General features: G+C 36.0%; 2 protein-coding genes across 10 annotated transcripts in view; both read left to right on the forward strand.

The window, feature by feature from the left end:
* The window catches only part of Galk (N-acetylgalactosamine kinase), a 67,713-nt gene extending 64,640 nt beyond the window's left edge, over positions 1-3,073 (forward strand). For all 5 annotated transcript variants that reach the window (XM_067790132.1, XM_067790129.1, XM_067790128.1 and 2 more), the window contains one exon: positions 2,455-3,073. In XM_067790132.1, coding sequence (XP_067646233.1) covers positions 2,455-2,656 — 202 coding nt within the window. In that variant the 3' untranslated portion in view covers positions 2,657-3,073. The remainder of the gene's footprint in view (positions 1-2,454) is intronic.
* Positions 3,074-14,901: 11,828 nt separating this feature from the next.
* On the forward strand, positions 14,902-54,494 carry LOC137253364 (uncharacterized). Of its 5 annotated transcripts, none has more exons than XM_067790138.1 (8): positions 14,902-15,003; positions 27,002-27,171; positions 41,125-41,248; positions 41,320-41,405; positions 41,519-41,677; positions 41,822-41,899; positions 44,947-45,115; positions 54,085-54,494. In XM_067790138.1, the coding sequence occupies exons 2-8, from the start codon at positions 27,025-27,027 to the stop codon at positions 54,138-54,140; spliced, it is 819 nt and encodes a 272-aa protein (XP_067646239.1). In that variant the 5' UTR covers positions 14,902-15,003; positions 27,002-27,024; the 3' UTR covers positions 54,141-54,494. The 5 variants fall into 5 exon arrangements, with proteins under 5 accessions (XP_067646239.1, XP_067646236.1, XP_067646234.1 ...); XM_067790135.1 differs by lacking the exon at positions 14,902-15,003 and adding an exon at positions 20,645-20,946; XM_067790133.1 differs by lacking the exon at positions 14,902-15,003 and adding an exon at positions 20,662-20,774 and having other exon boundaries at positions 26,799-27,171.
* The last annotated feature ends 17,595 nt before the right edge of the window (positions 54,495-72,089 follow it).

The raw sequence follows: 72,089 nt of genomic DNA on the forward strand, positions 1-72,089 counted from the left end.
CAAGCTTACCCTCGGTTCATCTTCCAACATGGTTATTTTCCCTTATGTTGTCACCATAGCTCTAAACTGAGTATGTAATTTTCGGTTACACCCGAACTTAACCTTCCTTACTTGTTTTTTTTTTTTACTTGCGTTGTAATGTCTCCCAGATCTTAACCATGTTCTAAGTATGAAGTGCCTAGCCAACGGGAAATTACCGAAAAATACTTTTCCGAGGATCAAAAATTCGTATGGAAATGAGGCGACAAACATGAAAGGGTCTTAATATAAAGGTAATAATAATAATAATAATAACAAATAAAGGTGTCTAAGTTCGGGTATAACCGAACATTATATACTCAGCGTGAGCTTCAGTTGTACATTTCATTTCAGATAAATTATTTTTCTATATAACACGTGGCACCGCCCGTTTAAAAAAATGTCTCCACATTTCCTCTTACAATAAAACTTGATATGTGAAATATTATTGATTCAAAACTATTTTTTGCTAAGTTATAGCTTATTATTCTAACGTACGACCGTTTTAAACTTGTTTTATATCTAAGTTGCCGTGTTCTTTAACCGATCCCATCCATTTTTACTAGAAATATTTTCTACTATAGGGAAAATTTGTGTACCCAATTTTATTACGATCCGTTAATTTTCTTCGAGTTATGGCTCCCGAAACATAGAAAATTGCTTAGTCATAAAAGGGGCGGTGCCACACCCTTTTTCAAGAATATTAGTGTTTTCCAATTTAATGTTATAATTCAATTTAGAAAGTAAAATTGTATTGATACAAAGCGTGGCATAAAGCTCTAACTCTAACTATAACTTATTTTATTCGCCCACGACCCTTTTAAAAATTTTTTATATAAAAGTGGGCGTGGTCCTTAACCGATTTCGTTAATTTTTCTTCAAAGCATTCCTTATAGTAAAGGCAACCTCTCTGCCGAATTTTGTTACGATAGGTTTAAAGATTTTTGATTTATGATTAATAATATTTGTGAAATTTATTTTATCACAAGTGGGCGGTGCCACTCCCATTTTAAAAACCTTTTTCAAATTTTTATCAAGAGTCTGAATATCAGTCCACGTGTCAAATTTCTGCATTCTAGGTGTATTATTTAAAAAATAATCAGGTTTTTTGTGTTTTCCAAAATGTTATATATATAAAAAGTGGGCGTGGTTATCATCCGATTTCGCTCATTTTCAATACAAATCTATTCTGGGTCCAGATATGCTCGTGTTTCAAATTTGGTGAAGATATCTCAATATTTACTCAAGTTATCGTGTTAACGGACAGACGGACGGACATGACTCAATCAATTTTTTTTTTCGAAACTGATAATTTTGATATATGGAAGTCTATCAGCCCAATTCTAAACGAAAATTCCGTGCGAGTTTTCTCCCTTCTCCCATTCCTCGTATTCGAAATAAAAATTCCTTGTGAGTTTTTTCACTTCTCCCTTTCCTTCTATTCTGAACAATGTTCGAAAAGGCGGAAACCGGTTATGGGAGAAAAGTAGGTATTATGAATGTGAGGGAGAGGGAGATTTATCTGCCATTTCATAGGAGTTTTTTCACTTGTTAAATTAAAGGGAATGCATCAAAATAGTTAAAGGAAATTGGTTATTTTAAGAAAGAACACTTATTTGTACAAATTTGTGCTAAAAGATGTATTTATATTCTACCACAATATTCTCACTTCTAATACAACAACAACTACAACCACAATATTCTTTATTTTAAGTTGAAAAGTATATCATAAGCAATGGTAGAGCTCTTGGTATACAAATTTGATGCAGCCATCCAGAAATTGCGCAAGGATTTTTTAATAAGGCTTAAATAGATTTTGGCATATGATGAAGGACGAATTCAACTCAACTTGGCCGCCAGAAAATTGCTTTGCTGAATGAAAGCAGGCATCTCCGGCAGATTTGTGTGCGGCCGTCTTCTTCTTATGTTCCGCTGTTGATGTTGCTGTGGCACCAATTCATTACTCATTTCAGTGAATACCACATGAAATGCAATAAATACTGTGCAATGTTTATATTTTATTTCTTAATTTCCAACAAATTTGCAACAATAATTAAACTTTTCAATTTTTTAAACAAAATAAGAAATGTGCAACGAAATTTCAATTGACAAAACAGCTGACTTCGAAAATTCGAAATTCCTATTCCCCAATTATTGTTCTCCCTAGGAGAAGAGAATTGGAGGAATTTTTCCGCGGGAATAAAAAAATCCGCGAGAATATTTAGAATTGGTCTGTATATCTATCTCGATTCCTTTATACCTGTACAACCAACCGTTATCCAATCAAAGTTAATATGCTCTGTGTGCAAAACACTCTGAGTATAAAAAGGTGTACAAACAACCAACTTCCACTCAGATAACAAAGAATAAAAATAATTTAATAACCTACTAATCTTTCTAACTCCTAACCTTCGTTTTTTTTTAATTTTTTTCCAGTTGGGGTGGTTGCATTGTTGCTTGTTGTGATTCAATGGAAGCGTCAAGAAAATATATAGAAATGCTTAAGGAGAAATATTTTAAATGCTTACCGCAGTATTTACTGGACCAATATGGTGCTAATGATTTCAACGATGTCGTGTTTGCAACATTTCCTGGAAATGGTGCCGAAATATTTAAAGTTAATTTTGTTCATGGTTGAAGCTTAACCACACTGATGGTTCAGTTATATTTACTTATTTTAGCTTGTTAGTTGTTACTTAACAAATTTTATAATCTGGAAATTTACAAGTCTGATCAAGTAACAAAAAAAATTATGTGCAATTTGAATGTCTTTGCATTCAAAAGAAGCCTCGTAGAACACGGTACCTCCGTTAAGCCACGGCTGACAAGTTATGATCGAGATAAGTTAAATTAACGTAATAGAATTGTTTTCCTTTGTGCCAAAATCTTGCTAAAATTATGTATTATAGTATATTATATAATCACACTTATTACACGCCTGTACAATATATACCAAAAAATGTTTTTATATTATATCAAGTTCTTAAAGAATAAATAAAACATAAAAAGAAGATATAAAAAATAAATTATAACTAATACTACTAATTACAAACAATTTGAGTTTTATATGCTTGATATACATTTTACGTTATAGAAATTACCAATTTTCAGCATAAAAAATACTGAAATGTTTCGGAGATTGCCTTTAATTAACTCCAGCTAGCTTTGATATGACACCGAAGTAGTCCAAAAACAATCCTTAAAATTATTCAGGGGCCTTGAAATATTAAATAAATAGTTCATAAGTTAGCCCAAAATAGGTAGTCTCGAAATGTACTCCTTTCGGCCTCGATATGATTTTTAAAATAATGCGAAAAATATATCGAGAAAAAGTTATTAGTTTTCCCGAAATAGTCCGATATTCATCCTTAAAACAGTTCCAAATTAGTCCCAGAGTAGAAGTAATACAAAATTTAAAACAGTTCCAAATTAGCTTCAAAAGGATCCCGCACAGTCCCGAAATGGTCAAAAATAGTCGAAATAAAATCCCGAAACAGCCTGAAAAGGTCTATTAAAAATCCTGATACTGAACCAAAAAGACAGAAAATTATCTCGAACTTTGCCCGTAACGGTCCGAAAATACTACAAAAAGATATCCCGAAATGATAGCGTAGTTGTAGTAGTTGTCCGAAACTAACTTGGAAATAGAGCCAAAGTGGTCCCGAAAGCGCCACGTGAACATACCGACAACATTTCAGAAATTATGCGGAGATAGGTTCAAAAGGACACCGAAATTGTTAAGAAATATATTCCAAAAGATGCGGAAAAAATTTCGAGTTGATCCGTAAAACAATTCCGAAAATTCTCGAAACTATCCCGAAACAGCAGTTAAGCAAGAACTGGTGTACTTTTATTAACCAATATCAAATCACCAACCACAAGTTATAAGTGCGCTTAAGTGAAAGTTAAAAGTTAAGACATGTCAACTGCATAACTGTTGAGTTCTCAATCGTAATTTTAGGAAAAAATGCCAAAAACAGTGGGAATTTGAGAAACCTCGAACTTATTCTTTGTTAAACAAAATTTGCGATTGCTTATCCCAAAAATTCATAATACTCCAACAAAAATTTCTAATTTTTCGAAAACGTTTTTAATATTGGTTTACATAAAGAATTACAAAACTCATAGCGGGTTTTTATACAAAATATCGAAAATATAAAAAGTGCATATAAGCTTTAAAAATTTTGAAATATTTTTGAAGTGGTCTTATATTACAATTCATTTTGTAAAGACTATGCGTGATATTCTGTATGCCCATCACGAAATTAGAATATAAGCCTGCTAAATAACATACAACATATTTAAATTATTTTAAATTTTACTTGAAATCATAAAAAATTAATTCTTGGGTTAATTTGTTTTTGTCCAAGATATTGTAACGAATTTACTACAAATCCTCTTATTTGCAACCTTCTGCTAAGTTCGAATCACTAAACTGTTGAATAAATAACTCCAATATTGAATAGTGGAAAAATGGCCTTTATTAAAGTACTTCACAATAACACTTATACTTTGCAACTAGCTAGCTTAATAACCAAACTGACTGATAGCTTAAATGAAACTGATCTCTCGTCTCCACTGTTATCGCCCTTTTATACTGTCCGACCTCATCGTTGCATATTTCTAAGCGTTTCTAATTCCAGAACTTACTAGTTAGTTATAAATTTCTCAGCCACAACTACAGATGTATAATTTTTATAGCTTCTCTCATACCCCATGCGCTTGCATGTGTGAAGGACACTTCCACAATCACAATTGCATACCTTTAGGAGCATTTCAGATAAGATATCTGCATGTGCTTGTGCGTTGCTCTCAGCTGCGTGTACCTAAATATGTGTAGACATAATGATTGATTCGTTTAGGTAGATACCCAGCAGAATTTATTCATGCGCTTCTCTAAACTTCATTTTTGATGCGCTACCTTTTCACTTCCAAAAACGCTGAAAGATAGGCATTTAGCAAAGTGTTCCGTATTCGCTACCTAACATTCAGAAAATCAGCAAGCGCTAATTTGCTTATATGTTTCCGCCATTTTGTTTTATTTTCATTTCGAGTTCAGCAGTCGAAGATTGAGTTTTTTGCACGTGCGTGTTTGTCGCGATTTCATTTATTAATAAAAATAGATAAATAAATCTAAGTATTGTAATAAAATATGTGCGGTGTTTATGAAAATATAAACTAAATTGGGAATTTGCCAAAAACTTAAAAATCAGATTGGTATATATAAAAATATAGAAGTGGGAGCTTTACAGAATAATACAAACTCTTGCTGACTTGGTTTTCATCATATTTTTATCTTTTTGGAGGTGAGTAGAGTGAATTTCAGTTGAATCCGTTTTGCTATAGATCCAATTTGCATTTTAATTCTTGTATTGAATATTCATTTTGCAGAGCACACCATGCATCAAAAACCACACATTGCGTCGTAGTTTGGCCTTTTCTAGGTGAGCAAAATGCATTCTATAAGTGCCGCATGGAATAAATCTCATTGCACCACGTATAATGAAATTCTCATTTTGCAGAGAACTAGTTGTATCAGACAGGTAAAATGAGTTATGCGTTTTTGGGCTATAGCAAAAGCATTTCAAGCGACTTGTAGCCAAAGAATTGAATAGTATCAAAACCGTAGATGAGGAAGCCTCAAAAGATTCAACAAATAGCCCTGAATTATGCACAGATGCAATATTGTCACGGGATTTAAGGAATGGATGGTGAACCATAAAATAAGACGAGTCGCTGCAGAAGATATGCTTCATTTGTTAAACAAATCTGGTCTTAATGTCCCTAATTTAACAAGTGGTCTTTTTGTAAAACAATCTATTCAGACGCGTGTAGTGAAACCTGAGGAATATTCTCATTATGGGTTAGAGGAAGCCATTAAAAAATGTTTGCAGTTGAAAGTCCCTCTAGATCAAAACAGTTTAGAGTTAGACATTGGTATCGATGGTCTTCCCCTATATAAAAGTTCCTCAAGTTCATTATGGCCAATTCTTGGATCAGTAGCAAACTATACCAATATGTCTCCATTTCTAATTGGATGCTACATGGGGCAAAAAAAACCCGAAGATATTAACGATTTCCTATTTGATTTTTTGCAAGAGTTTTTGATTTTAAAGGAAAGACGTATTGATCTGGGATCTTCTACAGTTTTTATTAGGCTACGAGCAATTATATGCGATGCTCCCGCTCGTGCTTTCGTTAGCGGAACTGTAGGTCATACTTCTGCCACTGGATGCTCCAAGTGCACACAGCAGGCTATGCAACAAAGTGAATGTTCTAATTGTTCTGGAAAAAAAAAGAAACGCTTGACATATAGCGTAACAGTTGGGTCCTTGAGAACCGCTGTCTCAGCAGCTTGAACTTCTAAAGGAACTAAAAACAGAGATATTAGCAATCAAACAAAAGATGGCAAGCCAAGATGTGGTTATCGAGAAATTGATGATGAGAGTCTTACCAAACACATCAAATTTAACAATTCTTCCGTTCAAAACGATTGAAGAGATTAAGTTTGCAGACAAAATTTTATCACAGTACTCTCGATATGAATTGGTATTACGCAACGTTAACCTCTTCATATCACAACTTTATTTATATTTAATATAATTTCAGGTCGCATACGTACGCACTACTGTGGGAGTTACTCCAATAAGAAAAAATTTTCCCTTCTTATTTGCTGAATCTACTCTGCCTTTTATTAATTGGGATGGTCGTCACCAAAAATTTCTAATCAAATCGGTAAAGTTTTTCAATGAGATTGTTTTTCGTAAGCATAAATTTCCTCAAATATGTATTTAACGTTAAAACTCTACTTCCATTTAACAGGTGCAGTTCATGGTCCCGATATGGATTTTTCTAAATTTGACAGTGAAATGCGAAAGGGGGTCCGATCCGCGAAAAACAAAATGTATAAAAGCAAATCCAACCAGTAATATTTTCTTTTGTAATACATACATATGTAAACTAAACTAAAACTAGAAGTATTTATTTGGCATCTGCAAGTCAACTTAATTCATATTTATTCCATTTTTAAGTTAAAAATAAATGTACATTAACATAAACTAATTTAATAAATTCCAGTTTACTTATGTAAAATGAAAAGACAAAACGGACAATTTGAAGCACAAACTTAATTATTTATATGCATTTATTTTCACCATTTCTTATACTTATAAATCTCAATAATCTATTTTTTTTTATTGATTAAACAAAAGAACCGTAAATTCTTCGCTAACCGTAAGAAATTATAGGTTTATGTACTAAAAATGAATTTAAATATACACTAAACTTATGTTCATTTAAACAATTCATATCCTTGTTCTTATTCAACTTCGTATCGTAAATAGAAAAGCAGTTTTAAGAAGTGAGTTCGCAAAAAAACACTCCAGAAATTCTAGGTCAAAAATAAAAAAGTTCCTTGAGCGCTTTCTTGGGAATTCTATTTAGCCCAATACGGGGACCCCAATACGCATCTGCCTCTCATTATTATATGCCAAAAAAGATGCGCCTCTAGGCCGCAGTACTAGTTGCGTAGTCGGTGCGAATCACTCCTGCATAATTAGTCGCTTAATCGATGCGCATCACTCCTGCATTTTTGGTTGATTACTCGAACTCGCGACTCGTGAAGCGTTCTACCTGCGCAACATTCATAAGATAGTGATGCGCCGATTTCCAATGACATGCCAATGTTAAAAGAGGCGTAATGAGCATCTACGAAGGGCTGCTAAAGCGCTTCCGATGCGCTATTCCGCCTATAGGTTACATAATGATTGATTTATGGATGTGCATCCAAGGCGCTGCTTAGCATTGGCTTAGAGATGGCAGCACCCCTTAGTTTTGCTAATATTCGTAACAATATGATCAACAATTCCTCAGGAGTCAAACTAAAGATTTTTCTATGGAGACTCAAAGAATTGTAATAAAATTTTTTGATTTTTAATACCCGAAAACGATAAAGCTATAGTTGACAACATCACGTAAACATTTTTTGTTCCGATAGGAAATAGATAAGGGGTAGGTAAAGTAAAAATTGTAATGTATTGAGACATTCTGTGCGTGAATTCCTGTGCAAAACGCCTTAGCCGATTCTCAATCTTAAAGTTTACGTCTGTGCGATACCCCTTAACCATCTTCAATCGTTATAAAATTGTATTTCTTTTTGTGAAAGGGTTTATTTCCTTTTCCTGAGAAGAAATTGAAAAGTTTTAGCCAACAGAGCTGTATGGCTGGCTCTTCAGAATATCAGTATTGTCCACAACTTAGGAATATGGAAACATATTGCTGACCTCAATGAGATAATAAACGATCTGAAAAAATGTCATGAAGTTGCGGATTAGTACCTGGGAGGCTTGTAATACGAAAACTCGGGATTTATGGTATACGGTCCCAACACCCATAATTTAATTACTTAAACCATGGGTTCAGATTGGCTCGTTGAGCAGAAAGAGGTGGCTGGTGTAAAAATATATAACTGCAGAGATTTTACAGAAACAATGCTTCAACAAATCAGAACTTATCCATTTACTTGATGACCATGCTCGTGGTACTCCCCATCAGGGAGAGAAATGAGATGCTAACCAAACAGTTCCTGTTGAATACCCAGAAACCGCCTAGGGACTTAAGGAGTCATCTCCGTAAGCATTTTGAGGAAATATGGCACCTGGGAACTCAGCCGTATGAAGCAAAAAAACACAAGCAGGTCCTTGGTGAACTCACAAACAGGCGTCGGACCTTTATGCAAGGAATTGTTCGGTGAATCCAGTACTCAAAAAACAGTACCCAAAACTTGCGGAAGAGGAACGCTTACTCCCCAAGGAAACGCGAGTCACTCTGGCTCAACTTCGCTCTGGATACTGTAACAGGTTAAACTCTTACATATCCAGAATCAAGCCCGACATACAAAATGTATGCCCGCTTGCAATGTGTCCCCACATGACACCAACCATCTCTTTAATTGTAATGTGGAACCAACGCCTCTAACACCCCCTTCCATTATGGTCCACCCCTGTTGAAACAGCAAGTTTCCTTGGGCTCCCGTTGGAGGATATTAATGACAATTTTTGATCGGTCGCAGCTATTAGGTGCGGCGAAGCATTGCTACAACAACAACAACAACGCTCTTGGCACAGGGCGCCTCCAGTTTTTTCGGCTTTTTTTAAGAGCTACAATTCCCGATGTGACCATTCGGCCAAGGATGCCGCCCTCGTCTAAGTGGATATCATTGCGGAATGGGTGAAAGTCGTATAATCCTCGGAGCATCTACATAATTAAAATTTTACAAGTACCCTGGATAAAATTTTTTAATGTAGACCAAAGTTTGCAGACGTTTGTGTTGACAACATTGATTTAAATAGTCTTCGTTAAATCAAAACGATATTTTAGAATGAAAGTCGACTTATTTTAAGTTGAAAGATGTTAACTGTTGTTTTCCGGCCTTATGATATAAGAACTCATTATGGATGACCGCGTAGCTTCAGATTAGTTCAACTGTCCATTACATTAGGGTAGTAGCACACACGGTCATTAGTTCGACTGTCTTGGGAAAGCTTTTGCTTCACCACTTTGAATGTTCTTGCGAAGGACAAAGCCTCACCTGGTAAATATATGTGCCCACGTATTCACATTTGTAAAAGGAACCGTAACGTGTAGGTGATATTTAAACTTGGTTGATAAGCTATATCCAATGTGATACACTCCAAGGGACTAGTTTGGGATAGTGCCGCCAACTTTAGGAAATGTCAAACCGGGAGACTTGGGTGTTGAAGGATGAAGTGTGAAAATCAAAATTAACATTTCAGAGGCTATTGTATAGTTTCGCAAATAAACAACAGATGTTTGAATGTAAGCCCAAGTGATTTTTCAAACCCTTCTCATACGTACATACATATATCCTCAACTTAGGTATGAAGTAAGAATCATTTCAAAGGGGTGTTTATGCCCCTAGAACCTACTAAAGGATTTTGCATCACTGATTTCGCTTATTCCTTCAGCCAATTCCAATAATACTTTTTTAAAAATCGGCACCTTTTTGGGTATTTTGCTTTTTTTAACAACGTGAGGACAATTTGAAAACATGTTCGCTGTGGGTCATTTTATTTGAATTCATTATTCATTATTAATTTTTTGAAAAAAAAATAAAATATGCAAAGCGAGCATATAAATTATTCTATAACTTTTCTTTTAGTGTTTTGTTTTAATAACTTCGTAAATTGGGCGATGGAAAGTCCTTAACACGGACATAGAAAACATCTGTTTTTTTAAATAACTTTTGAACAGTTAGAAAGAGTTAAATTTCGCAATTAGTTTCTTATAACTGGCAGTGATGCGCATCCGTTGATACCACTTTCGACCATATCCGACCAATTTTCGACATGAACAATAAGTGGCCTAAACAGTCTTAAGGGCCCAATACTGATACTTAGCATAGACTTGACTTGGCTTGAGAAATGTCAGTTACAGTTCTGTTAAATGAACATTGGATGTTACTGATTACTCAAAACTTAGCAACACTTAACTTGACTTAGAAGTCTGTTGAATTTTGATTTTCTATGTAAGTTCTAAGTGACGTATACATTTTGAGATGCCATTTGTTTGTTTCCATTTCATTTTGACATTTTGTCATACAAATTGACATTTATTTAAAAATAAATTTCAACGCTGATTATGATGCCAGGTTGTATGCGCCAGGTGGAGTATAATCGCGGCTAAGTTGCCAAGTTTACGCCAAGTCAAGTCAAGTCTATGCTAAGTATCAGTAATGGGTGCTTTAAACGAGAAAATATAGTAACGCGCCGGACGCCGCCGCCGCCGCGCTGATATTTTGGACATTCGGCGGCGGCGAGCGAAAAACGATCAAAATCGGCGGCGGCGGCGGCGTTTATCGGCGGCGTATATCTCTACTCCCTTACTTACTTACTTTACTTAATTGGCGCTTAACCGTCTAAACGGTTATGGCCGTCCAACAAGGCGCGCCAGTCGCTCCTTCGCTCCACCAACCGGCGCCAATTGGTCACACCAAGGGAGTTTAAATCGTTTTCCACCTGGTCCTTCCAACGGAGTGGGGGCCGCCCTCTACCTCTGCGTCCATAGGCGGGTTCCGATAGAAACACTTTCTTGGCCGGAGCATCATCATTCATTCGAATAACATGGCCTAGCCATGTTCGAAGAACTTTTCTCTCGAACACTCCCAAAGCCGCTTCATCTGCTGTTGTCATGATCCATGCTTCTGCCCTATATAGCAGGACGGGTACGATAACTGACTTGTAGAGTATGATTTTCGTTTGCCGAGAGAGGACTTTACTTTTCAACTGCCTACCTAGTCCAAAGTAGCATTTATTGGCAAGATTGATTCTTCGCTGGATTTCAGTGCTGATGTTGTTGCTAGTGTTGATGCTGGTTCCCAAATAAACGAAGTATTTTACTATTTCTCTACTCCCTACTACTCTAAAATTCATGTCCGGATTATGGGGACCGTGCAATTTTTGTTGTTGGACTACTGACTTCATCTGTCTGGTGTTATTGCGTCATTGCTTGGGGTTGCTATCTTAAGGGCGGAGATTGCAAAATATCGTTTATTTCATTTATAAGTTCGTCCTTATACCTATGTATATGTATGTATATTATAAAACAAGTGTATATCTTCGCAAAAGTTTTCTTTCAACTTTGCCTTGCGAAATACCTAATTCCTACAAGGATATGACATAAAAGAAAAGAAACAAGAATTATAGTTCACTCACCTGAAAGTATTATAAACTGCTATGTTTTACACATTTCTTGGCAAATGTTGTATATGTTAAAACTTTCTATAAAAATTTCCTCTTTCCGGATACACGCACGCACCTTTTTGATGTCTTCAGGCGATGGAAGAAAGAAGTGTAGGTAACATAAACAATTTCATTGACCATCAAATAGAACAATTTTCTTCTGTTCAATGGAGGTCAACATAGTTTTTTTTTGCCTTGAGCAACAAATTGTCTCTCTTTCAAAACTACACATGGTCGTATTTGTTTGCCACTTATGCATGCATTTGTGTATATGGGGTATTGCATCCCATTTCGACCAATTTTGAACCCGACCCCTTTAGAATTGGCTGAAAGTTTTTCTTCTTTTTCTAGCTTACGAAAGACGTTTTTCAGAATTTTTTCAAATTTTTTCATCCAACTCAAAAAAAGTTATGAATTTTAAAAAAAACCCCGTTTTTGTTTTCAAAATGCTATAACTTTTTCAAAAATTGACCGTTTGGGATCTTTTTTTTTTAAATTTGTTTTTAAATGTACTTTTCGGAAAAAATACAAAAAAATTTTTAAAGTTTTTTTTTTTAATTTTTCAGTTTTTCGAGATTTTTCGAATTTCGCCATTTTTTTTTTTTTCTCATAAAAAACTTCAATCAAATCTGCAATCATCCCCACTAATCTCGGAGTGAAAACATTATTACTGTACATACAAACACATGAATGCATAATATGCCGCTCCTATAAAATAAAAACATAAATACTTTGCACGACTTACCTCCGAGAAAATTTTGGTCGAACTTCTCTTCTAATTTGAGCCGCGCTTCCTGGCAGAAATAAATTTGGAGTAGTTGTCTAACCACTTCGGAGGGCGACTTCGTTTCGAAAATTTGTTTGTTCTAATAGAATTTTTTTTTTTAATTTTTGATGTTGCTTTGCCGGGGGCTTGCAAATGCAGGTTTACGTCTATAAAACTAGTTTTTTTAATTCACTACAGCTTTCCCAGGCGTTAGAGTTAACTACAGCAGAGGTAACTGTATCCGAAACAAATAATTTCGGGCTTTTGGAAAGAGGTTTACCCGCTTCTTATCGGTAACAAACGATACCGACAAGTAATTATTTTATTATCAGCTTCTTATTGCAAGCAAATCACCGTCAAGGCATCGATGACAACTCGATAGGAGTTGATAAAAAAAACCGATAAATCTCCAATCACAAATCGATAGCACGAGGACAACAAACCCGTTCGTTTTCATTAGAAAATTGACAATACGCCAATAACGAAACAATAACTTTGCGATAAAAACCGATAATACTTTGATATTACGCGGATTGGTTTTCTATTATTAAATTTTCGATAGCTTGTCGATAACGAATCAATAATATGTCGATAACTATTTCATAACAAATCAATAGCTCGCCGATGAGAAATTGGTAACGCGCCACAGTGTTTCGTGTAGAACAAGCTAGCTGGACAAATTTATTTTATGAGATTTTCCGTTTCATATGCATATTTGTAAGTTTAAACTTTTTATCGAATACTCGGCTGCTTCGCTTAAATCGTACTGGTTTCCTTCGAATGTTGAACCCAAATGTCAAAAAACTCCGTTCTTGGTACGGTTACAACTAAACTGCTTTGTGTTGTTGATTTTCCGACAGGGTGAATAGTTGATGATTGTTGTGCTGCCATCTTAAATGTCGTTGATCGTTCTGATTTGTTATCAGTTGTGCAGTATTTATATTGCATTCAGGTATTGGCGTAGATGCTACCAAATGGGGTTGTTTTGTGTAGCGTTCCTGTGTGGTTATACCTGCATTAGGATTGCTTTGTATGTACCTGTTTTCATGCCTTGGTGACTGGTGCGGTTGGTTGTGGCAGGTTGAAGTCAATGATCTTCGCCTTTTTGCTTTTGGTGTCTCTTGTTGACCTTGTGCGTTTATTTTTGAGTGTTTTATGGCTGTGTTTGTTCCCTGTACCTGGGAATTGGTTTTGCCGTTTGTAGATCAGCTTTAAAGGTTCAAATATCTCGTCGGAGCTGGTACGTACATACATCCTATTTTATATGTAGAGATAACTAAATCTACAAAAAACAAAATTAAAAATAGATGTGCAAAGAATTCGCAATGGTTTTTTCTTTCGGCTATTAGAAAATACTTGCGACTATAACATACGTAAAATTTAGCCCAGATGTCCGCGGATGTATGTAACTTTTTTGTCCCTAAAGTTAAAAATATTGAGAAAAATACCTTTTCTTCTTAATAAAGGAATGTTAAATATATTGAAAATACTCTAATTGCGAAAGAATTACTATTACTATTACTTAGAATCCATCAAAAATAAATATAAAAGTGTTCACTTAAAAGAAATATGAAGCTTAATTTTAGCATTTTACGGCCACTCCTGCCTTCTTACTTCAATTATCAATATATTGAAAATACTCTAATTGCGAAAGAATTACTATTAAAAAATTTTACTTACTTTCGATCTTAGAATCCATCAAAAATAAATATAAAAGTGTTCACTTAAAAGAAATATGAAGCTTAATATTCAACAAGAATTTTGCAAATTAATCAATGCATTTTACGGCCACTCCTGCCTTCTTACTTCAATTACTCAATATATATGAGCAAGAATATAAAAAAAAATCAAAAATCCCGTTATTTTGTTTGTTTTCTTTCATTTCTCAATACACTTTTCTTGGAATAAGAACTTTGTTTTTGTCCAACTAGCTTGTTCTACACGAAACACTGTGCGCGCCGATAAAAAATTTATGACATTTTCGATAAATCACCAACATCTTTCCAATAATAAACCGATAACAAATCAATGAAACGTGGATAAAAAATCGATAACTCATCGATACTATTTGCCTTGGTTGCTTTGCCTTGCCATGACTTTTCTTGCTGTCGTTTCCGCACAATTAACGTTATTAACAATATTTCTTCATCTTCTGTTTCATTTCTTAACATTAATTTATCGTTTCGCTTTCTCTATTGATTTCCATTAACTAATTTGCTGTCATATTTCGCTCATGTTTACTTCATAACACAGCGTAGCGTCTAAATTTACGCTTACATTCTGGAATCAGGGACCGTGCGCAAAGAATAACTTGACAACGCAGCTCAACGCTCTTCTACCTTCCACCATATTGCAGCACCGCTTTCGAGAGAAACAAGGCTGCAGAATCTCTGTAACAGATACTTTAAGTGCAACAAAACTTTTTCACAATAAAAATTAACAAATTGTATATTTATTTTGGTAAGAACTAATTAACAGCTGAATATGTTCAATTACATTAACTATACATATTCACATGAAAACATAAATAAATTGAATGAATTTGCATATAAATTAAATTATTTGTAGTTAATGCATACTTTTTGAACTATTTCGTGCATTGCTTAAAATATATTAACATACATATATATATATATATATATATATATATATTTATACTTACTTATGTAAGTGTTAACAAATTCACACATTTCACACTTTCGCTTAATTAATATTTATTTACTTCAACAAAAGGAACAATATGAAGCATGTTTGTTGAATTTGCATTGAATTGTAATTCATTTAAATGCAAATCGAATTATCCAACGCTTAACTTAGTTTTTGTCACATTTAAATGAACTTCATGCAACCAATTAGGAAAAGTTTGTGGTATTGTGAAATTCTAACGAAGGCGCCGCTACTTACTACACACAAATGGGGAGAATTCAAAAAAGCAACTTAACCAATTAATTCATGCATTTATTCTCATTTACTTTTCAAGCAGAAATAGCAGCATTAAAGGCAAACCTATTGGCAGCTGAACGAACGTACTCGCAGTTAAATAACATGAGAACCCGTAAAGTCGTATTGTTTGACGAATTGTTTTTACAGTTACAAGTATGAACTATTCAGTGGCTTCAGTTAGTAGGGCCTACAGAAGCTTAGGCAGACCTTCTGATATCAATTTTACGCACCTTTTTAAGTGCTATCTAGAAATATCTAAATGAAATTAGTAAATAATTTGTGAAAAACAATGGTCGATCGTATTTATTCACTAAAACAAAATAACAATTACCACATCTCAATGGATGAAGCTCTTGGAACGTTGATCTTACAGATCAGAGAGAGCTGTTCGTCATACGTTAAATTGAAATAATTCCTTATTAGTAGTAAAATATCTGATGGTTTACCAGCTAATACGGATTTATTCCTTCGATACGATGCTATCGCTACAGTGCATTTTCTGTTACTTTTTTCGATCGAAATCTCGACTGAAATAGTCAATTTGACCAATTAAGAATTTTAAATAAGTCGCAGAACCGGAATGTACAGCTTGTATTATCGAAGTCCAAAAATATATTTTGACGAATGTCATCAAGTATCGTACATTTCCACGCATTTAAATAACTCGTTCGCCACATATAGTTAAGGAACACTGTCTCACCAACAACGACTACTATATGCAGTTAGAAGGTACACTAACAATCCAGGCCAGAGTCGGCCGCACAAATGCTAAAACAATTGCATAAGTGTGTGTAAAAATTGAGTGACAACTCCCCACAGTGTGCTAAAAGAAAATGTGGACTGCGAAGTTCGAAATTAAAAAGGACTCTGGTTATTTGATTTCAAGGAAATCCTAACAATATTTACTTATATTCATACAACTAAGAACGCGGAGGTCGAGCTAGCCAGATAAAACTTTTTTATAAGAGAATGTATGGTGTTTCCTCAATGCAAAATTTACTTAAAAAATCACTTTTTCATTAAGAAAGACCTATAAAACAAAGTAAATGTAAAGATATAAATATATATTTTCAGAACATAAAGTTATTCAATAAAAAAAAAATGTATAAAAATTAATAAAACTAAGTAGAACGTATAAAAAGTTACTTGTATTAAATTGTCAATATTTATTAATAATTAATTAGTTATTATTAATTATTAATATTTAAGATTTTTGTTGGTAATAATAGGCTTTTTTGACCAATCGTTTTTTAATTGCAAATAAAGATATATATTTAAATTTTTCCACCTAACGTTTCGCTAGACTTCCTAGCATCTTCAGATATAAAGATATAAAGATAAAAATATTACATTAATTTGTGGTATAAAGATTACATTAATTTATGCATATAAATTTACTTTATATATGTAACAAGAACAACACTAACATTGATTTGCATACGTACACACATAGTATTTGTTATTTAACTATTAAAACTAAAAGCATTAGTACCATTTAACACTGGTATCATTGTCATACTGATTCTTAACTATAAACATAAAAGGTAAACAGCTGCTATATTTTGTGTGTCCTCTTTCTTGTTTATCGTATTTTCCCTTTTTTCCAATATTCTCAGACTTTCCAATGTATATCTGGCTCTCCCGTGTTTGTTCCTATCTATTATTTTTGTATTTGCCAGATCAGCTGAGTGTCCACTTGTTGTGATATGCTGCGCTAAGGCGGTGGTGGTGTTTTTATTTTGTATATCAGCTTCGTATTAATATATTAATTAATAATATTAATATTTAAATTGTCAATATTAATATGTATGTTCAAAGGAACTTAATAATACTAACTAAAACGTATTAAAAGTCACTTTAACATTGCAGCATATTGTTTTTATTATGTGCCCAAAAAGTAGCATGGACTTTTCCTTTTGCATTCACTGTTGATGTTACAAGCCAACCTAATATAAACGCACGCAAGTCATTTTCTGTCAAAAATGTCTCATGCACATATAACTTGTATGAGAGCACCCCTAATTGAATTTGCTGCGTGAAAACGTAATTCGATTTCCAATTTTTGTTCTGCGTGACATTTAGATTTGACGTTTGCACACATGCTTTACATTGTTGCAACGCATGCTGATTTGGGTTAGGGCAAAAAATGCCGGTTAATTGCGTGCGATAAAAAACGCAGTGCGGTTTTATTAGGTTGACTTGTTAGTGAGTGACAAGCGAAAGCAAACGATCGTGATCGCATATCGTTAGTGTCTGTGTGAAAAAAACGATCTCAAATTGCACAATGTGCAACTTTTGGCCGGCTCTGATCCAGGCGCTTGCAAAAGCGAATAAGTAAAGGGCTTCGGCGATTAACAACGAGGTTGACTGAATTTTTGTATGTGCGCGTGTCGGGTATTTGACGCTTGCCCCGTGACTATCAAATAAAAAGCCGTCAATCAGCATTTGCATTGAGAAACCGTAGCGTTCGGACGTGAATATGACGTTATCGGATTTTGATTTTTTTTTACTTGCAACTACAGCAGTTTTATTAAATAAAAAGAAAAGGAAAAAGAGTGATAAAAAGAAATTACGAATGAAAAGTTTGTACGCATAACGTAATACATTGACAATTTTCAATAAATTTTAATATGAATTGCTGTTCTTCCGCGCATTTGTTCATTTTGAATGTCAACACAAACTATATACAACACTGCTGTTTTGTCAATCACACCCCGCGACTATCAAATCAGCAAGCGTCAAATGAAAAAATCAAAAATTTTTGATTTTCATCAACGAGTAGCCGACGTGTGCCTCGACGCCACCCGACTGCACTAACACGCACACAAAATTCAGTCAATCTCGTTGTTAATCGCCGGAGCCCTTGAGAGACTGTTGCTCTGCCGTGTATACAAGGGATCCGGTCCAGTTTGATTTTAATAACGCGCTATTAGTGAAAAGCGAACTTTTTCCTACGAGCCGTTTTAGTGAGGAATGCGTTTAACAAGTCAGTGAAGCGAACCGATAACTAGAAATCGAGAAATTATCATTTTGTATAAATTATGTAAAAAAAATTGCATTCAAAAATTAAATTTTTCAAAATTGAAAAAAGTGAAAATATGGAATTGGGTATAACTTTTGACCAAATTATTAAAACGCCGTAAAACAATCTTCTTATTTTAAAAGTTCAAAATATTTCAGTCCATCATTATTCTGTTACAAAATTATGCAAAAAATTTGTGTTTTCGAGAGCAGTAATTTTGAGATTATTTTCTTTTTTAATGAAAGGATAGAAATTTCATTAAGTTCAAAAACAAAAAAAATTGTATGGAATTTTATACATATTTTCCCCCAAAATTTATCAAAAAAAGGAAATTTACAAAAATTATACACGTAAAAAAATGTTTTCCAGGTACCCATTTGAATAGTTATGCCTTTCTTAAGTCGAAATTTTTTGGGTAAAAAAATTGTTTATGAAATCCCGGAGGTCCCTATAGCATTTTCATGACAAACTTACTATGTATCCTTTTTATTTTTATGATATTTTTCAAAAAAGTTCACAAATGAAAGAAAAATCCATATTTTTATTTTTTAAGGACAGGATAAAAGTTCGGCCCTATAACTAAGGAACGGCTCATCCAAATGAAGCGAATTTATACCTACCGATTCTCCTATATATCTAGATTTGAAACTTGTAGGGGTACTTCGAAATTTGTATTACTAATACTTGAATAATGATTCCTTAAAAACCAAAAAAATATTTAAAAAAAAGTTTATAAAAATGCGAATACAATTTTTTGCACATCTAAATTCATCAAAAACATGATTATCAATTTATCTGTTTAAAAGTTATTTCGGTCTATTGTATTTTGTTTTCGTTACAACACGCCCGCCGTGGTGTAGTGGTACCATGCTACGCATATCATACCGAAGATTCTGGGTTCACATTCCAGGCAAAGCAACATCAAAAATTTAGAAACAAGTTTTTCAATTAGAAAAAAAAAAAATTTCTAAGCGGGGTTGCCTCTCGGCAGTGATTTGGCAAGCAGTCCGAATGTATTTCTACCATGAAAGGCTTCTCAGTGAAAACTCATCTGCCTTGTAGATGTCATTCGAAGTCGACATAAAACATGTAAGTCTTGTTCCGCCAAATTGTAGGAAACATTATCTAAACTTAATTGGAAGAGAAGTTCGGTCTAAAATTTCTGATTTATTAGATTGAAAAATATATCAACATAAGCAGATAACCTGAAAAGCACGTCCACAAGAATAGCCTAGAAACTATAAAAAAAGCTCAGGTCAAACAACGTTTCCTTTATTTAACAAATTTGGGAAAAATTTAAATAACATGACATCAAAACGAACAAGACGACGGCTGTTTCGATTATACCTTGTAATGTCTTAAAGAAAGAATGTATTAAAGAAATAAAATTAAAAAGTTGCTTGAAAGAAATTTTTTCATGCATTTAAAAGCGTTAATTCATATAAAAAACAAAAACAATTCCCTTTTTTTTTATCAAATATTATCATCATCATTTATTTAAAATATGTGCTTCCAGAAGTAGTATCTTTAGAAACTTTTTATTAAAATCGAAGAATACGAACTGAAATCGAAAAACTTTATCGATTTCCGAAAAGCGAAGAGCTTCCTCATAACAAATTGGAAATACGGGAAGATAGCACATGACCTTATGACACCCTTTTGACTCCAAATGCAAAATCTATTGAAAGTTTCATTTAGCATGGAAAGCCCCATAGCAATTTATGTATAAGTGCTTCTCAATTACACAGGCGTCTTACAAATGTTTTGCTAAAGATTACACACAAACATGGTTTTATATAAACATATACCTTCACAAACATATATAAGTCTGTATACATGTATCGGTACATTCAACTACTGGGTTAGATTCTACTTTGCTACTACAAACGAAAACGTCGATGTAACTCCGACACATACATATTACAGTTAAGTAAAATCAGTTTCATTTTCCCAGACGTTATGACACGACGGACGAGTATTTAATAACCAGAGAGCTTTTACGCTTTTGTTTACAATTTTCTCAGTATAAAAAAGCAAGAAACGTGCTTTCATTCATAAAAATCTTACGGCAACAACTCTCAATTTAAATAAAAACGAGCTGCAACAAGCAAGTGGCAGTTAGTCCTTTCGGTTACTTCGTGCGTTAAAAACGACAAGAATCAAATAGCGGAAATAGTAATTTCAATTTAGTAGTCACGCACGCTTTCGAACTTTTTGTTTCTTTTTTTGAAAGCGAAAGTATTTAATAACCAGAGAGATAGCGAATGTGTGTTGAACAAAAATTTTCATAAATGATTTAATATTCCGTTGTGGTAACAACGCTTACAACATCAATATTTCATGTTGAGGTTTCTTTGTTTTGTTGTTGTGTTTTTGCTTTGTCAAAGAACAGCAAGGCTCGCTGAAAATTATATAAAAGAAAATAATAATAATTTTAAGTAATTTTTCAAATCTTTGTGGAAAGGCAATGCTATGACACATAAATTGTGTGTTGCGGGGCAGTGTGGACCCGGGGAAGTCGGGCGTGTGTGTCGTAATCAAAAGAAATAAAAACAGAATTAATATCAAAGAATAACAGTTTATTCACTGTATCAAGGGAGAGTAACCACTCGCTGTATTTACTGAAAGGAATTAATCAATTCAAATACAAAATGCACTTGGCAAATTCAATGATTAATTGCAAATATTTATTAAAATGACAATTGCAAATTGTTAAAGTGTAAAAGGTGGGAAATGATTGGGTTTAGATAACTCATCTGTGAGATGGCTGCTGGCGCTCGAACGTTCCGAAAAAAAGTGAAAGAGTGTTAGCGAGAAAAAGTACGCGCCACCTGCAGATAGCTAACTTTCGTCGAGTTTTTTCCCCATCGAAGTTAGCGCTGGGCAGGTGTTAGCCATTACCGGTCAATTATATGATAAACTAATGCGCCCGTTAGGGTGGTCCGAAATATTTACGCCGGTGGCCTAAACATTGTGACATATAGAATCAAGCTGAAAAATATAAGCAACGCGTACTAACGGCATATTTAAGTTAAAGTGAAAATATGTTTATTAATCTCACTTGTGCAATTTATAAAATACTTTGCTCTTTGTTTGTAAAAAAAATATTTGAAACTTTGTCAAAAGTTAAAAAAAAAATTAATAAACATCTACAGCGTTATCATTGTACTCCTTTGGTTTCTTTTTCTTTTTTAACTTTTGATGACTTGATTGATGATTTATAAGTTTTGTGCGCTTCGTTTTATTTGTAGGTATTACGAAAATATTTAATGAGCACAATTAATATTTGTTTACAAATAATCTGTTGCATAAATAAATGTTATAATGGAATCTATGCTACAACATTTGGAGCAATACTAATGTGCATAGAAATTTTGTAAATGTGACATGCACAAAACGTCCAGAAGCATTAGCAACTATCATGGCGGAACTATACAAGGTGGGTGGCAACATGGTGACATACCTACAAACATAAATAAAAGTTCCATGTACTTTGTTTTTGTAAATTCGATGGACTAATGTTAAAATCGTACTGCGCCGGAAATTGATGTATCAAATCAATTAAAAAAAGTACACAACCAGCTGTCCCGTGCTGCCACCTTGTACAGTTCCGCCATGGCAACTATTTACCGAGCCAGGGTTTTTCAATTTTTTTATTTCTATCAAGGCCATTATAAAGGTCTACATGTAGGATATGTAGCAGCACGCACATACACAGCCACGCTCACCTGATAAAATGCTTGTTCTTGTTCGTTTTTTTTTTGTGGATGTATTTGGTACTGTTGTACTTCTTAGGTCCAAGGGGAGTGTAGTAGCTGCTAACGAAAACTGTGTAAAATTTTTATTACAAAGAAATATCTTTATTTATTTCCAAACGAGCACTTAATTACATCTCTCTTTAAAATCCATATGTTTTGGACAATTTTAATTAACAAATTTTGATACTTTATTACCGGGGACGATTGCTAAAACACGACCAAAACCGTCGGGGGAGGTATTAATAGACGCGTTTTTGCCTCGCTTCCAATAATTCGAATACTTTTTCGCCTTTCGACTATTGATAATAGGACAAAATGCTTCTTTTCATTTCTCTTTCCATATTTTTGGACGAGTTATTGCAGTCGACCTCGGTTTCAAACTGTTTTTCGCGTAGAACTTTTGAACGGGTAGAAAAACTTAGCACCCGTGTTTGTATTCTTAATACTGGAATAACTACCCGTCCTCAGATAACCAACTCAAGACTTTTGAATAATTTTCTGTAGGACCCATATAGGTGCACCACATTTTCATACTAAATTCGTTCAAAAAAATTTACCATCACAGCAACCCATTAGGACTGCCAGATTTTTATTTCAGGTTTCCGGGACAAACCTCAAATTTGATCCAAATTCCTGGGATTTTTAAAAATTTCCCGGGACATTTGAAAAATAAAAAACATCTATATATTTGTATGGTTTGCTCATTCGGCGAAATAATTTTTAGAGAGAATCAAACTTTTTAAACTCTTTTATTTGTAACAAATATTTTTATAAAACAGGCTAACAATTAATGCGATTACTCTGTTTAATGCGAATTCAATATTCTATGGATTCATTTTCCAAACGTTATTTTAAAGCACAACACTTCCTCATGCAAAATGAATATTTAGGTATGCGAAATGTCAAACATTGACAATATTCAGAACCACAGTAGGGATAATTTTTTCTTCCTTACAGAGTTGCATGCAATATGCTAATGCGCTGAATACAATCGAATCCGCAAATATGGCCATGTTTCGTAGCAGATTATAATTTATTAATATTGATATTGTGAAAATAAATAGCATTTCCCGGCGGGACACTTTAAAATTTGTGAAAAATACGGGATGTCCCGGCCAATACGGGACATTTGGCAACGCTACAACCCATATCTGATATTCCGTTCCATTTTTTGTTTCCCTGCATGGCTTTCCACGACAGCAACCCCGGTAGTTTTGACACTTCGTTCAGTGTCAAACGCATGTTCCACTGAGTTCCACAATAATTTGACCCTAACCGCACTGTCAAACGGCAGTGTGTTATAAAGAGAAAGGAATTGTTCCTTCTCATACATATCATACTTGTAAAGCTGTACTATGATCAAGGCTAGGAATCTCACCGACTTTGTACCGGCCTTCTTTGGGGACAAATTCACTTCGGACTCGAAAATATGCGCGAACGCCTTTTGCTAATACATCAGTCGAAATCAGTAGATAATGAATTGAAAGTTGTCTTCTTGTACGCATGCTTGGTGTTAACTAGACATCAACCAACTGCTCGGATAATGCGATGAGTAGTTAAGCTCACGGCGTATTCAGGCGACGTTTCAATAATCATAAGTGGGAAATATCTACCAATAATTAGCTACCTGAAGAATCAGGAATTTCGAGAGAATGTGTTGTGGTCTTGTTTGCTAGGAAATCACAACGAAGGGTAATTGACTTTATGCCGGCTTTAATTGACCATAAGGTCAGTTGACCTTATGACTTGTTTCGTTTAAGCTTATGACCACTTCGCCAAAAAAGCCATTGTGATATTTGCGCTGAACTGTGACCATCACTAAAACGAAAGTAAGTTTTTTACGTTCCGCATAGGAGTGAATTCAGAATATGGGGTTAGGTTAGGTTGAACAGCCGGTCAAAAAGATATCACGTAGACTGAATGTGTCCATAGTGCTACCAGAATTTGTTCGACGACCAAACGTAAGAGCGCCAATCAGGTGCCAGGATTTATGTTATATAATAAATCCGTCCTCTTGGCAAGTACTAAGAGTTTTCTAGGACCTAGCTTAATTTGGTTTCCCCGCAAAACTTATACGGCTGTGCAAAATGACGTTGAGCAACACCATCACCTCAGTCAGAATTGAGAAGGACCTCTCCGAGCCGTTCAAAACTAAACGAGGTTTCAGACAGGGTGACCCCCTATCGTGCGATTTCTTTAATTTGATACTGGAGAAAATTATACTAGCTGCAGAACCTAACCGCACTGGAACAATATACTATATAAGCGTGCAATTACTGGCATATGCTGATGACATTGATATCATCGGCCTAAACACCCGCGCTGTTAGTTCTGCTTGCTCCAAACTGGAAAAAGAAGCGGTAAAGATTCACCATCAAGAATGAGGACAAAACGAAGTACCTGCTGTGATCGAGCAAAGAGTCAGCGCATATGCGTCTTGGCAACCACCCTACTGTTGGCAGCCATAATTTCGCAATAGTAAAAGACTTCGTTTATTTGGGAACCAGCATCAACACTAGCAACAACATCAGCACTGAAATCCAGCCAAGAATCAATCTTGCGAATAATTGCTACTTTGGACTAGGTAGGCAATTGAAAAGTAAAGTCCTCTCTCGGCGAACGAAAATCATACTCTACAAGTCACTTATCGTACCCGTCCTGCTATATGGGGCAGAAGCATGGACCATGACAACAGCAGATGAAGCGGCTTTGGGAGTGTTCGAGAGAAAAGTTCTTCGAAAGATTTATGGCCCTCTACGCGTTGGCGATGGCGAGTACCGAAGAAGATTTAATGATGAGCTGTACGAGCTATACGCAGACATCAACATAGTCCAGCGAATTAAAACGCAGCGGCTGCGCTGGCTAGGCCATGTTATGCGAATGAAAAATGATGATCCGGTCAAGAAAGTGTTTCTATCGGAACCCGCCTATGGAAGCAGAGCTAGAGGGCGGCCCCCACTCCGTTGGGAGGACCAGGTGTAAAACGATTTAAACTCCCTTGGTGTGACCAATTGGCGCCGGTTGGCGGAGCGAAGGAGCGATTGGCGCACCATGTTGGACGGCCATAACCGTTTATACGGTTAAGCGCCAATTAAGTAAGTAAGCTTAATTGCCACCTCGAGCAGCTGGAGCCTTGATCTGGCGAGTGCAGGATACGAACACAGAACGTACTTAACGGTTTTCTCTTAAAGTTGCACTTATTACGTCTGCTGTTACTAACGAGACCTTACTTATAAGCATGTGACGGCAGAATATGGGGAAACCAGAGTGATTTTTATTCAAAATTTCGACTTAGTTGTAAAAGTTGTTCTTTTTTCAAATGAAACTTTCACAGTCTGTTCTTAATCTGATCTAACTTGTTGCATTTGTTGGGATCCATTTATGTATTCGGATTTTAAAAATTATATATTCTAATATTTGACAACTAAAACACTTCGCTCAACTTTTATCGGTCTGCACTAATAATTGTTTTCATTCGATTGAACAAAAATATAGCGAAAATAATAAAAAGTAACAAAACCTAATTGATTGGCCTATTAGGAAAATACTTTATTTCTACTTCAGGAAAACAGAGTGGTCATAATATCAATAACGTTAACATTATAGCCATTTGGAACTTAACGTTGTGTATATGTCATATGTCACGACTTCGTGCCTTACCATGGGAAAACAGATATTCCAATCAAGTTCTCTATCACCCAATATCAATCTCATTCCACTTCGTTGAAGGATAAATTGCTGCTAGAAGAGCAACAATAAAAAAATATTCTATACATATTAGAACTCAAAGTCCTAAAAGCTTTGGAAAGAGGTAATCTCGTCTACTACTGAGCAAATCGGAATGCAAATTTCTTTAAAAAAAATTTTAACTCTAGATCTAGATCAGAAAAAAAAAATTAGCGTATACATTTCTGAAAAATCTAAGGTAAATGTTTTACAATTTTAACACGACGCTTAGCAATGTCATTATTGAATGCGAATTTAGAGCTGTAGCAGGAAGATGTGTAACGGTGTGCGTAGCAAATCCACTATTCTTTGTTTAGTCGGCTTACGAATTGTACTGTCGCTTAAAAAAGTTGCATCATACATTGAGGGCCTTACTCCTGTTCATGTAGGTAGGGGTAGTGTTGTTACAATATAGGTAGTTGCCTGTGCATACTCGAGTACTTCGCCAAACGTCGAGTATTTTCCTAAGCCGATTATCTTGTATTATTATTTTCTTAGACATCAAGTTCGTGGGGCAGTATCGAGATACCGATTACCCACGCTTCCTTTAATTCTGCAAGTTTGACCATTCGTGCGTTTTATTTTAAGATTTGCAACATTTGGCAAGTTTGGTTTCCCGGAACACAAAAACAATGGTAGAACAATTCAATAGCCTCACACGGGCCTACGTTTTGGAGCGATGGAATTTATGCAAGGATTAAGAATCCGTAACATAACTTTTTTATGCATTCTAAAGTAGTATAGAGCAAACCATTCCGTTGTTAAAGTAAATTGAGTAAATAAACCGGGGAATATTTGTTTTAAAGTGTCGAAGCCTCGCGCAACCATGATAGCTGGACAGTTATAAGTTAGTTATAATTTTATGTTCAACCCATACGTGAAAACGAACCATTTACAATATTGGAAAGCTATTGGCTTTATGCCTTCGAAAATGGCAAAATTAAATGATTTCATAACTGCATAAGTAGTACGTGCAATTACATGTGTGACACTTTATTTTTATGACTAGTGAAATGTGTTTGAAATGATTATATGCAATTTCCGTCAAGTGAACTTGGTGCCGTGCACACGACGAGCAACAGGATAAATGCAACATCCACAAAGATGGCGATAATAAAATCTTGTTGTTTTTGGAAGACTGTGCGTAAGGGCAGTATGGCAAGTGCTACATATACATTGGTAAGTAGTTATCACTGATGTTATGTACACTAAAAATATGTTATGTAACAATATAAATATGTATGCATGAGTGTGTCTGGCAGGCATTTATAACAGCTCCGATTTCGCTGCTGCTCATGCAAAGGATTATTCGTCATAAATATTAATCTGCATTCTTACGTCCGAAGCAACTTCTTCAGTTTACCTCCAGATACAAATATTTGCTGAAGAGGTGTACTTTATTATTTGTTATTTAATTATTTTCCTTCCCAATCCCAATCCCAATTCTTTATGTTTTCGTCGTAGGCATTATGCGTTAATTAGTATTTAGCCGCTGACCTTAAATAGCCACCAAATACATTAAATGATCTTCACTCGAAATACTTCAGGAAATTTCTCTTCGCAAAGTTTAAAAATTTCCATACAGATTCGCAGTACAATCAATCATGATTTCATTCGATTATTAAAACACCACAAATGCATCAATTCTTAAAATAGTCATCAGCAACTCGAAAGAAGAAGTGCAGAAATTGGTATAACATAAAATTCACTTATATATATATATTTCTTTGACTTTTTTACAAACACATATATAGAGATTATCTATCATACTCGTATTTAAAATAGAGCAAGAAAAGCGTTTAAAAGGAATAGCTTCATACAGCGTTTGTGTTTTTATACTCAGCTGAGCAGAGCTCACAGAGTATATTAACTTTGATTGGATAACGGTTGGTTGTACAGGTATAAAGGAATCGAGATAGATATAGACTTCCATATATCAAAATCATCAGTATCGAAAAAAAATTTGATTAAGCCATGTCCGTCCGTCCGTCTGTCCGTTAACACGATAACTTGAGTAAATTTTGAGATATCTTGACGAAATTTGGTATGTAGGTTCCTGGGAGCTCATCTCAGATCGCTATTTAAAATTAACGATATCGGACTATAACCACGCCCACTTTTTCGATATCGAAAATTTCGAAAAATCGAAAAAGTGCGATAATTCATTACCAAAGAGGGTAAAGCGATGAAACTTGGTAGGTGGGTTGAACTTATGACGCAGAATAGAAACTAAGTAACATTTTGGACAATGGGCGTGGCACCGCCCACTTTTAAAAGAAGGTAATTTAGAAGTTTTGCAAGCTGTAATTTGGCAGTCGTTAAAGATATCATGATGAAATTTGGCAGGAACGTTACTACTATTACTATATGTATGCATAATAAAAATTAGCAAAATCGGAGAACGACCACGCCCACTTTTTTTTAAGTGAAATTTTTACAAAAAATTTAATATCTTTACAGTATATATGTAAATTATGTCAACATTCAACTCCAGTAATGATATGGTGCAACAAAATACCAAAATAAAAGAAAATTTCAAAATGGGCGTGGCTCCGTCCTTTTTCATTTGATTTGTCTAGGATACATTTAATGCCATAAGTCGAACAAAAATTTACGAATCCTTGTGAAATTTGGTAGCAGCTTAGATTCTAGGACGATAACTATTTTCTGTGAAAAAGGGCGAAATCGGTTGAAGCCACGCCCAGTTCTTATACACAGTCGTCCGTCTGTCCTTCTGCTCGGCAATTAACACTATAACTTGAGCAAAAATCGATATATCTTTACTAAACTCAGTTCACATAATTATCTCAACTTACTTTCTCTTGGTATAAAAAATGGCCGAAATCTGACTATGACCACGCCCACTTTTTCGATATCGAAAAATACGAAAAATGGAAAAAGTGCCATAATTCTATACCAAATAAGAAAAAAGGGATGAAACATGGTAATTGGATTGGTGTATTGACGCAAAATATAACTTTAGAAAAAAAATTTGTAAAATAGGTGTGACACCTACCATATTAAGTAGAAGAAAATGAAAAAGTTCTGCGGGGCGAAATCAAAAACCCTTGGAATCATGGCAGGAATACTGTTCGTGGCATTACATATATAAATAAATTAGCGGTACCCGACAGATGATGTTCTCGGTCACCCTGGTCCACATTTTGGTCGATATCTCGAAAACGCCTTCACATATACAACTATCACCACTCTCTTTTAAAATTCTTATTAATACCTTTAATTTGACACCCATACTGTACAAACACATTATAGAGTCAACCCTGGTCCACCTTTATAACGATATCCCGAAAAGGCGTCCACCTATAGAATTAAGGCCCACTCCCTTTTAAAATACTCGTTAACACCTTTCATTTGATACCCATATCGTAAAAAAATTCTAAAGTCACCCCTGGTCCACCTTTATGGCGATATCTCGAAAAGGCGTCCACCTATAGAACTAAGGCCCACTCCCTTTTAAAATACTCATTAACACCTTTCATTTGATACCCACATCGTACAAACAAATTCTAGAGTCAGCCCTGGTCCACCTTTATGGCGATATCTCGAAAAGGTGTCCACCTATAGAACTATGGCCCACTCCCTCTTAAAATACTCTTTAATACCTGCCATTTGAAACCCATGTCATACAAACACATTCCAGGGTTACCCTAGGTTCATTTTCCTACATGGTGATTTTCCCTTATTTTGTCTCCATAGCTCTCAACTGAGTATGTAATGTTCGGTTACACCCGAACTTAGCCTTCCTTACTTGTTTTATACTCAGCTGAGCAGAGCTCACAGAGTATATTAACTTTGTTCGCATAACGGTAATCCGTAACGGCATATACTAATCGAGATAGATATAGACTTCTATATATCAAAATGATCTGGGTGGAAAAAGAAATTAATTTAGACATGTCCGTCCGTCCGTCTGTCCGTCCATCTGTAAACACGATAACTTGAGTAAATTTCTTGATGAAATTTGGTATTTAGGTTCCAGGGCGCTCATCTCAGATCGCTATTTAAAATGAAATCGGACTACAACCACAACCACTTTTTCGATATCGAAAATTTCGAAAAACCGAAAAAGTGCGATAATTCATTACCAAAGACGGATAAAGCGATAAAACTTGGTAGGTGCGTTGACCTTATGACGCAAAATAGGAAAATAGTAAACTTTTGGACAATGGGCGTGGCACCGCCCACTTTTAAAAGAAGGTAATTTAAAAGTTTTGCAAGCTGTAATTTCGCAGCCGTTGAAAATATCATGAAGTTAAAATCTTAAAAGTCTTTACAGTATATAAGTAAATTATGTCAACATTCAACTCCAGTATTGATATGGTGCAAGAAAATACAAAAATAAAACAAAATTCCAAAATGGGCGTGGCTTTTAAGGCCATAAGTCGAACAAAAATTTACCAATCCTTGTGAAATTTGGTAGGTGCAAAGATTCTATGACGGTAACTGTGAAAATGGGCGAAATCGGTTGAAGCCACGCCCAGTTTTTATACACAGTCTACCGTCTGCCCTTCCGCTCGGCCGTTAACACGATAACTTGAACAAAAAATGATATATCTTTACTAAACTTAGTTCACGTACTTATCTGAACTCACTTTATCTTGGTATAAAATATGGACGAAATCCGACTATGAACACTTTTCCGATATCGAAAATTACGAAAAATTAAAAAAATGCCATAATTCTGTGTCAAATATAAAAAAGAGATGAAACATGGTAATTGGATTGGTTTATTGACGCAAAATATAAATTTAGAAAAAACTTTGTAAAACGGGTGTGACACCTACCATATTAAGTAGAAGAAAATGAAAAAGTTTTGCAGGGCGAAATCAAAAGCCCTTGGAATATCGGCAGGAATACTGTTCTTGGTATGACATATATTAATAAATTAGCGGTACCCAACAGAAGCTGTTCTGGGTGTCCCTGGTCCACATTTCGGTCGATATCTCGAAAACGCCTTCACATATACAACTAAGGGCTACTCCCTTTTAAAAAAACCACATTAATACTTTTAATTTTATACCCATATCGTACAAACACATTCTAGAGTCACCCCTGGTCCTCCCTTATTGCGATATCTCGAAAAGGCGTCCACCTATAGAACTAAGGCCCACTCCCTTTTAAAATACTCATTAACACCTTTCGTTTGATACCCATATTGTACAAACTCATTCTAGAGTCACCCCTGATCCACCTTTATGCGATATCCCTAAATGGCGTCCACCTATAGAACATTGGCCCACTCCCCCATAAAATACTCTTTAATGCCTTTCATTTGATACACATGTCATACAAACACATTCCAGGGTTACCCTAGGTTCATTTTGCTAAATTGCGATTTTCCCTTATTTTGTCTCCAAAGCTCTCAGCTGAGTTTGTAATGTTCGGTTACACTCGAACTTAGCCTTCCTTACTTGTTATCTCATTTGTTTCTTGTCTCTGAAGTATTGGCATTTTACGCCACTAGTGCTTTTGCTTTTGTTTGCCATCCTTAATTATTCAATTTAAAGCGTGTCTAAAATTGAAATGTCCCAGCCCATACACAGATAAAAATTTCTTTTCACCCTATTGATGGGAGAGAGCGCGACTAAGAAGGGAGATGGCTACGGATTTTCCGTACGAAAAGTTTGTGTAAGAAACAAATTTTTTTAATTTGCTCCTTCGGATTAGTGATATTAGTCTCCAACCGCTACTTTTGTTTTCTTTCGACGTATGTTGCTTTTATAAGAGCAAGATATTATAAAAACCGACAAGCTTTTATCTGGCCCTTCGCCTACATTTTCTTCCCCCCTTTTTCTCTTTCTTTCCCGATCGATTTCCGTCTATCCGTACGCCCTCTACCTCACCTATCCCTCTCCTACTCTTTTTCCCCTAAGCAGTTTTAAAAAAAATGGCGAAATCTGTTGCATTTTCAAAGTTTCCCAAATATTTACCCTATGGAAAGCTGCATAAATACCAAATTTCGCGCCATAAACATGTTTTAGTGTTATAGGGATAGCTTCGCTTTTTCAGAATAAAATCTGTTCAAATATAAACCTAGTCCAGTAGCACCAAGTTTTAAGAAAATCGCACCATAAATGAGATTTTTATTAGGTCGACCTCTGGTCTACTTCCGGGAAAGAAAAGTTTCTCAAATATTAGACTTACCAAATTTGCAGCAAATTTCAGCAGAATGTTCTGTCAATAACACCTGATTACGTTATTTAATTCATTTTCTTATTCATCGGTAGTCGGTAAAATGTGCCAAAGATATGAGTAAAATAATGGAGATTTCAGCAGGGTCAACTCTTAACACTATGAACACATTTAGTATTTTTCAGCTTCTTACTGACCGGTCGGTTTAACCTATTTTCATGCTCTTATATCTCATTTCTTTTTTGCAATATTACGCAAACATAATAATTGGTCATCATCAAAGTCATTAAACCCAAATGTTTGTATGTATATACTGGCGGCCACCGTGGTGTGATGGTAGCGTGCTCCGCCTACCACACCGAAGATCCTGGGTTGACGGCCCGGGAAAAGAAACATCCAAATTTTAGAAACAAAGTTTTTCAATTAGAAGAAGACTTTTCTAAGCGGGGTCGTCCCTCGGCAGTGTTTGGCAAGCACTCCCAGAGTATTTCTGCCATGAAAAGCTCTCAGTGAATACTCATCTGCCGAGGCCTGCGTAGGTCCCGTCCCGCCAATTTGTAGGAAAAATTAATAAGGAGGACGACGCAAATTGGAAGAGAAGCTCGAAGTTATCGCGCCTTACATTTATTTATTTATTTTGTATGTATATATTTATGGGTGCATGCAAATCCAGAAACGTAAGCAAATGCAAATGCATGTAAGGAGAAACAAGTTCGGTTGACAGTGAAAATTCTATGCAAGCTGTTCTAAGGCAACTTTAAGGCTAGTGCATTCATGGGCATAAATTAAAGCAAACAAACCTTTCCTTTCTTTTCGTTGCCTTTTCTTTCTTTTCTCTTCTCTGACTTGTCTTGGCTTCCGCAACAGTAATGAAAGAAAGGAAAAAAGGAAATGAAAGGAGAGGATACGAATGATTAGTAGTCCACCGAAATCGGTACTGAACCGGTGCTGATATCAATTCTTGATCGAAGTGTTAAGGGTTTGATATCGATGGGTCTATTATCGACGGGTTTTGGGCGTGTTGTTTCTCTTTGAAGATATCGGTGTTCTATCGAAGAGATATAGACGAGCCAGAGGTTTTTTTATCGATTTGTTACCGATAAGGTTGTGTTATAATTTTTTTACCGATAACAAAATTTAACAAGGATTATCGATGAATTTCAGTGTTTTCATCGGCAAAAAATTATCGGATTATTGTCCAAAAGTTATCGATTTGTTATAAAATAAATGGCTCGTTGTTATAGCTTGTTACCCAAAAGAAGTTAAACGAACACAAGTAAGGGCGTGACTTTCTTGGGCTGAGCCGAATATCTTATAGCTTTCATGAATAGAGCTGAACAATAATGTCTTCAAGAATTCACAAAATCTGAACAACCAGCTGACCGATGTTGACAATAACTTATGACATGTGTGTAAGCATCTTCTGAAATTTCAAGCTTTTCGCTGTTAAAATGAGGAAGTAATAACGTTAAATTCTTATCTGAACAATCGGCTGAATGGATATACATTATACATATGACGGATCTTGACATCTTTTAAGACAACAATATATGCCCAATATAAAATGATCGGCGGCCACCGTGGTGTGATGGTAGCGTGCTCCGCCTACCACACCGGATGCCCTGGGTTCAAACCCCGGGCAAAGCAACATCAACATTTTTAGAAATAAGGTTTTTCAATTAGAAGAAAATTTTTCTAAGCGGGGTCGCCCCTCGGCAGTGTTTCGCAAGCGCTCCGGGTGTGTTTCTGCCATGAAAAGCTCTCAGTGAAACCTCATCTGCCTTGCAGATGCCGTTCGGAGTCGGCATAAAATCATGTAGGTCCCATCCGGCCAATTTGTAGGGAAAATCAAGAGGAGCACGACGCAAATTGGAAGAGAAGCTCGGCCTTAGATCTCTTCGGAGGTTATCACGCCTTACATTTATTTTTATTTTTATAAAATGATCCTGTGAAATTTAAATTTTCTTACTGTTAAAATGAGGAATAAATGATAAAAGCCTTATTTTTGAAAAAATCGGTTGTATGGGGGGATATATATGGTACAGTGGTCCGATCTAGGCGGTTCCGACAAATGATCAATCGGACTTCCAAATGTACCAGTTCATCAAGGTAACTAAAAAATTGAGGAACTTGTTTGCGTTCAAACATTCATTTCATTTTCCTGAAACGTATAAAAGGGCGTGAGTATCATGCAGTCCTGAAGTTCGATGAATAAACATGCAGATGTACGTCCAGAAAACTAATCATTTTAAATTAACTAGAGCTCGTCCAGAGATTGAAGTTTAACCACAATAGGGGCAACTTTACCATAAATAATAATTTCGGGCTGTTTGAGAAAAGCTTCGTCGAAATTATCATTGCTCGTGTTTCTAGGTATCTGTTTATAAAGGTGTGAAATCACCTAAAATTTACTCTTATTTTAGGATATATTCTGCCAGACGACAGCTGCCGTGATCTGATGGTAGGGTGCCTGTCCACCATACTAAAGTCCTTGCAGCTGCCGTTTTCTGGCAGCATCAAACATTTAGGTGCCGTCCCGCCAATTTGTAGAATAATTGTAGTGAGTAAAATTCAATCCAAGGTTTTCAGAAATATTAGCCTTTACACACATCTGCTCCAATCCCCTATAGCTGAGACAACTGGGTATAAAAATACAAGCATAGTACATATACGTCCACCACTGGTTGCTTGGATGATAAATCTGCTCTGGATCTTCTTTAGTGCGTTTCAAATGCATTCGACTTTGTTGTTGCCACTGTCATCGTTAGTACTTTTTGGTGGCTTTTAATATTTCGGAAACATTTACCTACGGTATACATACCTACAAACACAAAAGTAAGCCGCGCGTGGGGGACATTGGGGACAGAAATTAACTTGTTACAACATGGGAAACACAAAAAAAAATTGTAACGCAATGCTTTCAGAAACAGAAATAAAAGCAGTTTTGTCACATGGCAAAACACAAAATTGGAATAGTACATCAGGTAATTTAATGGGTAATTTAATGCCACCCATTGACTCTATTCGATATGCTTGTGACGTAAATAGCCTCGTTGTTCAGCATAGTTTTGTTTGAAACCGGACATGAAATGTGAAGAGTGTTTTCATCAATCAGTGTTTTGTCACCACTAAGTGCTACAGTTGTATGTGTTTAGTCGCTTTATTTATATCCTTACATATCAGGTTAAGCCTTTAAAATTTCAGAAAATTTCCACATGGCTGCAGCTATTAATTAGTTTTGGACTTTTAGAATATTTTTATACTCAGTTGAGCAGAGCTTACAGAGTATATTAACTTTGATTGGATAACGGTTGGTTGTACACTGTACAATGTACAGGTATAAAGGAATCGAGATAGATATAGACTTCCATATATCAAAATCATCGGTTTAGAAAAAAAATTCGATTTAGCCATGTCCGACCGTCCGTCCGTCCGTCCGTCTGTCCGTTAACACGATAACTTGAGTAAATTTTGAGGTATCTTTATGAAATTTTGTATGTAGGTTCCTGGGCACTCATCTCAGATCGCTATTTAAAATGAACGATATCGGACTAGAACCACGCCCACTTTTTCGATATCGAAAATTTCGAAAAATTGAAAAAGTGCGACAATTCATTACCAAATACAGATAAAGCGATGAAACTTGGTAGGTGAGTTGAACTTATGACGCAGAATAGAAAACTAGTAAAATTTTGGACAATGGGCGTAGCACCGCCCACTTTTAAAAGAAGGTAATTTAAAAGTTGTGCAAGCAGTAATTTGGCAGTCGTGGAAGATATCATGACGAAATTTGGCAGCAACGTTACTCTTATTACTATATGTATGCTTAATAAAAACTAGTACAATCGGAAAACGACCACGCCCACTTTTTAAAAAAAAATTTTTTTTAAGTCAAAGTTTAAAAGAAAAGTTAATATCTTTACAGTATATAAGTAGTTTATGTCACCATTCAACTCCAGTAATGATATGGTGCAACAAAATACAAAAATAAAAGAAATTTTCAAAATGGGTTTGGCTTCGCCCTTTTTTAATGCCATATGTCGAACAAAACATTACCAATCCTTGTGAAATTTGGTAGAGGCTTAGATTCTATGACGATAGCTGTTTTCTGTGAAAAAGGGCGAAATCGGTTGAAGCCACGCCCAGTTTTTATACACAGTCGACCCTCTGTCCTTCCGCTCGGCCGTTAACACGATAACTCGATACTTATCTGAACTCACTTTATATTGGTATAAAAAATGGCCGAAATCCGACTATGACCACGCCCACTTTTTCCATATCGAAAATTATTAAAAATGAAAGAAATGCCATAATAATATACCAAATACGAAAAAAGGGATGAAACATGGTAATTGGATTGGCCTGTTGACGCAAAATATAACTTTAGAAAAAAACTTTGTAAAATGGGTGTGCACCTACCATATTAAGTAGAAGAAAATGAAAAAGTTTTGCAGGGCGAAATCAAAAGCCCTTGGAATCTTGGAAGGAATACTGTTCGTGGTATTACATATATAAATAAATTAGCGGTATCCAACAGATGATGTCCTGGGTCACCCTGGTCCACATTTTGGTCGATATCTGGAAAACGCTTTCACATATACAACTACCACCACTCCCTTTTAAAAGTCTCATTAATACCTTTCATTTGATACCCATGTCATACAAACACATTCCAGGGTTACCCTAGGTTCTTTTTCCTACATAGTGATTTTCCCTTATTTTGCCTCCAAAGCTCTCAGCTGAGTATGTCATCATCATCATCCTCCTCAACTCCTATTGGAGCATAGGGCCTCGACCACCGACTTAAATCTTATTCTGTTAGGTGCAGTTCTTGTGATGTCATTCCACGTATATCCTGCGTCTTCGAGTTCTTTATCCACAGTTCTGCGCCAAGTTTTCGCAGGTGCACCAGGTCGTCGGCTTCCTTGTGGATTCCATCGCAATGCTTGTCTGGCTATATTTACTGGAGGTCTTCTGAGAGTGTGACCAATCCACGACCATTTACGCTTGGTTATTTCTGTGGTAGCCTTAGGTTGATTTGTTCTAGACCATAAGTCGTCATTTGAAATTCTTTCCGGCCATCGAATTTTCAGGATTCGGCGCAGACATTTATTAATAAAAACTTGTAGACGTTTCTGAATTGAAGTTGAGCTTTTCCACGTCTCGCAAGCATAAAACAGTACTGATTTAACATTCGAATTAAACAGTCGAAGCTTCGTTTTTAAAGATATTTGGCTGGACCTCCACAAGTTTGCCAGTTGCCCAAAAACCATTCTTGCTTTGTTTATGCGAGACTGAACGTCCTCATCTGCACCGCTCTTATTTGAGACAATACTACCAAGATAAACAACGGACTCTACACCTTCGATTTCATTTTCGTCAACCGTAAGCGTCAATGGCCTTGATGAAATACTATAGCCGCATCTTATGACTTTGGTTTTCGCTGTATTGATGCTTAGTCCGGCCTACTTTGCATGTGTGTTGACAGCTTCTAAATTGTGTTGAAGGTCAGTACTTCTGTGGCTTAGCAGACAGACATCGTCTGCATATTCTAAATCCCCCAGCTGAGTGAAAGGCGTCCACTGTACACCGTGTCCACCATTTTCTGCGTTCCTCATATTCTCGTCTAATGCCAAGATAAACAAGCTGAGTATGTACTGTTCGGTTACACCCGAACTTAGCCTTCTTTAGTTGTTTTTTTTTATACTCAGTTGAGCAGAGCTCACAGAGTATATTAAGTTTGATTGGATAACGGTTGGTTGTACAGGTATAAAGGAATCGAGATAGATATAGACTTCCATATATCAAAATCATCAGGATCGAAAAAAAATTTGATTGAGCCATGTCCGTCCGTCCGTCCACCCGTCCGTCCGTTAACACGATAACTTGAGTAAATTTTGAGGTATCTTGATGAAATTTGGTATGTAGGTTCCTGAGCACTCATCTCAGATCGCTATTTAAAATGAACGATATCGGACTATAACCACGCCCACTTTTTCGATATCGAAAATTTCGAAAAACCGAAAAAGTGCAATAATTCATTACCAAAGACAGATAAAGCGATGAAACTTGGTATGTGGGTTGAACTTATGACGCAGAATAGAAAATTAGTAAAATTTTGGACAATGGGCGTGGCACCGCCCACTTTTAAAAGAAGGTAATTTAAAAGTTTTGAAAGCTGTAATTTGACAGTCGTTGAAGATATCATGATGAAATTTGGCAGGAATGTTACCCCTATTACTATATGTACGCTCAATAAAAATTATCAAAATCGGAGAAGGACCACGCCCACTTTTAAAAAAAAAATTTTTTTTAAAGTAAAATTTAACAAAAAATTTAATATTTTTACAGTATATAAGTAAATTATGTCAACATTCAACTCCAGTAATGATATGGTGCAACAAAATACAAAAATAAAAGAAAATTTCAAAATGGGCGTGGCTCCGTCCTTTTTCATTTAATTTGTCTAGGATACTTTTAATGCCATAAGTCGAACAAAAATTTACTAATCCTTTTGAAATTTAACAGAGGCATAGATTTTATGACGCTAACTGTTTTCTGTGAAAATGGGCGAAATCGGTTGAAGCCACGCCCAGTTTTTATACACAGTCATTCGTCTGTCCTTCCGCATGGCCGTTAACACGATAACTTGAGCAAAAATCGACATATCTTTACTGAACTTAGTTCACGTACTTATCTGAACTCACTTTATCTTGGCATAAAAAATGAACGAAATCCGACTATGACCACGCCCACTTTTTCGATATCGAAAATTATGAAAATCGAAAAAAATGTCATAATTCTATACCAAATACGAAAAAAGGGATGAAACATGGTAATTGGATTGGTTTATTGACCCGAAATATAACTTTAGAAAAAACTCTGTAAAATGGTTGTGACTCCTACCATATTAAGTAGAAGAAAATGGAAAAGTTCTGCAGGGCGAAATAAAAAACACTTGAAATCTTGGCAGGTATTACATATATAAATAAATTAGCGGTATCCAACAGAAGATGTTCTGGGTCACCCTGGTCCACATTTTGGTCGATATCTGGAAAACGCTTTCACATATACAACTACCACCACTCCCTTTTAAAACTCTCATTAATACCTTTAATTTGATACTAATATCGTACAAACAGGTTCTACAGTCACCCCTGGTCCACCTTTATGGTGATATCTCGAAAAGGCGACCACCTATAGAACGAAGGCCTACTCCCTTTTAAAAATACTCATTAACACCTTTCATTTGATACCCATATCGTACAAACAAAGTCTAGAGTCACCCCTGGTCTTCCTTTATTGCGATACCTCGAAAAGGCGTCCACCTATAGGACTAAGGCCCACTCCCTTTTAAAATACTCATTAACACCTTTCGTTTGATACCCATATTGTACAAACGCATTCTAGAGTCACCACTGGTCCACCTTTATGGCGATATCTCGAAAAGGCGACAACCTATACAACTACCACCACTCACTTTTAAAACCCTCATTAATACCTTTAATTTGATACCCATATCATACAAACAAATTATAGGGTCACCCCTGGTCCACCTTTATGGCGATATCTTGAAGCGGCGTCCACCTATGGAACTAAGGATCACTCCCTTTTAAAATACTCATTAACAGCTTTCTTTTGATACCCATATTGTACAAACAAAATCTAGGGTCACCCCTGGTTCACCTTTATGGAGATATCTCGAAACGGCGTCCACCTATGGAACTAAGGATTACTCCCTTTTAAAATACTCATTAACACCTTTCATTTGATACCCATATCGTACAAACAAATTCTAGAGGCAACCCCTATCCACCTTTATGGCGATATCCCTAAATGGCGTCCACCTATAGAACTATGACCCACTCCCTCATAAAATACTCTTTAATGCCTTTCATTTGATACACATGTCATACAAACACATTCCAGGGTTTCCCTCGGTTCATTTTCCTACATGGTTATTTTCCCTTTATGTTGTCACCATAGCTCTCAACTGAGTATGTAATGTTCGGTTACACCCGATCTTAATCTTCCTTACTTGTTTTTTTTTTTTTTGCTTTTGCGAAAATAGGAACAACAGTTCTGCTTGCATGAATTTAAAAATGTTGCTCATGCGAGATGTACGCCGATGGTAGTCAATTTATTTTTAAAGATATACATATGTTTTTAAAGATATATATAGAATATTCGTTATTGGTAGTCAACAGATTTTTAATCCACTTTAGCATCAAAAATTATTCTGAGCAGTTAAAACAGGAAAGGCCTCAAAGCATGGGGTTTTTATAAACTGCAAATTAGTACTTTTGTTCAATCTCAATTTGAGATGCATTTGAGAACTAAACTTTTTCACAAATCTAAATCTTAAGTTTTCAAATGAAACTGTTGATGGCATTAACAAACTTAAAGGCACATTTTTAATTTCTAATAGGAAATTTTCCCACTTCTATAATTGAGAATACAATTTCTCAAACCCCTCCCAAACGTGAAATGCAAAATGGAACTACACTTTTCGAATGTTTGGCGTACCGCTTCAATCTTTAATGAATCTTGTAGCTATGTCTTAGCGCAGGATCACCTACTTCACTTCTGTTTCTGAGTACTTCATGGAAGATCTACGGTTGCGTACTTAAAAAAAGGCCCAAGAGTTACTTCATGGAGTAGATAATCGATATTGGAGTACAATCAGTACTATAAGTTTACACATTCAAAACTCAAACGATTTCGAAAGACTTCTAGGCGGAGATGTTTTTAAGGTTTGCGGGTGAAAGGACAAGCTGCAGTTTAAGCCTTGATGGAAAAAGTACGAAAACAGACCTTTAAATTTAATTTTATATTGAGTGGGTCTTTCAACAAAATTTTAATTTTTAATTATACTTTTATATTATAATTCACGTGTACATCCAATAATCAAAGTCCTACTTTTAAGCTGTTTACTGATACAAAATGTTAATTAAAATTTTAATTATCACACAATTACAGGTGTATTTTGCCTTTTCCGCATTGGTGATGTTCATTTCAATTTATGATGAGATAGAATTTCTGTCTGGCAACAGAGAACAACCGGTAGGGGAAAGCATATTGGCGAGGGGAGAAATCACGCCGGGTAAATAATTTGCAAAATAACAATGAGCACGCGTAGCTAGTAATTAAATATAACTGTTTGTTCAATTTCAGCAATTGTTTTATTCAATATTTTGTTTTTAATTTGCTCGGTCTGCTTGGTTTTATCGTCGCTACTTGTGTTGCTGGCTTTGAAATTTGTAAGTAAACTCTAATACATTTATATTTTTTAATCATTACAAAATTGCAATATATATGTAAAATTATATGTTTTCTATACTACCATAATGAAAGTTTTTGTCTCCCCCTTTAGGACCGTAGAGAGCTGCTGCTGCCTTGGATTGTTTTCATGCTTTGTGATGTGCTAATTGAGCTCATTCATTTGATATATTTATCCATAAAACAAATCGTCAATTTTGATCCTATTGTGGGCTTTATATTTACCATTGATTTTTTTATTATGTGCTTGAATGTGAGTAGTGGGTGAAATGAATGTGAAGTGAAAAAGACATTTGCAATATTCAGTATCGTTTTCTCTCTTTTTAACACTACTGTTCTTCTTCTATCTTTTCATTTGCATTTTTTTCCCAAATATAATTACTTTATTGCTACACAGTCTTACTGTCTGCTGTGCGTGATATCACAATATCAAAATTACCTGCAGGGACGTGGTTATGGAGATCAACAGACGAGGGTAAGCATTACTGCAACTATATACATACAAACCTTCATACATATTATGTACATAAATTAATGTCTTGTGTGAAAATGTTTGGTTACAAAATTTTATGTAGGCCTTTATCTTATTGATTTTCGTGTTTATTAAAATACTAGCTATACACGGCGTACGTTGTAGCGCCCGAGATCGACTGAATGTTGCGTTATTTTTTCTGTTTTTTTTTTGTTGATAATTTAGTTTATTGTACTGTAAATTGAATTGAATTTTGTACGCATATTTGGTGAAATTTTCGTTCAAAACATTTTATTATTATATCTTATTGTAATGCATGTGGGTACACAATATTTCTGGTTTTTTCGTTCGGTGCAAAGATAAGAAAATTTTTTGGCGTTCCAACTCTATAGCAAGCAAAATATAGATGACCATGGGAAAAGCACGGACTCTCTAAATTTAATCCCGCAACATTAAGCGTTTGTCCTTGTGCTTTGTTGATTGTAATTGCAAAAGCAAGGTGTACAGGAAACTGTAAGAGCTTAAAATTGAATGGCAAAACTGTAGAAATCATTGGGGCCGTGGAATGAGCACATATTCACCTTCGCTTTTACCGCTGAGGGTTGTTGCTTCGATTACATTCGGCATTAATTTCCTAACGCAAAGTCTTGTTCCATTGCACAATTTTGGTGGGTCTAAATTCCGAAGAAGCATGATTCTTGAGCCAATTTTCAAAGTTAATATATGCGCAGGCATTCCAGGTGGTTCTAAAGAGTTTAGAAATTCAATTGGATAATTCATAATTTGATCTTCATTTCTAACTGTGTAGATCGATTTATATTTGGAATTTGGTTTTGTTAACATAATCATTTTTGGGAGCTAAGATTGCTCGTTCGCATAGCCAAAAAAAAAGCATAAATTTAAAATTATTTATTCTGAAATACGAAAAACTTTCGTCTTGATCGAAGGAACCTATAGCCGAAATTTGCTGATGATTGAAGTGTGGGGAAATACGTTTCCATAGGGACACACACACAGAATTTGATTCCTATAGAAGATGTAGATAGACTGAAGCTATAAAATTTTTTTCACGGCGGCAGATTACTAAACGTCCAAAAGGAATAACAGCCGAACTGAACAATGCAGTCAAACTTTAGGTGTTAAAATAACTTAAGTTTGTACGGCAGCCATAGTTCTGAAAAATCTCATTTGTAGGGAAGGTGCCACACTCCTTTTTTCCCAATTCCACATTTTACTGGAAGTTTTAGGACTTAATGTCATATAGCTTCATACCAATTTTCATTATCCTACCATTACTACATCCAGAGATATGCAGTATGATATATACCATTTGTATGGGAGGTGCCATGCCCCCTTTTTCCCAATTCCACATTTTCTTGGTGGTGTTAGGGATTGATCTCATATAACTCCTTACTGAATTTCAATGTTCTGGCATGTATACCTTCAGAGTTATGCAGTTCCATCGATTCCATTTGTATGGGAGGTGCCACGCCCCTTTTATATATCGAAATTATTTTTAGCCCAAAACCTTCCTGTTGATTGAAGGAACCAACCTGTACCCAAAATTTGGTGATGAGAATTAAGAGAATTACTGCTAATTTTTTAAAAGATGAAGTTTGCGGACTATGAGTTTTTGTAATACGTAAGTGATAAAATTTCTTGGATAGGTGACTTATTTTGAAACTGGTTTTTACTTTTTCGAAACGAGCAGCTTGTTTGAATACCGTTCATATCACAAGAAGTTGTCGAAACAAATCCAGAGAAGTTACCCAACTCGTTTGAATTTTGTTGAGTGAGTGATTTTTGGCATTCACAAGTTTTTTAAGGTAGTGAATTTTTCAAAATAAGGATTTTTTTATACAGTGACTATTATTGCGTACAGTTTTTTTTGTACCTTAATTTTTAGTACTTGTGACTATTTTTTAATACTAGTGACTGCTCTTCTGGAATAACCGGCTTGGTTTCTGACAAACGAAAGTGTTGACTATAACCTAACTTCTTTCGCCCATACGGTTTGTTTTCTGACTTTTTGAAAAAAAAAAATTTTTGTGGACTTCTAACTTTTTTATGAACGATAACTTCGCTTTAATCGTTGGCTTATTTGTTTACACTTTATGTACTCCCTCGCTAAGAGATGCCGCAGGTATTCCAAAAATATATATAGATTAAGTGCCAAAAATGATCCTGAAAGGTTTTTGTTTAAATTCAGAAAACTTATTTGAAAAAATTTCCAAAGCAGCCCGAAAATATGGAATTAACTTAGAAATAGTCCAAGAACTTATCACGAAATGTACCCAAAGTGGTCGTGATACGATCCGAAATCTTTTTCAAAAAAAAATGGTGTTCCCGAAATTGTGCCGAAGAAATAATTATGAAATTCAAATACCGAAATTGAATTGAATTGCATTAAATTTCGATCTAAAACTTATTCAATGTATGAAATTGTTTTTTCACCCTTCCACAAAACAAGGAACACCCCTCAAGTTCTGACTTTAATCAGATATCTTTTTCTTAATAATTCCACAATAAAATAGTTCCGAGATAATCACAAAAGCGCACGAATTGGATATAGAGCCCGTTCTTGTCCTGAAGGTCACCAGTTGTCACGGAAAGCACTCTAATTGGACCAGCAATATTTCCGAAGTGCCCCAACCCTCCCAACAACTTCCGAATTACAACTTTACAAATAACAGTACATAAAGCAGTCTCTGTTTTAAAAGAAGGCATTTTCGAAGCGGTAGGCGGGGTAGAGCAAGTTTCTTGATGGGTTTCATAAAAAAAACAGGGTCCCCAAAATGGCATTGATATTTTGCCTTTTAACAATCGACATTTTCTAAAAGCAAGGAAATCAGAGTTATATACATATGTACATTGTAATACTGTTCGTTATTTAAAACTGCAAATTCTACACTAAACTGTGTAATAATTTCTATGACGAAAACTTATCACCCCCTTTTCTTTGCTTTTAGGAAGTAAATATGTTTTTTCAACGTAATTTTTCCAGAAATGTCTTACATATTCACTTACGTTTGCCTTTCGTTTTAACTTAGAGAGAAATAATGCTGCAACAAGATGATAATGGGCCTCTGGCGCAACAAATTTATTTGAGAGTAACAAATAAAAAAAATAATATAACAAGTCCTTGCAACAATACGAACGCTCTCCTCACACACACTATTTCTACAATACCCGAGGAAATGGAACAAAATCAAAAATCAGGTAAAAAATTATAGAAGTTTTAAATAATAAAAAAAATTAATCATATCAAGCGAACAAAGTAGGCAATAATAAAAAAAAAATAATTCTCAATATCCACCGGATATTGAATAATAAAAATAGAAAAGTTCACTCCCACATACAGCAGCCAATAGAAAAATAGCAGTGAGAGTTTTCATCAAACTTTGTCAATTAAACTCTTCTTTTTATACTCAGCTGAGCAGATCTCACAGATTATATTAATTTTGTTCGCATAACGTTACCCCGTAACGGCATAAACTAATCGAGATAGATATAGACTTCTATATCAAAATGATCTGGGAGAAAAAATACACTCATTTAGCCGTGTCCGTTCGCCCGTCCGTGCGTCTGTCCGGGAACACGATAACTTGAGTAAATTTGAGGTATCTTAATGAAATCTTGTATGAAAGTTCGTGGACACTCATCTCATATCGGTATTTAAAACGAACGAAGTCGAACTATAACCACGCCCACTTGTTCGATATCAAAAATTTCGATAAACAGAAAAAGTGCGATAATTCATTACCAAAGACGGATAAGGCGACTAAACTTGGTAGGTGGGTTGATCCTATGAGGCAGAATAGGAAATTAGTAAAATTTTGGACAATGGGTGTGGCACCGCCCGCTTTTAAAGGAAGGTAATTTAAAAGTTGTGCAAGCAGTAATTTGGCAGTCGTTGAAGTTATCCTGATGAAATTTTGCAGGAACGTTACTATATGTGTTCTGTATAAAATTTAGCAAAATGGCACAACGAACACGCCCACTTTTAAAAAAAAATGTTAAAGTCAAATTTTAACAAAAAATTGAATACCTTTACAGTATATAAGTACATTATGTCAAAATTCAACCCCAGTAATGGTATGGTGCAACAAAATACAAAAATAAAAGAAAATTTCAAAATGGGCGTGGCTACGCCCTTTTTCATTTAATTTGTCTAGAATACTTTTAATGCCATAAGTTGAACAAAAATTTACCAATCTTTGTGAAATTTGGTAAGCGCTTCTATAACGATAACTGTTTTCTGTGAAAATGGGCGAAATCGGTTGAAGGCACGCCCAGTTTTTATGCACAGCCGACCGCCTGTCCTTCCGCTCGGCCGATAACACGATAACTTGAGCAAAAATCGCTATATGTTTACTACACTTAGTTCACGTACTTATCTGAATTCACTTTATCTTGGTATAAAAAATGGCCGAAATCCGACTATGAAAATTAAAAAAATCCCATAATTCTATACCAAGTATGAAAAAAGGGATGAAACATGGTAATTGGATTGGTTTATTGAGGCGAAATATAACTTTAGAAAAAACTTTGTTAAATGGGTGTGACACCTACCATATTAAGTAGAAGAAAATGAAAAAGTTCTGCAGGGCGAAATGAAAAGACCTTGGAATTATGGCAGGAATGCTGTTCGTGGTATTACATATATAAATAAATTAGGGGTACCCGACAGATGATGTTCTGGGTCACCCTGGTCCACATTTTGTTCGATATCTCGAAAACGCCTTCACCTATAAACCTAATGGCCACTCCCTTTAAAAACCCTCATTAATACCTTTAATTTGATACCCATATCGTACAGACATATTATAGAGTCACCCCAGGTTAACCTTTATCGCGATATCTCGAAAAGGCGTTCACCAATAGAACTAAGGCCCATTCCCTTTCAAAATACTCTTTAATACCTTCCATTTGATAACCATGTCATACAAGCGCATTCCAGGGTTACCCTAGGTTCATATTCCTACATGGTGATTTTCCCTTATTTGACAAAGGATGAAGGAAAATCATTCCCAAAAGCGTCACCCCTGGTCTACAATTTGATCGATATTTCCCAAACGTATGTGATATGGAATTAAAAACCACTTAAAACCATCTACGAAACCCTACGAAACGAACGCAGCTATAATTATTATGTATCCATGAAAAAGACAATTTTGTCTGCAAAGCTCTAAGCTGAGTATGTAAGGTTACACCCGAACTTAGCCTTCTTTACTTGTTTCTTTTCAATATTTTAAGAAAGAACTTCAATGAATTTTGTATATGCAACTATGCAAATCAATCTAAAAACCGTTTTCGAAAAAATTCGAAGATTCGAGAAAGTTTTACGAAAATCTCTAACCATTTATTTGGGGTTCTCGGAGCTTATTTGAGTACGCCTTTTTTTAGTGCAATAATTTTTAATGATGAGCTGTACGAGTTATACGCAGACATCAACATAGTCCAGCGAATTAAAACGCAGCGGCTGCGCTGGCTAGGCCATGTTGTGCGAATGAAAGATGATGCTCCGACCAAGAAAGTGTTTCTATCGGAACCCGCCTATGGAAGCAGAGGTAGAGGGCGGCCCCCACTCCTTTGGAAGGACCAGGTGGAAAACGATTTAAACTCCCTTGGTGTGACCAATTGGCGCCGGTTGGCGGAGCGAAGGAGCGACTGGCGCGCCTTGTTGGACGGCCATAACCGTTTAGACGGTTAAGCGCCAATTAAGTAAGTAAGTAATTTTTGGTTGGACGAAGTACAAGTTATAGCCTGCTTAAATCTCGCATTGATTTTTGACAATTTTTTTCCGATGGGTTTTCGGGATTTTTTTTATATGGAAGAGTACCTAAAACACCCTTCAAAAATCAATACGAGTTTTCAGAAATCAATCTTTTGTACTTAGTTAAACTTGATTTGGCTACAAAACTGCGTACTTAAAAAACTTAGAGAACTTCAAATGAAATGTTCGAAATTTTAGATTGTTTTCCCGAATTTTAGATTTTTTTCGAAAACATTTTTGAGATTGATTCGCATAGTTTAAGATGCAAAATTCAAAAGGCATTACTATACAAATTTAGAGAGCTCCAAATCAAAAGTTCAACATTTTCGTAAAATTTTTCATCAATTTTCGAGCTTTTTTGAATTTGCATAGTTTACATATTTCATAAAATATTTTTCTTAGAATATGGAAAATAAAACAAAGAAGAACTTATCTGACGAAGCTTAATTAAAATTGGCAATTTAGTTTTTCTGTTTGCTGCTGTAAATAAACTTTTTCGAAGTTCGAAGTAATTTTTTTTCCAAAAATCATTTCGACAAATCTATTTAAATGGTAATAAAATTGTAGACTAAAAAAACTTTTTAACAAAGTCGTTAAGCTAATCAAAGTCAAATTATTCACCCACAAATCACATAACTGATTTATACTGATAAAACTTCTCGTTAATCACACCATAGAGGAGGTCAAAGAGCAAATACGCAAAGGCACAACGAAGAATAGTAACTTAAGTTAAATATTTCGCCATTAAAATACAAAATTACACTTATACATATACACTTACAAACCAACAACATTGCCGAGCAAAATCTTTACCACAAAATGTTTACAGTTTTTGAAATGACGCTTTGCGGAAAAACTTTGCGTTTACAAAACTAGCACGTGCCGAAATCGGGATGCATAAGATTTGTCTGACAGATTGTTAGTGTACTTTTGCAATATATAGACAAAAGCAAGCCCTGTTGCACATACACATACATACATACATACACACATATATATATACTCATATATATATAACAGGTGACTAACAAAATTTCGCTTGGCTAAGTTGTTGCTCTACGTCAGCAGAGATGAAGCGCAATGAACGCACGAAATCAGCACTACGTAGCACGAAAACTTTCTGTCTATATACCGCTTAGTCTGACATTTGTTTCACATAAAACTTATACGGCTGTACAAAAAGATATTGAGGAACAAAGCCAGCTTAGTCAGAATTTGGAAGGATTCCCCCGAGACGTTCGAGATTAAACGAGAAGAATATAAGCAATAAAGCGGAGAATTCCTTTGGCAGCAAATGCCACGTTAGACAAAGAGGGCATTTGAGAAAAAAAAGCTATGTCTGCGCAAACAAAAATCTTACTCAACAAGTCAGTTTTCATTCCCGTTTCGCTACGTGATTTGGTGCTTCTGGAAGTATTCGAGAGAAAAGTTGAATGGAACAATTGGCGACTTTTACGCGATTGGAATGGCTATTGTTGTTGTTGTTGTGGCGATAAGGACACTCCCCGAAAGCCTTGGGGAGTGTTGTCGATGTTACCGGATGCAGAACGGGTACGTTCCGGTACCAAGCCCGACCATCTCGGAAACGATTTGGTATGACCACATGCGACCTTTTAGAGGCCATCCCGCCCTCCCACCCCCTACATCTATGAGGAGTTCGGGGTCGCCAGAACTACGGCTGTTAATGAAACAGGATTCGCCACGGATAGATGAGGTTGGCAATTGGGTTGGACATGCTATATATTTCGCTGCCATCCCCTTGAAAGGGTTGAGCTACACCTTGCCTTTAAATCTATTTGGTACTTTAGTCGCCTCTTACGACAGGCATACCTACTGCGGGCATATTCTTACCCCCTAACCCGCTAGGGAATGGCTAGTAACATGTAGGAGCTGTAAGACATCACCTACTTCCCAATATCTTTTAGTCGAGCGTAACCAAAGGATCTTTTTATGTTAAGGAATAAAAACATTACTAAACATCTCTACCTTTTGGTAGACATCTGCTTATGTAGTTATTGCAATCTATTAGTGCCACGGTCAGGGACTGCAGCTTCACTTCTTTCATGTTCCCGGGGACAACTGCAGTTCCAGCCTTAGCTCTCTTTAGGATATCTGAGAAGGATGGAGTCTCGTCGTTATTCCTTTTCAGCTTATTAACCACTTCGTCATTTCTGCCTTTTAGTTTTCGAGGTGTGATTCCTGTCACTACAACTAACTTGGCTTACGGTTTTAGGACTGACGACATCGATAGCCCAAGTTATAACAAAACAACCACCAACTGTTAACCAAATCAAAATCAATGCAAAGAAGGGTCGTTTCGGAAAAGCGTATTCACCCTGTTCTACTTTTTAAGCTATGAAAAATGATTGATCCAAATAAACATGGCAGCAAATAAGTTTATACAAACAAGGAAGATAAATTATACAAGTAGGCCTACATCCGTTCGGAAACTAACTAACAGGCCAGAGTGGCAGCAACGACACGACCCATTGGTCCCGAGCCGTTCCTGCCAGTAGGCCTGCAAGACATTAGGGGGCATCGATTATTAGAAGAGAGGGAAGAGAGGACGTCCCAAATGTCGACCATTTTGAACATCCACGTCGATGGCACTACGCTACCCACTGTTCTACACCCCAAAATCTTGGGTGTGACGTTTGATCAGGATCTACATTTTGGTGAGCACGCAGCCGCAATTGTACCGGAAATCCAGAGCCGTAATAAAATCATGAAATCCCTTGCTGGCAGTACTTGGGGAAAAGACAAAGAAACGCTCATTACCTCATACAAAGCAATTGGCCAGCCGATTGCAGGCTACGCGTCCCCTATATGGTCGCCAAGTTTGAAAATTACCCACTCGAATAAGCTACAGGCCTCTAAGGCTCTCAGAACCGCCACGGGCTGTCTTTTTATGTCTCCAGAACACAATCTGCATAATGAGGCGAGAATACTCCCCATCAGGGAGAGAAATGAGATGCTAACCAAATTATTCCTGCTGAATACCCAGAAACCGGGGCATCCCAACAGACATCTGATTGATGAGCCAACACCGTTTGGGACTAACGGAGTCGTCTCCGTAAGAATTTTGAGGAAATACGGCACCTGAGAACTCAGCCGTATGAAGCAAAAAAAACACAAGCAGGTCCTTGGTGAACTCCACAAACAGGCGTCGGGCCTTTATGTCGGGAATTGCCCGGTGAATCCATTACTCAAAGAACTGTACCCAAAACTTGCGGAAGAAGAACGCATACACCCCAGGGAAACGCGAGTCACTCTGGCTCAACTTCTTTCTGGATACTGTAACAGGTTAAACTCTTACCTATCCAGAATCAACCCCGACATACAAAATGTATACCATTCATCTCTTTAATTGTAATGTGGAACCAACGCCTCTAACACCCTTTTCATTGTGGTCCACCCCTGTTGAAACAGCTAGTTTCCTTGGACTCCCGTTAGAGGATATTGATGACAATTTGCAATCGGTCGCAGCTATTAGGTGGAGCGAAGCATTGCTACAACAACAGGGAAAAGAGGGAAAATACTGGCGCAATATGCCAGGCCTGAGACAATCTAAGTTACTGTTAGGGGGTTACAGCACAACTCAATATAGGGCATTAATAGGCCTCTCGAAGGATGACCAAAAAATCCTAACAGCTATTCTTACAGGAAGACTGTAAACTGAACAGCCACATGCAGAAGCTGGGCATATTTCGAACAACACATGCCGATTTTGTGATCGATCAGCGGATCATATCCCCTCAAGATGCAGGGCTAAGTTTATGGGTTAACCATGGCCAGAGCATCCTCACATTAAATCTCTGAAGCCAGGTGAACTGCTAGGGTTCATCAAAGATGTCGGCTTGGATGACTTGCTGTAAAGTAGCTGAGGGCACAATAGACCAATGGTCGCAGTGCGATCCTCAATTAATTAATTATCTATCTATCTACTAAAAGACTCCAACTAATTCTGTACTTATCAGTAGCGATACTTTCTGGTACCACTATAAGTGAATAAAATTAACGATGCGATATATGATTTCGTTTAATCACTAACAACAACAGCTAATTTTCCAGAAACAAAATGTTCACTTTTCGCACAAAAATTGGATTTAAGCCCCAGCTGCTCTAGTTTTGTTGTTTATTTGAGTCATGAATACAGCAATCACTGCTCTAGCTGTCAATGGAAAAATTGCAAAACAGGAAACTTATAAAGCACGTGCGTACAAAGATTGAACGGTTGTAATTTATCGTTCGCATGTAAAAGTGTATTTATTAATCCGGTGGTCAATGTAGTTGTAAACCTAGCTACCCAGTACGCACATTAAGCTCACTGGAGGGACCAGGTGAAAGACGATTTGAGCTCCTTTGGTATCGCCAATTGGCGCCAGCCTGTATATCCAGAGATCTGTATATCCAGATAATGATTTGTGTTTGTGCCATAACCACGACCAAACAGCTTAGCCCGTTTTCTTGCAATTTGATATATAGAAATATCGACTATCTGTACAGAGGGGATGTCCCCTGGCAACAGCTGTCTTTGCGACTCCATCACACCTGGGACTACACTAAAATTTGACACACAGAGAGACAGTCTATATAAAGTTGAAGTGCATATGTATATGGGGTATTCCATCCCATTTGGACCAACTTCGAACCCGACCCCTTTAGAATTGGCTGAAAGTTTTTCTTTTTTTTCTAGCTTACGAAAGACGTTTTTCAGAATTTTTTCAAATTTTTTCATCCAACCCAAAAAAAGTTATGAATTTTTAAAAAAATACCGTTTTTGTGTTCAAAATGCTATAACTTTTTTTCAAAAATTGACCGTTTGGGATCTTTTTTTTTTAATTTGTTTTTAAATGTACTCTTCGGAAAAAATACAAAAAATTTTTAAAGTTTTTTTTTTTTAATTTTTCAGTTTTTCGAGATTTTTCGAATCTCGCCATTTTTTTCTCAAAAACTCCAATCAATTCTGCATTCATCCCCACTAATCCCGGAGTGGGCCTATTTTTTTTATATTTTTGTTTATTTAATAAACAAAAAAATTTTCAAAAATAAAAATTTTTTTTATCAATTTTATTTATATAACAAAAAAAAGTAAGAAAATAAATTCATAATTTGTTACATTATTTTTAGAAAACTTACATGTTAGTCATTAATCCTGGTTATTTTAATCGTAGATTACCATAATATATAAAGAAAAGAATACTTAAAAATCATTTTCTTACATTTTTTTGTTGTATAAATAAAATTGATAAAAAAAATATATTTTTGAAAATTTTTTTTTTTCAATTAAATAAAAAAAATATAAAAAAATCGGCCCACTCCGGGATTAGTGGGGATGATTGCAGAATTGATTGAAGTTTTTTATGAGAAAAAAAAATGGCGAAATTCGAAAAATCTCGAAAAACTGAAAAATTAAAACAAAAAAAACTTTAAAAATTTTTTTGTATTTTTTCCGAAAAGTACATGTAAAAACAAATTTAAAAAAAAAAAAGATCCCAAACGGTCAATTTTTGAAAAAGTTATAGCACTTTGAAAACAAAAACGTGTTTATTTTTAAATTCATAACTTTTTTTGAGTTGGATGAAAAAATTCTGAAAATCGTCTTTCGTAAGCTAGAAAAAGAAGAAAAACTTTCAGCCAATTCTAAAGGGGTCGGGTTCAAAATTGGTCGAAATGTGATGGAATACCCCATATACATGTAAAAAAACACAGCAATTGCATACCTTCTTCAAATAATTACGATGACATAGCAAATTTAAATATTTTTTACACTCGCACACTCATTCCCCCTACCGCTAGCGCTTCCACTCCCGAGCCGTTTACCCTCTTAAGGTAATTACATAGATAAAGCGAGTTTAAATTTTTGTTTCACTTCTACTCCGACTTTCACTGCCGTTTTAACTTCCACACTCACTCCCACTTTATTCCTTCTACCTCTCCGACCTAAATAAACTCATGTACGGAAAATATATAACAAAGCAATTATAGCGAGCTTACAATTTTTGTTTGACTCCCAGTCATTGCTACCTCCACATTCACTCTTGCTCCTACTTTGAATTTTATTTTTACTCCCTCCACCTATACCATTTATTTTTTCTGATATTTGAAATATCTCTACCAAATTTTGGATACCTGCTTCAAATAATACGGGGATAGAGCGAATTTAAATATTTTGGCTGACACTGCTCAGTTCTTCCAAATTTTATATAGGCAGAAAAAGGCCGGATGACCACGTGAACCTGCCCTGAAAATTTTGTGAAGATCTGTTTTGTACTTTAGACGCCCCTAAAACACACACACACACACAGTAATTTTAATTTATAAGATAAAAATTAAAAATTAAAAACATAAATGCATTTCTTATCATATAAATATATTTCATTTACATATTTCACTTTAAATTTCATTTCAGCTGACGAAATAACTGAACTTGCCCATGAACCTGACGTACATCAAACCAACAACTAATCAAGAAGAATTTTTCCCAATAAAGTAAATATGTCACCGTATGAATAACGAGGAGGTTGAAGCAGAATTCGAAATTCTTGTCATATTTTATATGACAAATTCCATGAAGGCATTTGCATGACTGTCCTATGAAATCGAACAATTTGTTGTTGTATATATATTAGCATTGCACTATTTTTGGTATGTGTCCGAAAATGGTGTGAGGTAAACAAATATTTGTTGTAACTATGCGAAAATAATTTGAAGAAATTATTTAAGTATGCATGTTTTATACTTCGTAGGTAACTGTAAAAGAATATTTTAACACCGAAGGTCATTTTGTCAACTTAACTGTAAAATTTTACAAAATTTTAAATAAAAAAGAAAACAACACATTTCAAAAGTATTTCACTTTTAATTTGTCAACACCGAATTGGAATATCTCCCTATTCCAACAATTCTCTATCCCAGAGTTTGTTTGAGGGAAATGTCATTACAGATTTCCTTTCATAAACCTAAACAAGAAAAATATTTGTTTTTCGTGCGCACAATGAAAGCAGCCATAAAGAAGAGTTGGAAATTATTATGAATCCAATGGAATTGGAGCATTTTATGATAACTCTTAAATTACATACATACATAATTACGGAGCCTCTTTTAACCGTTTCCTGATCTTTTGCTGAAACTTTTTTGAAATCTCATTGCAGATTTTTTTTTTACGATAAAGTTTGTTTCTTTCTTATCTAGGACAGCATGAAGGTCCGTTGTAATACCACATAAAATAACGGTCACGTAAGCTATAGCTACTTGTAGTGTCATAGCAACGATATTGTTTCAAATGAGACCCATCAGAACTTTGTTTAAATCCTCCGGAGATCCAAGTAAGTCGCGACCGAAATACTTTCGCCTAGTTCAAGCAAAAGCTGCGCAATCAAGCATAAAGTGACTCGATGACTCCATCTCATCATCCTACATATAGCTGTAGCGGGATGGGGTTTCCAGTAAAGAGACGTACCGCATGGATTCCCATTAGACAGTGTCCTGTCGAAACCGGAATAACCGTTGATAGATGAGCCTTAGTGAACCCAATGATTTTGGCAGACCTCCTGCCATCCACTTCCCGTCTGAAGGATCTTGCTACCCTGCTAATAAAGGTGGTGTCCACCCAACGCTTGATGAGTTGACGTAGCAAGTTGATGTAGCAACAGAGCACAGGTGGACCGCGGAATCCTAAAATCCCTACCGGTTCAATTGTACCGATGAGTGCTAAGAGATACGCTTGACAGTTACCCGGCATATCACTTTGCCTTGGGAACCATATAGTCTTAATCATAAAATATTTCGTTCCAATCGCAAGCGAGATCAAGCTTTCTCAGACCACTTGCGATCGCACTATAGTTGAACTAAAGGCATTAATAGCTGCTTGGCTATCAGATTAGATGTTAAATTCCCTAACCGTAGTAGCACTGTATAGCATTTCATCTTACTTACTTACTTAATTGGCGCTTAACCGTCTAAACGGTTATGGCCGTCCAACAAGGCGCGCCAGTCGCTCCTTCGCTCCGCCAACCGGCGCCAATTGGTCACACCAAGGGAGTTTAAATCGTTTTCCACCTGGTCCTTCCAACGGAGTGGGGGCCGCCCTCTACCTCTGCTTCCATAGGCGGGTTCCGATAGAAACACTTTCTTGGCCGGAACATCATCTTTCATTCGCATAACATGGCCTAGCCAGCGCAGCCGCTGCGTTTTAATTCGCTGGACTATGTTGATGTCTGCGTATAGCTCGTACAGCTCATCATTAAATCTTCTTCGGTACTCGCCATCGCCAACGCGTAGAGGTCCATAAATCTTTCGAAGAGCTTTTCTCTCGAACACTCCCAAAGCCGCTTCATCTGCTGTTGTCATGGTCCATGCTTCTGCCCCATATAGCAGGACGGGTACGATAAGTGACTTGTAGAGTATGATTTTCGTTCGCCGAGAGAGGACTTTACTTTTCAATTGCCTACCTAGTCCAAAGTAGCATTTATTGGCAAGATTGATTCTTCGCTGGATTTCAGTGCTGATGTTGTTGCTAATGTTGATGCTGGTTCCAAATAAACGAAGTCTTTTACTATTTCGAAATTATGGCTGCCAACAGTAGCGTGGTTGCCAAGGCGCATATGCGCTGACTCTTTGCTCGATGACAGCAGGTACTTCGTTTTGTCCTCATTCACCATCAAACCCATCTTTACCGCTTCTTTTTCCAGCATTTCATCTACCGCAGCCTTAATCGCAGCAACTTCTGCTTGGAAGACGCTGCAGTGATCAGCTAACTTAAACTTGCAGCTTACATTTAGCTCTTAACACAAGAAGACACTCCCCCCCCCCTCCCCCCAAACTTGGACGTCTATGAATTCGTACCAAATATCGGTGTTGCAAAGTTTTTTTATGATGTTTTAAACTTTTATGTACGCATGTAAGAAAATGCCAAATTTTAAAGTTATACTCGTTTCCATGTACATTGATTGTTTGTATGACTTGAATTCATAATTGCAGAGAACAAGATTAAGTTTAAGTTTAGGAAGAATTCAAGTACAACACTTAGAAAACTTACCAACAAAATATGTATATAAATAATGATTCGAATTTTAAATATTTTGTTGTAATTTTAATATCATTAAAGTAACAAAAAAAAAACAGATAATGAATAATATTGAAAAGTACTTGCATGCCAGTCTAAATAGTTTTCATACTTTTTTACTTGAGCCACACTAGTACAAGTAAAGGCAAGCAAATTTACAGAGACCACCCATAAAGATTATTTCAATACTTTCGAAGACAAACGAATACGGGAATACAGTTTTCAGTTTCCGGATTTTTTTTCCATGTTTTTTCAAAGTTTAATTTTTTTAAATCATTAAAACATAATGACTAATATACAAGCTGAGGTTATCTTTAGAGGGCTTGTGACAAATGCTGGATGTAGACGAATTCGTGGAAACAGCTACTGCCGAACTAATCACCTCTTATCCACATAATTTTGAGCTTATAAAGAAACGAAAGAGTCATCCCTCTACCTTCGTGAAACAATCAACCAAATAGTGCGCACAGAAATATGAATAGTTTTTTCTGTAGCTTTGGACACGGACATCTGAATCCACTCTTCCTCCTCCTCATCGCGGCAAATTCTACAGAGAGATGTTTTTGGTATACGCCATTATCTAACTCTAACTACGGATTTGTTTAATTTTAGGTAAAAGTTCTCCTATCGAAGCAATACCATAAAGACCAGCCATCTCAGATTTTCCATAATGAAATCATAGCCCTAACAAATTGAAATCTTACGTCTTAACATACTGCCAGTCAAAAATAGTTGCCGTGCTACTTGCTTTAGCTCTGTAGTGAACTAGGTGCTCTTCTCCTGGCAGAGACTTTCGATTGGAGGGCAATACAAGAGCCAGAATGCGAACAGCATTTTGAACCATCTGAGTAGACTGTCACTTATCTAGCTTATTTCCAATACAAAATTGAGAAATTGATTCTAAAGATGCTTGCTAGATTAGATATTGTGGTTCCAGTCAGGTAGTCAACAGAACAGAAATCAAATGTTTATGTCTCTCCTGCGAGTAAATGAGTGTTTTCAGTTAACCAGTTTCCGTTGACTTTTCTATGATTTCGATAACACGACATGACAGAATGTCGGCGATCTATGTCTATTAACAAAACTTTTGATTTACGACCATTCTAATAAGATAATATATGAATCTCAGTTTTGTTCTTGTGCTGATTACACTGTACAACAGTAATTTTGCAGACATCGCACAAATAAAAATAATTTACATTTTAAAGTGATCCATAGCGTTCTCCGTCCTTAGGCCATGTGTGCAGAATTCTGTGCTGAATCCTGAAGAACTTATCGTGGAGAGCTGAAGTTGTAATATGAAAAGTTGAGCTTTGTACAGAGAACAATATTTTCTAGGGCAGCAGCGTTGTTGCTCTTCCAGATTTTTACAATTTGATCAAGGAGACCTTGCCACTTTCCAATTTTAAAAATTACTGAGACGTGCTGAGTATGTTCAGTGCATATGATCTGTCAGATTCCTTTTGGATGTTTCTTTTCCACCGATCATCCGAGATGTATTCCAGAGGTCTAATCAAATCACACATATTTAATATTTTCATGTTGCTGTGAATAGCTAATAGTAGCGCAATGGATACTTTCTTGAATTCCAAACAATGTCATACACAAATCAAGCGCAGACCCACTCTTGCCAATAAATCCTACTTTGGACTAGGTAGGCAACTGAAAGGTAAAGTCCTCTCTGGACAAACGAAAATCAAACTCTACAAGTCACTTATCGTACCCCTCCTGCTATATGGTGCAGAAGCATGGACCATGACAAAATCGGAAGAAACGGCTCTGGGAGTGTTCGAGAGAAAAGTTCTTCGAAAAATGTATGTACAGAAGAAGATTTAACCATGAGCTGTACGAACTTTACGCAGACATCAACATAGTCAAATTATGCGAATGAAAGATGACGCTCCGGATAAGAAAATGTTCCTATCGGAACCCGCCCATGGAAGCAGAGGAATAGGGCCGCCCCCATTCCGCTGGAAGGACCAGGTGGAAAACGATTTAAACTCCCTTGGTATGACAAATCGTCGCCAGTTGGCATAGAAGAAGCGAACCTTTGACTTTATGGCCATCCATAACCGTTTAAACGGTTAAGCGCCAATTAGGTAAGTAAGTAAGTCATACATATATATCTGTAGTCACAAGGGATAAAGCGAAAGTCTGCTCAGGAAACGACGGGGAGGGGAGTATTTTTATATAACTTGATTCGAATTGAAGGTTTTTTTGATTTTCACATTATTTTTTCTACGACCTATTAAAAGAATGTTTTTAACTAAAATTCTCGTAGATCCTTGTTAGGAAATTTGACAGTCAAAATTTAGCATTTTGAAATTTTTTAAGTCGACTTAAGTTAATATCGCTTGTGACCACAGAGATATATGCACATATAAAAAGCCTTTAATCTAGCAAAATATAATATTCTCTTGTTTTAATATTGTTAAAATTTTACATTATCGCTAAGTGGGAAAGATAATTACATTTATCTTAACTACCCATTGGTATGGCAACAACGCAAAAATTTTAAAAGCATTATTCTGCATTCATATATACATAAAGTAGATATATGTTTATAACATTCTAGAAGCGCCACAGAACCGGCATTTCGAAAACGGTTTTGAAGAAAAATTTTAATTTCTCTATTACTAGAAATTCACATATATAAAATGTAATGAGAAGTATTTAAAGAGATAGTGTGCTTGCCTACCATACCAAAGCTTCTAGGTTCAACTATCGAGATTTTTTGCTGAGAAGCTTTCCAAGGCCGAAATACACTGGAAGCGTCACTGCCGAAGAGCCACGGTGATTAAAAGAACGTACAGCCTTACCATAACGAAAACACGCCCCTAAGGTTTAAAGGATTATATCCGATGTGGGTGGCAGTCTCTTTCCGAATGTGCAGAATCCAGCATGCTCTGGCAAACTTTTCAACGGGAACAATTTTTTTGTTTATCTAACCCTCTGAGTATGTGAATTTCAGTCGTCTCTTACGACAAGCAAGCCTATCGCGGAAATATTTTAAGCCACTTAAAATGATAGCAAATATCTGTTATTTACTTGAGTTTATAATAATTTGATAATTCGTTTTAGATAATTTTATTTTGCATAAATATCTTTTAAAACAAATTATAAAAAAGTCAAAAGGCTTCGACAACTTAGCCCTGCATAAATATTCATTACTTTTCTTATTCCAGAATTCATACAAAATTATGACCTCAAAGACTGCCAAATTTATTTTTCATTCTTTGCTTTATTTTTCAAATTTTATTTTGTCACACACATACATACTTAAAATCTCATAACTTAATCAAAATATTTTAGCTGCACAATTTTTGTCTGTGATATTTTATAGACAGCTATTTTAACAATGGAATGCTTAAATTTAATAAAAAACTTTTAAATCACTCAATGCAATCGCTTTAACTTTTTGTGAATTCAATGCTATGACCTAACAAAAGCTTTGCACTTAACTTCGTACATGGCGTATGAGTAACTTTTGCTGACATACAAATATTTGTGGCACCACCCACAGGCGCACGTGTTACAAATTTGAAGGAAATGTCTTAAATAAAAGAAAATGTCTAAAAACAAAAATTTTATATAAAAAATTTCTTTTCGCTAAAAATTGTACTTATACTTGGGTTGCCGTCAGTTTAAAATTGGGAAAAGCTTACACTTTTTAAAATAACTTAGCCTCGAACATTTTTTTGGACTTTAGTGATAATCACTCAGTAATCACTTGACACGTGTTGTTGTACTTTTTTGTTATGTGAGAGAAATATTTGTTGTAAAACGCAAAATCTATATACACATTTACCATAGGCACTACCATTTGTTAAATTAGAATATTGCAAAATGTTGGAAAATTTTATTTTTTTTTATTTTTTACCTTTACATTAAGTCGCTTTCATATTTGTCCCCTCATTTCCATACGAATTTTTGACCCACGGAAAAGTCCTTTTCGGTAACTTCCCGTTGAGCTAGATACTTGATACTTAGAACATAGTTCAGATCTGAGAGACTTACAATGCAAGTGAAAAAAATCCGCTAGGTGGCGCACGGATCGAGATATAGAGAAAATTTATTTTCAATTGTTTTTGTTTTTATCGGCCTATTGATAAATCATTCAAGGTTCGAATCGAGCTCAAGGCCAGAACAATAATTTTTTTCTAATGATAATTATTGTTATTTTTTAATTTTTCTAAATTTGAAAAATTGTATTTTGTTTTTGGAATAGTAAGTAGAAAATTTTTCAGACAACCTGCCATAGCTGCGCAGATAGATCCATTTCGAAGGGTGCTAAGCCTTCATTATCAGTACGCTTTAGGCATGCATGAAAAATTTTCTACTTACTATTCCAAAAACAAAATACAATTTTTCAAATTCAGAAAAATTAAAAAATAACAATAATTATCATTAGAAAAAAATTATTGTTCTGGCCTTGAGCTCGATTCGAACCTGGAAAATTTATTTTAAAATGGAAATTTTGCGATCGAATTTTAACTAACTTCTCAGTGATCCAGAGACTTGAAACTTAGCACATGGCTTACGAGTTGATGGCACTACAATTCGTGGAAAACAAAATGCCGCCAGGTGGCAGACGAATCGAGATAAACGAAAATCCCTGAAAATCGCTGAAAAAAACGCAGGGGATCTTGCAATCGATTTTTGAGTAACTTTGCGGCGAGCTGGAGATATGAAACTTGAGCCGTAAGTCTGAACCCGGTGACAATGCAATATTTTATCAACAAAGTTCCGCTAGGTGGCGCATGGATCGAGATATTGAGTAAAAAATTTTAATTTGGGAATTTTTCAATCCATTTTTAAGTAACTTCCCGGTTACCTAGAGACTTGTAACTTAGCACATAGTTCGAGACCTCCTGGCAATACAATTTGTAGAAAACAAAGTTCCGCTATGTGGCGTGCTAATTGAGATAACTACAAATCCCTGAAAAACGAGGGAATGTTGCGATCGATTTTTGAGTAACTTGCCAGTAAGCTAGAGACTTGAAACTTCGGCCGTGGATCAGAACCCGGGGACAAGGCAATACTTTATCAAAAAAAAATCCGCTAGATGACGCATGGATCGAGATATTAGGAAAATTAATTGTTATTTGGGAATATTTCAATCCATTTTTAACTAACTTCCCGGTTAGCAATGAGCTGAGTCTTCTAAGAAGACAGGTAAAAGAAATGTTTAAACTCGCAAAGACCGCGGAAAGCGAAGCGTGTCGGGACGAGTACAGGGATCTACTGAGGATCTACAAGCGTGAAATTACCAGGGCGAAGAGAAACTCATGGAAAAGTTTCTGTACGGACATAGAGTGCTCCAGTGAAACAGCACGGTTGAAAAAAGTCCTAGCAAAGGGAAACATAGTCCAGGGACTAATAAAGAAAGAGAACGGGGGATGGTCACGTGATAGTGAGGAATCCCTTGAGGTGCTTCTCGATACACATTTCCCATCGGGAGACGGTTTAGAAGAACCAGCAGACATCACTCACACTTCGATCACGGAGCTAGTGGTGCCGGGCTTGGTGACCGATACCAAGATCGAGTGGGCAGTGAAGACGTTTTCTAAGTTTAAATCGCCGGGCCCAGATGGTATATTCCCGGCCATGCTACAAGTCTCAAGTAGGGCGGCCGTGGAATGGCTTCAAATAATATTCGATGGGTGCATAAGACTGAATCATGTACCGCACTCTTGGAGAACTGCTCGTGTAGCTTTTCTACCAAAGGCGGGGAAGATCGGTCACGTGTATCCCAAAGACTATAGACCCATTAGCTTAACATCATTTCTGCTCAAAACCTTTGAGAGGCTGATAGATGTGTACATAAAGTCCAACGTGGATGAAAAGCTGCTCTCCACAACACAGCATGCGTACACCAAAGGCAAGTCGGTAGACACCGCATTGCATAGGGTGGTAATAAGCATAGAGAAATCCCTGGAATATAAGGAGTATGCTCTAGGAGTCTTCTTGGACATTGCCGGGGCTTTCAATAATGTTGCAAAATGGGCGATTATGGATGGTCTTAATTACATTAAAGTACATCCTGCCTTAATCAGATGGATCGGCTGCATGTTAAATTGCAGGAAGATTACATCACAATGGGGATTGTACGAGGCCACGAAATCAGTGGACAGGGGCACGCCGCAGGGAGGGGTGCTATCACCTCTGCTGTGGACACTGGTCATCAACCAACTGCTCAGGCAATTCGATGAGGGACCCGTAAAACTTACGGCTTACGCAGATGACGTTGCAATTGTCATAAGTGGAAAATGCCTTCCAACGATTAGTTCTTTGATGGATCGGGCGCTTCGGGATATTCATACCTGGGCATCTAATGTCGGGCTGAAAGTCAATGCGGAGAAGGCGGATATGGTCTTGTTTACAAAGAGGTACAAGGTCCCAAATTGGACCAGGCCTAAGTTAGGAGCGGTGACCTTACAGGAGAAAGCTTGCACAAAATATCTAGGAATCATCCTAGACAGTAAGCTGTCATGGAAGCTCAACGTGGAGGAGAGGGTCAAGAAGGCCTCAACGGCACTCTATGCATGTAAAAGAATGCTGGGGTGTACGTGGGGCCTATCGCCCTCTCTTTCTCATTGGGTTTTTACAGCGATTGTAAGCCCTATTCTATACTATGGAGTTCTTGTTTGGTGGAAAGCCACACAAAAAACAACATACCTCAAAAAATTAGAGAGGGTATGCAGACTATCGATGCTTTGCATTACGGGAGCCCTGAAAACAACCCCGACGGCTGCACTGTATGCCATTCTGCACATTCCACCTGTAGACCTGGTAGCAAAGAACAAAGCGTTAACGACCGCAACCAGGCTCGATGCTTCGGGGCAGCTTGAGCGCCGACCATATGGCCATAGTAGTATAGCGTCCTCAGTCACAAGACGAACAGACTACATGATTCCCTACCTGCACTTTGAGGGAGATCTTAAGGCCACAATAGAGGTAGACGGTTGGCGCAAGGGTGCGCAAATGGCGGACGAGGCGATACATGTGTACACCGATGGTTCCAAAATAGTGGAAGGAGTAGGGTCTGCGGTATACTGCGCTGATCCGGAATTAAGCAGATCCTACAGGCTGCCGGATTACTGTAGCGTTTTCCAAGCGGAAATATTAGCCGTAACCAAAGCAGTAGAAACCCTGGAAGAGAATAGCTTAAGCTGCAACCGTGTTAACTTTTATATTGACAGTCAAGCAGCAATTAAGGCAATAATCTCGCATAGCACAGCATCTAAATGCGTGTTAGAGTGTAAGCAGTCTCTGGAGAGAATCGGGACAGGGAGAAGCATACATCTATATTGGGTCCCAGGGCATATGGGAATAGATGGGAATGAAAAAGCGGACGAATTAGCTAAAAAGGGCGCATCCCTTGAAGCTTGCTCCGTAGACGTCCCAATTAGATTGGGCGAGATTAAGCGAAGGCGAGAGGTGCACATGATCGACCAAGCAGAAAAGGCGTGGGTTCAAGCGCGGGGCTGTAAAGTGTCGAAGATTATGTGTAGGTCTTACAACCTTAGACTAACACAGTTGCTTCTATCATTAAAAAGAGAGGACTGTAGACTCATGACGGGTATTCTGACTGGACACTGCCTTCTGGCGTCACATGCCTTTAAATTAGGCTTGGTCAGTGATAGCAGGTGTAGGAAGTGCGGGTTGGAGGAGGAAACGATCGAGCACGTTCTGTGCTCGTGCCCTGCACTTGCCAGGCTAAGACTCCAGCTATTAGGAGTGATACAGCTGTCAGATCTAGAAGCAGCAAGTGGCTTAAGTCCTAGGAAGCTTCTAGTATTTGCCAAGAGGACGGAGTTATTTTATAACATAGGTCCTGGTTTTTGATAGGGTTTTTCAGTTTGGTCGTTAAAACAAACTTCTGGTAACACTACGGACTCAATCAGTCTATGTGAGGTCCTCATGGACCGGCCAGTTCAACCTACCTACCTACCCGGTTATCAAGAGACTTGTAACTTAGCACATAGTTCGTGACCCAGAGACAATACAATTTATAGAAAACAAAGTTACGCTAGATGGCATGCTAATTGAGATAACTACAAATCCCTGAAAAACGAGGGGAATTTTGCGATCGATTTTTGAGTAACTTGCCGGTGAGCTAAAGATTTGAAACTTGGGCCGTGAGTCAGAACCCGGTGACAATGCAATATTTTATCAAAAAAATTCCGCTAGGTGGCGCATGGATCGAGAAATTGAGAAAACTAATTTTAAATGAGGACTCTTGCAATCGATTTTTAACTAACTTCCTGGATATCTAGATACTTGAAACCTGAAATATAGTTTAAAATTCGGTGACAGTGCAATGTTTGATCAAAAAACTTGACCTACGTAATGCACAAGTCGAACTATTTAGAAGATTAGGCTATACCTTCATGGCTAGCCGCCTGAGTGTTGCAGGCGTTGTAGAATTCCACCTCGTTGAAGGCCCAACTCAATGCACGTCCTTGCATACTTTTAGGCGTACGCGACTTTCACCACGGTTTTTAGCTGCGCAAATTAAGTAGCTGACAAATGAGGTTGAATTCTCTTGTTATGATGCGAGGTGGAATTCTGTTGTTTTCGCCAGTGTTGTCAGCGAAAATTCCACTAATTCTATTAAATCTTGCTATTTTGAACAAATAAATAAAGATACGAATTTTCACTTAGGAGTTACTTAAATTACTAATCAAAGTTGCAATTGCATTTTTGTAGGCAGTACTAAAATATTTAAAATAAAAACATGATAAAAAAATTTTAAGGACTACCTTTATATAAATGGACCAAAAAATACAAGGCAATTTTTCCTTTAATACAGACATAGTTTTGTTGCATTTTCACTAAAAAGCTTTAACAATAGCTCTTGTAAAAGAAGTTTGGGATTTAAAATTATAAAGGTGGAGCGCAGTCTTTCAATTTAAAGCAAACGATGTACTTGGTACTACCTAATTGATTATTTAAATCCTACCTTCTACCTTTATAATTTTAAATCCCAAAATTGTTTTACAAGAGCTATTGTTAAAGCTTTTTAGTGAAAATACAACAAAACTATGTCTGTGTTAAAGGAAAAATTGCCTTCTATTTCTTGGTCCATTTATATAAAGGTAGTCCTTAAAATTTTTTTATCATCTTTTCATTCTATTGATACTCTGCATAAACCGAGTGAAATATCAAAAAAAAAAAATATAGAAAGCATTAAAAATGCAAGTTTCACCTGTTTTGAACAAGTAAGACTGGTAATTTTATTCAAAGTTTATTGTGAATACGAGCACTGTATTTGACAAGCACTCCGAGTGTATTTCTGCCATGAAATGCTTCACAGTGATAACTCGTCTGCATTTCAGATGCCGTTCGATGTAGGCATGAAACATGTAGGACCCGTCCCGCCAAATTGTAGGAAAAATTAAAAGGGGCACCACGAAAATTAAAAGAGAAGCTCGGCCTTTTGGGTTTTTATGGTGTAACTCTTTTAGATCAGTCCACAAAATGAGAGATCATCTCTAGTCTACTTCGGAAACTTTTTGGGTCAATTTCGTTATTTTTGGATACTGCTTCGAAACCATTTCGGAACTATTTAGAACCTATATCTGGAGCATTTCGAAATTATTTCGAGGCTTTTCCGGAACCATATCAAGAATATTTAAGGACAGTGATGGTTTTATATCTTGACTATTTCGCAAGCATTTGAGTTTTTTCGGGCCGATTTCGGGTAACTTTTGGCCTTTTTGGGATTTGTTTTGAGACCATTTCAGGGCCATTCGGTAATATTTTAAGCACGTTTGGGGCTATGCCGGGCCAATTTCGAAACTACTTTGGAACTTTTTAAGGACAGATTATTTTGCAACTATTTTCGGAGCATTTTTAAACTTTGAAACGCTTTCGCAAGTGCGTCGGGAGTATTTCAGATCCTTTCCATTATAATTTCGGGACTATTTAAGAAACACATTTTCTCTCATCTACCGATTTGTTATTGCAAACAACCGATAATCGAAGATCGATATGCACGATTTCTGTCTCGAAAAATTTTGCACAAAATTCTTTTATTTCTATTTCCATTTTGCTATGTTTTTTTTTTTTTTTTTAATTCACTTCATAACGAAGATATTTAATTTAAAATAAATACATGGGGCTAAATACCTCCATAGAGAGAGGCTGAACTCTTAATTCACGGCGTGAAACTTTATTTAATTTGTTCTACAAATTGGTGGAAGCGAATGGAGTGTCGAGGAGCAATCCTACTTAGAATAAACTTTTTTAAGAATACTTTCTTATTGCTATCTCGGAGCTTGAGCCCAGGACCATAAATGTGGTAGGCGAGCACGTTACCACCATACTTTGGCAACTGATATAAATATTTTCTAGACGAAAATCTACTTCGCCTTTTTAATACATTTTGAAACTGCATGGGTTGTTCAAGTCCAAGATTTTTACACTAAGCCAAGGACACAGCTAAGAACTATTCAAGGAGTAGGCGTCTTAGTGCATCTGACAACGCCTAGGTTAAGGAAATAGGCAGCATTCATAAGTATGAAGAACCGAAAAGAGATATCACCAAAGTTGTTAAAAACATACAAGGTAGGCATGAGATTTCATCAACAGACAAAAACGTTTGTACGGTTATGGAAGACCAGGCCTATTCGTAAATGATAGACATATACTTATTTAATATTGGAGATTTATCTTTGAGGCCATAAAATTCTCACGCAAGGAACCAAGCTTCCAAGAGTATCAAAAGAATTTAAAAGGAATCCAAGGAACACAAAACTAAAGAAACATGCGGTGCCAGAGTATCACTTGTGTTGAATTATTAACTGCTTGAAATTACAGAATACTTGGTGTATTTTTCGTATAAGACGTATTTTAAAAACCAACTCACATTGATGAAGCGACAAAAAGCTTCCTGAGGGAATCTTAGTCATTAAAATACTTAGAAAGAACTTTTATGGAAACTTTATGGCTTCTTAGTTTACTACTTTCCTTCTTCTCTTCTTTTTCTTAGGCCTTTGACTATGTTATAATACCATCAATTTCCTTTTATGATAATGTACACCAAAAGAGCGTATCTTTTAATAGAAAGTTGAAATTTCCTTCCATGACTTCTTTACATATATGTACAAGTGTTACAAAAGCTAGATAGATGTACATTTCTTAAATTGATATTTTATGCTTTTGCTAATTTGATTTATTTAAATCTAGATAAAAGACAATACAATCACACAATTACAATTACAATCACATCAAATTCGTAAACTTCCCTTTCTGTGAACTCCATAATTAAATAACACCATCACCGAAGGATATGACCATGAACTGCTGTGAATGGCAAATTGGCCATTTACAATATTTCAGCCTAACACATATCTACATAAATAAATGTATGTATATACATACGTATTTATATTCACATAAATTTTACTTTGCATCAACTTCACTTTCGTTTTCTGTCGCATTCACGCAAGAAGTTCAAATATATTCAGGACTAAGTAAGTATGTGAGTTGGTTCATGTAATATGTACATATCGCACACTTACATCAAAACATCGATCAACTGAAAAATCGCAATGTACAAAAAACGTGAAAAACTGACTACCCCTCTCATATGCACCAATACAATTTTTATTTTTACACAGAGTATATTAACTTTGATTGGATAACGGTTGGTTGTACAGGTATAAAAGAATCGAGAGATATATAGACTTCCATATGTCAAAATCATCAGTGTCGAAAAAAATCTGATTGAGCCATGTCAGTCCGTCCGTCCGTCTATCCGTTAACACGATAACTTGAGTAAATATTGAGATATCTTCACCAAGTTTGGTACACGAGCTTATCTGGACCCAGAATAGATTGGTATTGAAAATGAGCGAAATCGGATGATAACCACGCCCAATTTTTATATATATAACATTTTGGAAAACACAAAAAACCTGCTTATTTAGTAAATAATACACCTAGAATGTTGAAATTTAACGTGTGTACTGATATTGTGACTCTTGATAAAAGTTTGAAAATTTTCTTTAAAACGTGCGTGGCACCGTCCAATTGTGAAAAAATCAATTTTACAAATATTATTAATCATAAATAAAAAATCGTTAAACCTATTGTAAAAAATTCGGCAGAGAGGTTGCCTTTACTATAACGAATGCTTTGAAGAAAAATTAACGAAATCGGTTAAAGGCCACGCCCACTTTTATATAAAAGATTTTTAGAAGCGTCATGGACGAATAAAATAAGCTATATCTTTGCAAAAAAGAGCTTTATATCAATGGTATTTCATTTCCCAAGTGGATTTATAACAATAAATAGGAAAAATTAAAATTAAAAAAAATGGGCGTGGCACCGCCCCTAACTCGAAGAAAAATAACGGATCGTAATAAAATTGGGTACACAGATTTTCCCTATACCACTAAATATTTCTAGAGATCGGTTAAAGATCACGCCTTCTTTTATATAAAAGATTTCTAAAAGGTTCGTAGACGAAAATAATAAGCTATAACTTAGCAAAAAATTGTTTTGAATTAATGATATTTCACTTATCAAGTTTTATTGTAAGAGGAAGTGGAGAGACATTTTTTAAACGGGCTGTCCCATGTGATATGTAGAAAAGTAATTTATCTGAAATGAAATGTGCAATTGAAGCTTATGCTGAGTATATAATATTCGGTTACAACCGAACTTAGACACCGTTACTTGTTTACAATGCCTTTTCTGGCTGATTAGTGAAGGTATTAGTAAATTGAGTATACAAGTTGGTAGGTATTACACTGAGAAACCTAGTGGTACTTATACCTTCGAAATTTCAGATGTTTGAGTTAGCTCTCTGTTTGTTTAGGTATGCGGTATATAGGAAGCTTCCTATTTTCGTTCTTATTTCAAAGCATCATCAATAATATCCTAGGACTAACAATGTTCCCACCAGGCATTGGCATTCATTCGCAAATTCTTTTTATATATGTACACAACGTCGACATATGTATATGTATATATGTAAGTATACACTTACACAACTGACTTAAAGTTGAGTGCATAATGCTCAATTGATCCATTACCTGTTTAAACTTCTGGCTTTTACGTGATGTGTTTACCTTAACCAGCCCCTACACAATGTTGTGGTGCAACAACAGTTTGAGGTATGTATGTATTAACTCATTTCTAAGTTTTGCTTGATTCAGCAATGTCTGTAAATTGTCCTTTGTGAGGCAAATAAAAACATATGTTAACATTTGCCTTGAAACGCTTGGTGGACATTTAAGTTGCAAACTGATGGATGTTTTTAGAAAAAAATAGTGGCTTATTTATATGAGAGCTACGGTATCAATAATTTCAAATAAAATTACTATATTTTATTTTAGTTCTGACCTTGTATTTTTTTATATATATCAATCGGATGTTCATTTAAGGCATTCTGCCTAATAACACCGAAACATATACTGAATTAAGGGATATCGAAAGATATAAATAATTGAACGATCCCAATCCCCTGCCAAACAACTTAAGATGTATCACTGAGACCACAACCTTCCATCTAGAATCTAGGTTGTTCATCAAAGAGTTCTAAGCACAAGTACCTACTTCGTATATAAAATAATGTATGATTGTTGAATGGTTTTAACATAAGAGAAAAATTGGTGGCGGGTATACTTTAATTAACACTTTATCGCAAGTTCAGGTGGTAGTAGAACTTCATTAAGCAACTTTGAAGATATTCCACACTAAATTTTGAACTTAAGTTATTAATCTTGGTAATTTCTCTGTAAATCAAATTTTAGAGCTTACGACTCCTCGAGTTGTCTCGAGAAGATATGTTTCGCGAGTCTCGGCTTCTCGTGAGATTCTCGAATTGCGAAACACTTGTAAAGCTTCCAATACCAACCAATTCTGTGTCCAGATAAGCCAGTATACCAAATTTCGTACAGATATCTCAATTTTATATATTTAGAAAAATAAAGCTGAATACGGCATGCTGCAAACGATTTGGAAGTAATTTGGAAAAATTCCTTCCAGAAATTTCTTTAAGTTCGATAGAATCTTGCGATCAACTCTTAAATAACTTCCCTTGCAGTTGGAGACTTGAAGCCTGAAATATGTTTCGAGTTTCGTTGACTATTTAATATGATGCGACAAAATTTTCTCTCGAGTGCGCATAGATCTATATATGTATAAAATTCTAGTAACTTTTTGAGAAACCTTGCAGTGAGCTAGAGACTTGAAATGCGGATCATAGCTCAGAGCCCGATGACAATATGACACGTTAAAAAAAATATTCCTGTAACTGGCGTATGGATCTATAAATTTTGGAAATTTTTTAGAAACAAGGATTCTTGTAATCAAGCCCCAAATAACAATGGAATAAGAAATCGAAAACTCGTCGAAAATAAAATAACCAATAAATATTGATGCTTCAATTGGTGTGAGTTTATAACAAAGCGCAAATTTTTTTCAATGCAAAAAATATCAGCACCATTACATTAGCTTTCTTTCTAAAATATACAAATTTCACCTTAATCCTCCAATTAATTGGACAGAAAAAAATACATACTTGGCGCGATTTACCTACGAAATAATTTAGGCGGAGATCCTATTATCCAATTTGCGGCATTCTCCTTTTATATTCAGCTGAGCAGAGCTCACAGAGTATATTAACTTTGTTCGCATAACGGTAATCCGCAACGGCATAAACTAATCGAGATAGATATAGACTTCTATATATCAAAATGATCTGGGTGAAAAAAGAAATTCATTTAGCCATGTCTGTCGGTCCGTCCGTCCGTCCGTCTGTAAACACGATAACTTGAGTAAATTTTGAGGTATCTTGATGAAATTTGGTATGTAGTTTCCTGGGCGCTCATCTCAGATCGCTATTTAAAATGAACGAAATCGGACTACAACCACGCCCACTGTTCGATATCGAAAATTTCGAAAAACCGAAATAGTGCGATAATTCATTGGCCTTATGACGCAAAAGAGAAAATTAGAAAAATTTTGGACAATGGGCGTCGCACCATATGTCAACATTCGACTCCAGTAATGATATGGAGCAACAAGATACAAAGATAAAAGAAAATTTCAAAATGGGCGTAACTCCGCCCCTTTTCATTTAATTCGTCTAGAATAATTTTAATATATACATAGATTCTATGACGATAACTGTTTTCTGTGAAAATGGGCGAAGTCGGTTGAAGCCACGCCCAGTTTTTATACACAGTCGAAAGTCTGTCCTTCCGCTCGGCCGTTAACACGATAACTTGCGCAAAAAACGATATATCTTAACTAAACTTAGTTCACGTACTTACCATAAGTCACTTTATCTTGGCATAAAATATGGCCGAAATCCGACAATGACCACGCCCACT

Source organism: Eurosta solidaginis, chromosome 5 (genome assembly GCF_040869045.1).
Source record: "Eurosta solidaginis isolate ZX-2024a chromosome 5, ASM4086904v1, whole genome shotgun sequence".
In the NCBI taxonomy this organism is placed as follows: domain Eukaryota; kingdom Metazoa; phylum Arthropoda; class Insecta; order Diptera; family Tephritidae; genus Eurosta; species Eurosta solidaginis.

Coding starts and splice junctions, on each gene's coding strand:
- LOC137253364 (XM_067790138.1), top strand. CDS start 27,025: ATGCAATTTCCGTCAAGTGAACTTGGTGCCGTGCACACGACGAGCAAC. Junction 41,406..41,518: donor TGTTGCTGGCTTTGAAATTT/GTAAGTAAACTC, acceptor CTCCCCCTTTAG/GACCGTAGAGAGCTGCTGCT. Junction 41,678..41,821: donor TTTTTATTATGTGCTTGAAT/GTGAGTAGTGGG, acceptor ATTGCTACACAG/TCTTACTGTCTGCTGTGCGT.